Source organism: Phoxinus phoxinus (genome assembly GCF_949152265.1).
Source record: "Phoxinus phoxinus genome assembly, chromosome: 25".
NCBI lineage: Eukaryota > Metazoa > Chordata > Actinopteri > Cypriniformes > Leuciscidae > Phoxinus > Phoxinus phoxinus.
The window spans coordinates 1,052,289-1,113,055 of record NC_136900.1 but is presented as its reverse complement, the minus strand read 5'-3'; the positions used below and the strand labels follow the sequence as shown (position 1 = coordinate 1,113,055).

Sequence of the window (60,767 nt, the reverse complement as noted above, 5' to 3'; positions counted from 1 at the left end):
AGTTGTTGCCTTCTCACCAAGCTGATGCTTATTGTCTTGTAGCCCATCCCAGCCTTGTGCAGGTCTACAGTTTATCCCTGATGTCCTTACACAGCTCTCTAATCTCGGCCATTGTGGAGAGGGTGGAGTCTGTTTGATTGAGTGTGTGGACAGGTGTCTGTTTGATTGAGTGTGTGGACAGGTGTCTGTTTGATTGAGTGTGTGGACAGGTGTCTGTTTGATTGAGTGTGTGGACAGGTGTCTGTTTGATCGAGTGTGTGGACGGGTGTCTGTTTGATTGAGTGTGTGGACGGGTGTCTGATTGATTGAGTGTGTGGACAGGTGTCTGTTTGATTGAGTGTGTGGACAGGTGTCTGTTTGATCGAGTGTGTGGACAGGTGTCTGTTTGATTGAGTGTGTGGACAGGTGTCTGTTTGATTGAGTGTGTGGACAGGTGTCTGTTTGATTGAGTGTGTGGACAGGTGTCTGTTTGATTGAGTGTGTGGACAGGTGTCTGTTTGATTGAGTGTGTGGACAGGTGTCTGTTTGATTGAGTGTGTGGACGGGTGTCTGTTTGATTGAGTGTGTGGACAGGTGTCTGTTTGATTGAGTGTGTGGACGGGTGTCTGATTGATTGAGTGTGTGGACAGGTGTCTGTTTGATTGAGTGTGTGGACAGGTGTCTGTTTGATCGAGTGTGTGGACGGGTGTCTGATTGATTGAGTGTGTGGACAGGTGTCTGTTTGATTGAGTGTGTGGACAGGTGTCTGTTTGATTGAGTGTGTGGACAGGTGTCTGTTTGATTGAGTGTGTTGACAGGTGTCTGTTTGATCGAGTGTGTGGACAGGTGTCTGTTTGATCGAGTGTGTGGACAGGTGTCTGTTTGATTGAGTGTGTGGACAGGTGTCTGTTTGATTGAGTGTGTGGACAGGTGTCTGTTTGATTGAGTGTGTGGACAGGAGTCTGTTTGATTGAGTGTGTGGACAGGTGTCTGTTTGATTGAGTGTGTGGACAGGTGTCTGTTTGATTGAGTGTGTGGACAGGTGTCTGTTTGATTGAGTGTGTGGACAGGAGTCTGTTTGATCGAGTGTGTGGACAGGTGTCTGTTTGATTGAGTGTGTGGACAGGTGTCTGTTTGATTGAGTGTGTGGACAGGTGTCTGTTTGATTGAGTGTGTGGACAGGTGTCTGTTTGATTGAGTGTGTGGCAGGTGTCTGTTTGATTGAGTGTGTGGACAGGAGTCTGTTTGATTGAGTGTGTGGACAGGTGTCTGTTTGATTGAGTGTGTGGACAGGTGTCTGTTTGATTGAGTGTGTGGACAGGAGTCTGTTTGATCGAGTGTGTGGACGGGTGTCTGATTGATTGAGTGTGTGGACAGGAGTCTGTTTGATTGAGTGTGTGGACAGGTGTCTGTTTGATTGAGTGTGTGGACAGGTGTCTGTTTGATTGAGTGTGTGGACAGGTGTCTGTTTGATTGAGTGTGTGGACAGGTGTCTGTTTGATTGAGTGTGTGGACAGGTGTCTGTTTGATTGAGTGTGTGGACAGGTGTCTGTTTGATTGAGTGTGTGGACAGGTGTCTGTTTGATTGAGTGTGTGGACAGGTGTCTGTTTGATTGAGTGTGTGGACAGGTGTCTGTTTGATCGAGTGTGTGGACAGGTGTCTGTTTGATCGAGTGTGTGGACAGGTGTCTGTTTGATTGAGTGTGTGGACAGGTGTCTGTTTGATTGAGTGTGTGGACAGGTGTCTGTTGAGTGTGTGGACAGGTGTCTGTTTGATTGAGTGTGTGGACAGGTGTCTGTTTGATCGAGTGTGTGGACAGGTGTCTGTTTGATCGAGTGTGTGGACAGGTGTCTGTTTGATTGAGTGTGTGGACAGGTGTCTGTTTGATTGAGTGTGTGGACAGGTGTCTGTTTGATCGAGTGTGTGGACGGGTGTCTGTTTGATTGAGTGTGTGGACAGGAGTCTGTTTGATTGAGTGTGTGGACAGGTGTCTGTTTGATTGAGTGTGTGGACAGGTGTCTGTTTGATTGAGTGTGTGGACAGGTGTCTGTTTGATTGAGTGTGTGGACAGGTGTCTGTTTGATTGAGTGTGTGGACAGGTGTCTGTTTGATTGAGTGTGTGGACAGGTGTCTGTTTGATTGAGTGTGTGGACAGGTGTCTGTTTGATTGAGTGTGTGGACAGGTGTCTGTTTGATTGAGTGTGTGGACAGGTGTCTGTTTGATCGAGTGTGTGGACAGGTGTCTGTTTGATCGAGTGTGTGGACAGGTGTCTGTTTGATTGAGTGTGTGGACAGGTGTCTGTTTGATTGAGTGTGTGGACAGGTGTCTGTTGAGTGTGTGGACAGGTGTCTGTTTGATTGAGTGTGTGGACAGGTGTCTGTTTGATCGAGTGTGTGGACAGGTGTCTGTTTGATCGAGTGTGTGGACAGGTGTCTGTTTGATTGAGTGTGTGGACAGGTGTCTGTTTGATTGAGTGTGTGGACGGGTGTCTGTTTGATCGAGTGTGTGGACAGGTGTCTGTTTGATTGAGTGTGTGGACAGGAGTCTGTTTGATTGAGTGTGTGGACGGGTGTCTGTTTGATTGAGTGTGTGGACAGGAGTCTGTTTGATTGAGTGTGTGGACAGGTGTCTGTTTGATCGAGTGTGTGGACAGGTGTCTGTTTGATTGAGTGTGTGGACAGGTGTCTGTTTGATTGAGTGTGTGGACAGGTGTCTGTTTGATTGAGTGTGTGGACAGGAGTCTGTTTGATTGAGTGTGTGGACAGGTGTCTGTTTGATTGAGTGTGTGGACAGGAGTCTGTTTGATCGAGTGTGTGGACAGGTGTCTGTTTGATTGAGTGTGTGGACAGGTGTCTGTTTGATTGAGTGTGTGGACAGGAGTCTGTTTGATTGAGTGTGTGGACAGGTGTCTGTTTGATTGAGTGTGTGGACAGGTGTCTGTTTGATTGAGTGTGTGGACGGGTGTCTGTTTGATTGAGTGTGTTGACAGGTGTCCGTTTGATTGAGTGTGTGGACAGGTGTCTGTTTGATTGAGTGTGTGGACAGGAGTCTGTTTGATTGAGTGTGTGGACAGGTGTCTGTTTGATTGAGTGTGTGGACAGGTGTCTGTTTGATTGAGTGTGTGGACAGGTGTCTGTTTGATTGAGTGTGTGGACGGGTGTCTGTTTGATTGAGTGTGTGGACAGGTGTCCATTTGATTGAGTGTGTGGACAGGTGTCTGTTTGATTGAGTGTGTGGACAAGGGTCTGTTTGATTGAGTGTGTGGACAGGTGTCTGTTTGATCGAGTGTGTGGACAGGTGTCTGTTTGATTGAGTGTGTGGACAGGTGTCTGTTTGATTGAGTGTGTGGACAGGTGTCTGTTTGATTGAGTGTGTGGACAGGAGTCTGTTTGATTGAGTGTGTGGACAGGTGTCTGTTTGATTGAGTGTGTGGACAGGTGTCTGTTTGATTGAGTGTGTGGACAGGTGTCTGTTTGATTGAGTGTGTGGACAGGAGTCTGTTTGATTGAGTGTGTGGACAGGTGTCTGTTTGATTGAGTGTGTGGACAGGTGTCTGTTTGATTGAGTGTGTGGACAGGAGTCTGTTTGATTGAGTGTGTGGACAGGTGTCTGTTTGATTGAGTGTGTGGACAGGTGTCTGTTTGATTGAGTGTGTGGACAGGAGTCTGTTTGATTGAGTGTGTGGACAGGTGTCTGTTTGATTGAGTGTGTTGACAGGTGTCTGTTTGATTGAGTGTGTGGACAGGTGTCTGTTTGATTGAGTGTGTGGACAGGTGTCTGTTTGATCGAGTGTGTGGACAGGTGTCTGTTTGATCGAGTGTGTGGACAGGTGTCTGTTTGATTGAGTGTGTGGACAGGTGTCTGTTTGATTGAGTGTGTGGACAGGAGTCTGTTTGATTGAGTGTGTGGACAGGTGTCTGTTTGATTGAGTGTGTGGACAGGTGTCTGTTTGATTGAGTGTGTGGACAGGTGTCTGTTTGATTGAGTGTGTGGACAGGTGTCTGTTTGATTGAGTGTGTGGATAGGTGTCTTTTATGCAGGTAACAAGTTCAAACAGGGGCAGTTAATACAGGTAATGAGTGGAGAACAGGAGGGCTTCTTAAAGAAAAACTAACAGGTCTGTGAGAGACAGAATTCTTACTGATTGGTAGGTGATCAAATACGTATGTCATGCAATAAAATCCAAATTAATCATTTAAAAATCATGCAATGTGATTTTCTGGATTTTTGTTTTAGATTCCGCCAAGATCATTACAGGCGATGAACCCCAAATCCTACTGCCATTCAGAGAGTCGAACGGCTGCGGAATGAGTATGTGGAGGTTTGTACTGTTCACTTCAGCACTGTGATGTTGCATACTGCACACATGACTTTTACATTGACTGTATACTAGACCTATCCTGAACTACACAATCTTGTCTTTCACTGTATTTCAGAGAGTTTTGCAGATGGATGCTGAGGAAATCCTGCATGAATATATATTGATGAGGCAGGGTTCAACCTCACAAAAGCAAGAAGGAGAGGCAGAAACATCATTGGCCACAGGGCTATAATCAATGTCCCAGGGCAATGTGGGGGTAACATAACCCATTGCACAACAGGGAGTTCTCCTCCATCATGCCAAACACACCTCACATTCTTGCATTTGTGGACCGATTGCACCACATCGTCACACCAGGTAATGAAATGCACCAGATACAATACACTGTCATCTGGGACAATGTGTCATTCCACCGCTCTGCTTTGGTCTAGAACTGGTTTCAACTCCACTATGGAAGAGTTTTTCTCTGCATGGCGGTTGAAGGTTCACGATCTCCAGCCCCAGGCTCAGGTACCCCTCATCCAGGCCATGGAGGACGCCTGTGACCAAGTCGACGCCGGAGCTGAGCAAGGATGGATTCGACATTCAAGATGGTGTGTGTGTGTGTTTGTGTGTGTGTGTGTGTGTGTGTGTGTGTGTGTGTGTGTGTGTGTCTGTGTGTGTGTGTGTGTGTGTGTGTGTGTGTGTGTGTGTGTGTGTGTGTACTAGTTTGAGAGTATGAGGTTAACATGCTTGCTGTTCTCATATGGATGGAGCGAGGGAGGGGTGAGCGAGAGAAGTTTCACAAAACAGCCTCGCAATCTTTACGGAAATTTTAAGGAAAAAAAGAATAAAGAAAATAGCCTTAATCTAACTAGTCTTTAATCTAAAAAATCTACAGGAATTAAGTATTTGAGTTTTCATAAAAGAAAAAAAAAAGATAATGTAATCTACTGATTATTACTGTGATTGCAATGTAAATAATGCTTGAGACTGTAATAAGATACCTCTTGTATTCTTACAGTGCTTGATTAGTGGTTAGCTAATCTACTGTACAAGTTTACATTATTAGTTGTAATTGTAGTGATAGCGTATTTGTATATGCAAGTCTTAAAGCTAACCACTAGGTGTCAGTAGCAGCACACTTCTCTTAAACACACTAGATTGTAGCGCAAATAGCTTTATCGTATACTGCAGTTTGTTATTGTTCCAAGTGACTTATGAAATGAAGTCACACACACACACACACACACACACACACACACACACACAGAAAATAGCTTACTACTAATGCATTAAAAAATAAAGTCTTACTTTCCAAGAAATTTGACCGTTATTCCTCAGTTCCTCCACTATGACTGGGCTATTCCTCTAGTTTTCGTGCACATTCCGCAAATCTTTCTGATTTAACTACTCCCGAGGACAGGAGGACGAAAGCCCTTGATAACTGCGTACTTGATAACGTCACACACCACCTTCGCTACTCCGGTTTTCCTCACTCTATATTAATAAAACTAAATATGATATAAAACACCAACAACACCCTGCTTCTTTTAGTTTTCATTTTAAAATATGAAATATATTAGCATGTGGTCCAGGCACTAAGTGCACAAATACTCGGATTATCTTCACTGTGTAGTAGGCCTATAAAAAAAGGGCATAAAACACAACCCTGTCTCCTTTTGTTTAAAGGGTTATTTCACCCCAAAATTAAAATTATGTCATTAATTACTCGAATAGAGCGTCTGGCACGAGTGATTTCAATGTTAAATCAATGTAAAGGCGTGTTTACGCGCGTCTAGAGGTCCTGCGGCGCGAATGAGGCGTTTAGCACGGCGCGGTAGACGCAAATTCTACCCGTCTACCATCTGCCAACACTAGCGGGAATTGCCCCGGCCGGCCTCCGACGAGAGGCTGCTACCCTCGCTCTTGCAAGGAAAGCCCAAAGATACAACTGGCATATCCTGCACAATACCACCACAACAGCACTGCCTCCTCGTAGACTGAAGTCCCGCCACCCGTACAACAAGGCGGCACAAGATCTGCTCAGGTCCATCCCTGAGGACCTGTCTACAGAGGCATGGCTCGCGGCAGCTTGGAAGCAGGAGTGGGATTCAGCAGGGCCCTCACGAATCCAACGTTACATCTATGACCCTGGAGGCTGTCTTGAAGGAGAGGATCTGCCACGCCGGCAATGGACTCTGCTAAACCTCCTGCGGACTGGGGTTGGACGTTACAAAGCATCGATGAGGAAGTGGGGCCTGGAGGACAGAGCAGTGTGTGAGTGTGGGGAGCCAGAGCAGACCGCTGGGCACATAATCACCACCTGTCCACTGTATAAACCACCTTCGGAGGCCGGCCTCTTCGACGTGGGACCTGAGATGAGAACGTGGCTGAGTTCTACTGAGCTGGACATTTGATGACGACACACGAAAGAAGAAGAAGACCGCTTTTCAGTTTATAATGTTATATATGTTTGGCCTCAATAACTTATTTTATACGTTTGGCCTCAATCAATTATTTTTTAATGTCTAAATGCCTGTGGTTCTAATCTAATGTACAACAAAGCAAATCTTTTATCACATAAAAACTTGATTTCAATTTATGAGACATATTCATTTTGTATTGAATGCTATTTATTCCATATCTAAATCTAGATTATATGAAACATTATTATTCTAATGTAAAGACAACCAACATACTTTAGTGTATAAGAACAGTTTGTGTCTGGACAGTGTTATGTGAAAAAAAAAATCAGGATTAATTACTTTTGGAGGCTGGCTCCATTTATCATCCAAACAAAAATAAATGATAGATTAGGTGGGTGAGGGTGATCCTCGCTCTGATGCGGGACAACAGGTCATCAAACTGGGCGCGGGACAGGCGGAAGTACCACTGAAAGCGGCATCATCCAGGCGCAGCTCCTAGCACAGACAGACAACCGCCTAGCACTTGCCCCTCCCACAAGAAGCGGATTTCACCTCGGACACGCGTCAATTTCAACTTAAAACGCTTGCTTTTTACGCGCATCCTTTCCACTTTGGACGCGCGAATGGATTGAAAATGTTCAAGCGTCTAACTAGACGCGATAGGCGCGAATTTGATGCTCTATTCGCGTTTGGTGTGAACACAGCATAAGAAATTCGTTCATCTTCGGAACATTAAATAAGGTATTTTTGATGAAATCAGAGAGCTTTATGAGCCTCCATAGACAGCAATGCAACGACCACGTTCAAGGCCCAGACGGGTAGTAAAGAGATCTTTAAAACAGTCCATGTGACTCCAGTGATTCAACTTTCATGTTATGAAGTGACGAGAACCTTGTACCCACAGTGCAGCACTTCCGGGTTCTACGTCAGAATGCCGGCTTTGTATTGCCCAGCTCCTGCGTCAGCATCACACACGTGTCGTTGAGCTTACGTGAATAGCGTTGGCCAATCGGCGTTGCCGTTCTGACGTTAAAAAAAAGGTATTCTCGTCACTTCATAACATTCAGGTTGAACCACTGGAGTCACATGGACTATTTTAACGATGTCTTTCCTACCTTTCTGGGCCTTGAAAGTGGGAGCAGCTGCAGCAGCTGTGGTGCTTTAATAGGGATTCCTATCAGTCGGTCATGACGGACGTCGAGAGTGACCGACCGATAAGGGAACGTCTCAGTTACATATGGTAACCCTCGTTCCCTGAGTAAAGAACGGAGACGTCCGTCCCGTCGCCACATCTGCTGCTGCCCGCCGGGGCGGCCAGCTTTATCAGGCTTGGCTCCTCAGCAAAAGACTGAGGTGAAATCACACCAGCTGCTCGTTTATACCCGCTCTGCGAGGCTGTGCAGCTGATGCAAATGATTGCACTCCAATGTGTATTGGCTTGTTTTAAGTTTCAATCAAAGTAAATTGGCCTCTCTAGCGATACTCCTATCAGTCGGTCATGACGGATGTCTCCGTTCCCTCCCTCAGGGACCGAGGGTTACCACAACCGAGACGTTACTTTGGCTATTGATTAGTTAGCACACCTGTTCATATTTGAGTTCATTATTCTTGTGTATTTAAGTCCCTCAGTTCATTCAGTTCATTGTCCAGTATTGTTTGTGCCATGAGCACTGTTTCGTTGTGTTTAAACCCTTTTGGAGATCTGCTATTTTACTAAGCTGCTATTTTAAACTACTTCGCCTATCTTCCTCCTCATTTAACTTAAAACTTTACAGGATACTGTACCTAAAAGATTTGGATATCGTTTCCTTTAACGTCGCCCCAATGCAGAGCTTTCACAGACCCAAAGGGGCTGTTCATTTTTGTCTCAGGGCAGACGTAACCTGGAGGATCATGTGGAGGAGTTCGTCAGCGTTAGCCATCACGCCAACTGCGATGACCTGACACTCATGGAGGGGTTCAGGAGCGGATTGGACGATGAGATTCAGCTGGTAATGCTTAAGAGGGATTCCTGTTGGATCCTGGTGGAATATCTACTTGCCCTGTAGGTTGATGGATCCTCTTTTACAGTGGGCAAAGTTGAAGAGGATTACATCCCTAGCATCTAGCCCCACTTAACATCAATCAGCACTCCAGATCCAGAGGCTATGCCCACCGCGGATAAGAAACCAGAGCCCACCGCACAGACTGAGACCCAGCTTATGCCCACCACGGACATCATGCAAGAGCATAGTACCTTCAACTGAGCCAGCAGCCTCATCCGTCCCTGAGGTCCCGTCTGACCAGGTGTTTGAGCTGACCATTACATCCATGCCAGTGGGAGTGTTGGTGGAGCTGGAAGGAAATAAGTGGTTGATCGATTGGGAAGCGGAGGTCGTCACACACACCATCGTCACCACTGGCTCCTCCTCCGCCGCTCGTCACCACGGTTCCACCTTGGTCTCCTGGTCCATTGGTGTCACCTGGTCTCTCGTTCCATCAGACTCCGTCTGGGCCTCCTCATCTCCCGTCTGTCGGTTAGTCCCAAAACTCTACCAGGATTTTTTAGACCGCAAGGTCAGGTCAGTTGAGAGTTTGTGGTGAGGTAATAAGGCCATATTAAATACATGCAATAGTTTTTACACATATATGTACACACACTACTCAAAAATGTATATAGGATTTATTGGCTACATCACGGGTGAAGTCATGCAGCCTTCAGATAATTTGTGTAAGGATTTCCGATTTCAGACGAAAAGGGAAATTCAAAATAGACATCAAGCATGACCCCTCGGTCTCCATGGAGAAGAAAAACAAACTTTAGTGGGTGAAACATCTGTCTATTGCATTTGCCTCTGGCTGTGCACAGTGTGTTTGAGTGTGTTATGAATGGGAATGTGTGTGTGTTTTGTGTACAGCAGGCAGAAAATCTCCTGTTCTCTGGGCTTTTCCTCATCGTTGCGTGTCTGTGGTTTCCATTATTTCACAGACATTTCCAAAACACTTTCCTCTACAGCATGCCATAACACTTTAGAAGGGTAGCAGTCCAACATTTCTTAAAGGCAAAGCACTTGCAGACAAACAAATAAATAAATAAATGGTAACACTTAACAATAAGGTTTCATTAGTCAACTACATTAGTTAACATGAACCAACAACAGCATGTAAATGGGTTACAACAGTATTGGCGTTTGTTGGACACTAGGTGGTGCTTTGGGGTAATTTTCACTGCACAAATGCCTACACAATAAGGCAAGGCTGTTGACTACAAATTTAATTTCAAATGGAAAAAATAATGAAAATGAAATTCTAAATTTGCACACTAAGCTAATTGATTATTTCAACGAAAAGTGCATAATGGGCAGCGCGTTCAATGGGGTCCCTTACAGAAACGAGTGAGGGCCATGTAAAACTAAAGAAATATAATGCACACTGTTGGTCAGTATTTAGTTACAGCTTCAGAAGCATGATAATTTTCATTTGCTACAAGCAGGATACACAAGAAGTGTGTTCAAAGCGGATGTGCAGACGGTTGTCGTGGTAACAAACACCACAGCAATTCAATTCACATGTATTTGTGTAGCGCTTTTCACAATACATATCGTTTCAAAGCAGCTTTAAAGAAAATGCATGTCTACTGTACATTACAATTTAGAGTGATCTGTGTGACGGTTTCAGTGAGTAACTCGTTATTTCTGAGTTGCAGGTGATTGGCTGAAGGGAGTGGTTGTACACCTGAATGTAATCATAACGCTCTATAAAAGACTGGGACAGAGTTGAGAGCGTGGGGGGCTGAGCTTGTGCAGTTTTCGTTTGCTCTGTACTTTGGGTCTCCTGTCAAGAGGCTATCGGAGAAATCATGAGATGTGAGGGAGATCACCGCCGCCTTTGAGCCATCTCCTTTGGAGTTGGTTGTTGGTTCTGGAGGTTTCTGATCTTTAATGTTGTTCTGTCTTATACTGATAAATAAATTCACTTATTAATTGGCTGTGGTGTGTGTGGTGACTCCCTTATGTTGTTGCGATTCAGAAGAAATCGTAACATCTGTTATCAGAGGTGACTGTCTAAGTTATGTATTTCAGAAATGTACATATACAAATCACACAGTTAGCTAAAATGTATTCATTTAAACAATGTATTAATTTAAGGCAAAAACAATCAGCTGATTGAAGTAATGAATATATGTTTGTTAACAAATGATTAGGATATATAGAAAAATGTGGCATTGGTGCATGTTGATTCAGGGTTTGCTTCATCAGAAGTCCTCGTAGCAGTATATGCCGTCTCTTCAGTGTAGAGCTGATACAATTGGTGTTATATTATCATATTTTTGTAACATATGAAATATGATTTTCGAAAGACAAATTGCTGTCTAATATAACTCCCAGGGCCCGTATTCATAAAAAAATCTTAATGCAAAGAGTAGCTCCTAGTGACAAAATTCTAAGAAAAAGCTACTAAACTGTGATGGAATATTTTGTTCAGGTGATGTCTGTTTATTTGTTAATCTAGCCACTGTACTAAATCCAAATCTTGGATTGTTTGGTTATTTTCTATTAATTTGCAGAGATGCCCGGCCATGGCTGCTTTTAGAGCCTTTTTATAATGGGAAGTGCTGTCTTTCCACGTGATTCTAAAGACCTCTAAATGAGTTTGTTTCCATTTACGCTCTAGATTACGAGTTTCTCTTTTGATAGCATGTGTAGCACTGTTGTACCATGGTGCATTACCTTTGTCTCTATCCTTTTTTAATCTGACCCTTGGCTTTTGGGGTTTGCTCACTACCACAGTGTTTGTGACAGAAGAACTGACCAAAACCAAAGTCCCTGTAAAGGAAAGTTGATTTACTCTGCGGCCATATTTGCAACACCTCCGGGAAGCTATTTCGTTATCATAGACCAAGTCTTATGTATTTCAATGGGGGATCCCTGAAATCTCAAAAGCTGCTTGCCAGACTCACAATTAAATAACACATTTCAAATATCCTTGGTGCTGTCGGGGGAGGATCACTGTCCTTTCACCGAGTTCGCTGACTACACCTTGCAGTCCTCCCTCACAATAGTTGTTGAGGACATGTAACTTTGATAGAAGTAATCTCTCTGCCTTCTCCAGACAGGACTCCTCCTCCCAGCCCCGCAGACCTTAACTCAACGCCTGAGCCCGCCATGTATATTAAGCCCAAGCCAAATCCTGGCATGGACTAGGTACTTCTGGTATGATCCTCTCTAATCCTGTCACCTGTCCACTCTATTGTCTCCATGTTGGTTTTGCGTAGTCCCTTGAATTTTCTAGATGATCCACTTCCACCCTGTCACCTGTCCAACCCATTGTCTTCTTCGCCGATGGCTCTGTCCAGTCCCCAAGGCTCACCTGCTCTGCTGGTGTGGTGCAGGTCCTCAGCTCTGCCCCCACTGCAGCCTCCCACCAGCTCTCTGGCACCGCCTCAGGTCTCCTCTCAAACAAGCTCTACAATATGGATCCCCTCACTTTACCTCAGACTTTCAGGCCCATGACTTCACCTCAGCATGTCAGCCTGTTGGCTCCGACTTCATTCTGCTCTCCCTCAGTTCTGTCGTGGTTCGACATTACTCTGGCTCCCCTGGGCTTCCTCGTCCCTCCAGACCCACCTTGGTCACTCTTAATCCTGGTTCCCCAGCAGATGTCCCATCCTCCTGCGCCTCAGCCCTTCACCCCTTCACCCCTTCAGCTCCACCAGGTTCCTCAACCCGGTGGGGTTCCCTTCCGGCCTGTGACTTTGTGATGGGCGGTCATCCTCATGCATTTGCAGGGTCTCCACTGTCGTTTGCTCCGTCTCCGTTGGTTGGCCCCAGTCTCCGGTCAGTGCCGCTATGGTGTTTCATAGTCCCATAGTTTCCTCCTGTTTCGTCTCCCACGCCTGCCCTCATCCTCCTCCGAAATCCCCTCCCTCCATCGTTGCACTGTTAGATTCGGTGCCTTATGGGAGGGAGGAGAACTGTTAGGGTTCTGTCTTGTTTCATTGTGTTATTGTTCATGTGTCTTGGTTTAATGTAACCCTTTCAGTTTAGTCTCCATTGTGCCTAGTTTACTTTCTGATTACGTTTACCTGTTTCTCATTTGGTTCCTTTGTTTACTTGTGTATACATACTCCCTGTTCTGTTTAGTCCTTTGTCGGTTCTCATTTTTGATAAATGAGGTTAGTGTACAGTATGTCTCCTCTGTGTATATTCCTGATTCTACTCTCTGAGTTAATTAAAGTTTGACTTTGACTTTGATTAAACTTTGAGTTATCCTGCAACATGCATTTGCTCACTACCACAATGTACGAACCGTACAAAGAGAACCCACAAAGATGGCAATATCCAAAATCCTTTTCCTTGAGGGGACATTTTATGAGGAAAACGGTTCATAAATCATACTAACTGATGTTTTGAAAACCCAACGTGCGTGTGTGTGTGAGAGTGAGTGTGTTTAGTTTTATTCTGTGTTTTAACAGCAGAGCTGATGATTAGTGGAGACTCTTACAAAGCTGGACTCTGAAACCTGAAACCAAGGGAGGGGAGAGAAACAGAGAAGGAAAAATCACAGAAAGAGAGAGATAGGAACTTTCACTTTTGAGTATAGCAGATTTAAAGAGACAAAGAGGGGACACACTGAGGGGAGTATGCAGGGCGAGAGAGAGAGAGAGAGAGAGAGAGAGAGAGAGAGAGAGAGAGAGAGAGAGAGAGAGAGAGAGAGAGAGAGAGAGAGAGAGAGAGAGAGAGAGAGAGAGAGAGAGAGAGAGAGAGAGAAAAATAGAGTGGGAAAATGTGAGTCAAGAGGGAGGTACAGAGTAGAGGTGATGTAGTTGAGCTCAGAGTAAACAGAGCTTCAGACAGCAGCATGTGTTTCTCTGTACAGCTGCAGGGCCGCGGGAGCCAGCGCAACCGTCACAATCTTCTCTCTCTGCCCGGCTTCACCCTACTCATCATCTTCCTCCTGTTGGCCCAGGGGACGGCCTGGCCATATGGTAAGTCTGATTTAATTGCTTTTAAAGAGTCATGGAGAGTCACACTCTTTTGTTGTCTGAGAGTCAATGTCATGAACTGAACTGTTCCTCTCTATTTGAGTGTGTCTCTTTCTCTCTTTTTTATGAGGTATAGAAACTGTTCCAGTCTGTCTTCGTGATTGAAAACCCACAGTTATTTGTTATTTGGCATTACCTTAATGTATCATATTCTCTTTTGTGATGCTTAAAAAAAATATCTCATTTGATTTAATATAATATGAAATTTGAAAAATGTATTGTCAAATTCCAAAGTGGGCAAAAGGCACATGTTTAAAAGTGATTTCTCTACTGATGTTAATGAAACATTTAGATAGAATAGACATAATGTAATGGTGTTGCTCTGTATGTGGCTTCAAATCCAGGAATCTAATGAAAATCTGTGTAAAAGATAAGATTGAACTGAGGCCAAGAACTTCATGATTCCCTTTCAAGGGATTTTCCTGGATTGATCTTACAAGACCCCAAGATGCTATTCACGCTGAGACTGTTCCTGGCTCAGATAAAGAGACAGATCATTGCCTTTGTATTCCTATGCTCATCACCTTTTGGAACAGATCAGGCAAATACAATAAGAAGAATGGAACTCTTCACATTCACATCCTCAACTCACATTTGGAAAACAAGAAGTTCAATTAAAGGTTATGCCTTACCACACATGGGAAATTTATAGAGTGCTACATTTGCACAAAACATTCCCCAGCAGAGGCTAGTTAGGCAACAAAGACATTCATATTGCACTGTGGTTTCCTCTATGCGTGGGTGAAAGTATATAGAGCTCAGTGGTGGTTATTCGGAGTGAGAGTTTTTTGTTCCATGGCTGTTAATCCATTCAGGCCTGTGGAATATTCATCTGCTATCCTAAAATGTGAACACTAACATGTCAAGAAACATCGATAGCAATAGATGCTGCAGTCACACTGCATTAAACTTGATCAGGGTTCGATCATTTTAAATTTTTACGCTTGCTAAAAATTTGCAAGCGTAAAGCACAGTTTGTTTACTCACATTATCTCTAATCCCTTAAATTGTGTAGATCAGGGCATAGATCTTAAGGGAAGGGTTTCTCAGCCCTGCTCCTTGAGCCCCAGAACTGCACAGTTTCCCTAATCAAACACACCCGATTCAGGTCATCAGGTCATCGGTAAAGATCTTTAATGGGTTTAACAGAAAAATGTGACTTTCAAAATGCTCCAGAACCAGTACTTTAGGAAAACCTTGGCAAAATAGAAAAGGCAGCTTCTGGGTCTTTTCAGAAAGTTGCTAGTTCTCTGAAAGTACTACCCCAGAACTGCCAAAAACAATGCAATTATATCATTTTTTAGGAAATATGGAGTAATGAAGAAAATGTTTTTTGCAGTGAGGGAACTGAACCTATCATTTTGAAGGTATGCCTAAATGTTGTAACATTATGCTGGGTACCTTATAATATTTTCAAAATGTGATAGACCACAAACATGAGGACAAAAAATAGGACAACCTATAGTGGTGTGCCATGATGTGCCAAAGACTGCACACACACACGAACAGATTTTCAACCAGAGTCTCGACTGTGAACACAGGAAATCTCGCAAAATCTCAAAAGAGATTTCAGAATAAGCAAGGCAATAAATCCAGGAAGAAATTGCGATGATATTGTTTGGAATGATTCTCACAGAAAATTCACGGAATTCTCCACAAATCAACAAGCTGATCCTCCATCTCTACGGTCCACATCAATTTCACGTTGTGCTGCTCCATGACTGCGTTTTTTATGCTTCCGTCTTCCATCATCTCGCTTTCTGACTGGATATTGCTCGATTATCTTTTGGTGTGTACCCAGCATTATAGAGTTGAATCTTAACTAGAAATTGGACAAGAACCTACTGTCGGCATTACAATTCAATATATAAATACTTTGAAATGTATCACTATAATAAGAGCATTACATGTAATTCTCTCCATGAGATAAACTGTACATCCTAAGCTCTGAAACTCCTGTGGCCGTTTTACTAACACACTGAAACAGTTACAGACACCTCCCACACTACTGTTTTTCTGAAGCAAGCAAACACACACAAACATGAGGTCATCGGGCGATTAGATCACAGCACTGGAATATTTTCTCTCTTCCATGTCTAATGTGTATCAAAGTGTATTTTGAATTTACTCAACCATGCAGGCTAAACTAATCCTGGACGTTTGTTGTTGTTGTTTTCCCTTGTCTGTGTGGGTGTTACAGTTTGTCATGTAAACCCACAAAAATGTTGTTGTTCAGAAAGTTTTTTGGGGGAGTTAGGGGTTGTGAAAGACTATAGTCAGCTGAGTAATGTTTGCATCCAGCTTGAGGAACACATAACTTGATTTATTAGAAATCATTTCAACACCAAAGCACCTCAAGAAACTACCTATAAATACTAAACAGCAACTGTTAATTTCATTATATTCTCCAAAAGAATTCCATTAATTCCTGAGACATCCCTCTGGAAATACCAAAGCAAATCTGGCAAAGTTGTCTCAAAGCGACACTCAGCCTTTTCACTAAAGGCTTCACTTTACTGGTTCTCAAGAGGAGAATGAATCGACCATAACACAACAAACAGCTGTTACCATGGAAAAATACCACAGTGTGTACACGAGACAAAGCTCACAACTGCACACACAATCTGACATCATACAGTATAAAGCAGGAGTGGCGAGCCTGGAGGTTTCTCTCTGTCCCAAATCTTTCTGCAAAACTTCGGTTCCAACCCTGCTCCAACATCACCTTCCACGTAACCCAGAACGCCTCGACTGGCTGATTATACTTGTGTTTTATTAGGCTTGGAGCTGAACTCTGCAAAATGGCGGCCCTCCAGGAGCAGGGTTGATATAAAGAAAAGCAAATACTGTAAATACTATAAAGTTATCTCAAATATGGTAAACAACAAGGGCATTTAGTCTTGTTGTAAAGTGTTGCCATTTAATTTACCTTACGAACACCTTTTGATGATGCTTTGTGCTTTGCTGATCTCACGTGTGCTTCTGATTTTTTGGCACCTATATTTTTCACTGACAGAAGTGGCAGTTTTTGCACATCAGACGTTCTGCTTCAAAAGAATACCAACTGGGACAGAAAGGGTCAGCACTAGCAATAGGCAGAGTTGGCAGTCGCCCTAAGGCCGGGGTGTCACGCTCAGTTCCTGGAGGGCCACAGCCCTGAAGAGTTTAGTTCCAACCTTAGTAGTTTTCAAATCAGCCTGAAGGACTTGATTAGCTGGATCAGGTCAGTTTAATGAGGGTTAAAGCTAAACTCTGCAGGGCTGTGGCCCTCCAGTTTGGTAGGGCCTAAATCAATATTTGGTAACCCACCAACTAAGACATAGCCCACACTTTCCACACACATAACTCGATTTTGACCTGTTTAGTCATCATCTTTGGAGCATTTGCTTGTCAGTGTATGAGGCCAATAGGCAGAGGCTTCTTTCCTGACCTCTGGTTGTAGTAGGGATGACATTTTCCAAACTGGCATAGTGTCTTCTACAACAATCTATGACGTATATTCTTCCTCTCTGCCATCACTATCACTGCTTCCAGGGCTGTCCCAAGCATGGGGTACGGCCTAGTGCGAGGTGGCGGAAGCGTGCATTAAAAATGACCAAAAACTTTACCATTTGGACGTACAATGATTTTTTAAATTATTAATTTCTTTATTGAATTTATATGTATTTCCTAGTCTAATATGAACTCAAAGCCTTGACAGCATGTAACCTAACATGTGCTAATGTCTCCTTCACTTCATTGTTGCCAAAAATGTCAAGCACGTGATGTAATTTGATAATACTACATTTCTTTTGGTTAAATATTATTATTGTTTATTTTTTAAATGCAATTTTTCTCTGCTTCATTTATGAATGATAATACACCAGAGGGTAAAAAAAAAATTATTTATTGCTATGTATATGCATTTATTTCAAGATGTATTCATCTATTCTTTTACTTTTCCATGTGCAACACGGAATAGAGGTTTGCTACAGATGAGCCAGATCAACTGGATAGTTATTTTTATCGATTCTCATTATTATGTAAAATGATTTTGTAGCAACCACAGTTTTCCAGAAAAAGAAACACAAAGCTGAGTCCAGCATTTTATGTGATCCTTCCTCACAGCATCATCATCAAGCCTGGATCCATCAAGAACGTGCTCAGATTCTAGGTTGAAGACACCCAGTGGACGGCTGGTTTCTACTATAATGCCTGTTTATTTTATAATCACTGAGAAAATCTTGTCTCTGCAATAACTGAAAGTTATTTGGGTTACGTTTACCAACCAACGGCTTCTACAAAGAACGGAACAATCCAGGGTCACGTTTCCCAAAAGTATCATGAGCCCAAGAAGACGGTATTGACTCACAATATGTTGCCTGACAAGGACCTAAAGCCAGTGCCCACCGCAGACCCAGAGCCAAAGCTGAGTCTGACCAGGTGTGTGAGAATCCCATTGTCCACCCAGGAGCCTGAGCCTATGGCCACACTCTAAAAAATGCTGGGTTGTTTTAACCCAATTTTGGGTAAAATATGGACAAACCCAAACATTGGGTTAAAAATGTAATGTAAAAATTTAACCCAACGGCTGGGTTTGTCCATATTTTACCCAAAATTGGGTTGAAACAACCCAGCATTTTTTAGAGTGCATTGTCTGTCCCGGAGCCTGAACCTGCCTTCCAAATACCCACGAATACTAAGCATGAGCCCACTGCAGACATGGAGCCAGGCCTGTTGGCATGTCTGATCAGGTGCGAGAGCTGGCACCCATGTCCAACCCTATAGGACTTTCAGTGGAGATGGCCCAGAGAGGTGTCCCATCAATCCTCCTTGATTTCCCCACGGTTGAACTATTGGATTCCCTGGTCACCTCCTGTTCCCAAGCGTTACCTTCGTTGGTCAAACTCCTAACTCCTTTGTTGCCGCTGGATTTGCTCAACCCAAAGTCTCTTTAATCGCTTCTGGTTCCGCTTAACCCCAAGTCTCCTTCGTCGCCGCTGGTTCTGCCCAGTCTCCCGCTCCCTCCTCCTCCTCTGACTATGCCTTCAAGCTCCTTGGCCCTGCCTTGGCTGGACCCATCAAGCACTCCTCCTCTGGTTCTGCCCAGCACTGCCTCCTTCCCTCCAGCTCCACCATTGTCCTCACTCCCACTGGGTTCACCCCGATCCCGTGAACCAGGGGTTCTGCTTTGGCCCTCCAGTCCAGCGGTGTCCTCCTGGGTCTCCACCTCTCCCACCTCCACTTCAGTCGGTTGGGCTCCTGACTCCTCTCTCCATCTGTTCCGCCATGGGTCTTCGTCCTAATGACTCCTCCTCATGGACTGTTCTGCCAAAAGTGCATAATAAACACTTCATAAAAATCATGTTAGTAAAGAGCCCACAAACATTAGAAACACATTAACTGATGTTCAAATGGTTTCCACTTATAAAATTCTTTATTGCTTTCATGTAACTTTAATAAAGTGCTGCTCATTGTCTATAAGTGTTGTAAATTGTTAGTTCATGGTAACTAACGCAGTAACAGATGATACAAATTTAAGATATTAATATTTATAAATGCATTAGTATATGTGCTGTAAGTGTAGTTCAGATGAAGATGATGAAAAAGGTCCAATCAGGTTTCTACAAACTCAGGTAATCCGACTGCGAGAAGGCAACGTAACACTGTGTCTACACACAAAACAATATCAGACACTGAAGTGAGCACAAAGAGGAACTTAAATACACAGTGATGATGAGACAATGACAAACAGCTGTGATGATTAATGTCCATGACAACTAACGATTAGCGGGAGTCTAGGAACAATGGAAACATGGGAAACAGGTGACTAACGAATGCAAACTGAAAGTCCATTAAAACAAAACTAAGTACACAGAACGTCACAGAAAGTTAACATGAACAAAGATGAACTAATGCTGTATACTGATCTTGTTTCTTGTTAGAGTTCTTGTTAAAATTGCCAACGTTATTGTAAAGATAGAAGGGTATGTTCATTTTGATTATAATGAGTGTCACTGTAATTGATCATCAGTAAGTACTGCCTATGATATTGTGTGCTGCTTGTCAGATTACAGGCTCCTGTACAGCTACTGTCCGGGGCCCGAGTGGAGTGTGATGTGCCGGGGGTGCTGTGAATATGATGTCATCCACTGTAAATGCCCTCTTCAGGGGTATCCCGTAGGGTACGCAGTGCCATGCTGCCGTAATGCTGCCAATGAGTGCGATCCCTGCATCATACATCCAGGTGAGCAGATAACACACAAACACGTTTGCAGATTTTCCTCTTCTTGTGATGCATGTCTTGGTTTGTTCATGGTTTTTCACTCTTAATCAGTTGATCCTATATTTGTAATAATTCTGCAGCTCAAAAGCAATCAAACACCTGGCAGAAATATAAATGTCAAATATGTCCTTCAGTCCATCCTGGTTTATGATTTGTTGATTTTGCTCAATTTTTTCCCTGGAACCCTGTAAACAAAGAAAAGAGTCAGTGCATTCCTTCCATTTGGATTTAATGGTTAAAGGATTTTTTTTTTCCCTGAGCAATAATGTTTGTCACATTCTTGACTGTGTGATGTCTATAAAGCATTTTACAGCAACAGGAAAATGAAATGGTCTGGTCTTAAAAAATGTCTTTACATGCAAACAGCCAGATGTTTGTAATCTAAAAAATGCCTGAACTGCTGTTTACAGTCAGAAATGTGGATCTGGCTCTGTCTCAGAACTCACCCAGACTGTACAGTAGTATCATAGGCACTCCTGTCTCAAAGTCTCAGATTTTGCTGATTTCTCAAATGTCTTGGTCAAAATGTGAGGCAGCAGTGCATGTATCATTCATACAAGAAAATCTCATACTTTTTTTATGGCAGATAATGCTGACTTGAAGAATAATTCCAGTTCATTACAGCCTAATAAGACTGGATAGAAACCGTCAGTACTCTAACCCTACGATTCCACCATAGAGGGTTAAAGGTCACACGACATGTAGAACACATCATTCTGTATGTTCTGGTAATATTACTGGCCATCTCCCAAATGATGAACGGTGGTGGTATCTCTGTGTCATAGAAAACACACAAATCTTCTGCTTTTTCCACTTCAGGCTGCAGCATATTTGAGAACTGCAAGCGCTGTAACAACGGCACATGGGGCCCAAGGGACGATTTCTTTGTAAAAGGGCAGTACTGTGCAGAGTGTCGTCCAGGATGGTCCGGTGGGGATTGTTTAAGTAAGTTCCTTACAATATACAGTGTCCATGCATTCAGAGTAATGACAGATTTAAAATTCATCTGGGAATTTCTTTCTCTGAAACATGACTGTGAAATGCTCAGTCTTTGCTTGCTTGTTTAAAGATGACTTGTGAAATGCTTGTATTTTAATTCAGTTTTTCCTGTATCAATAATCAGCCAGCTTACCCAGATAAGTGAGGGATGATGTACAGTTGCCAGTTGCTATCTCAGAATAACCCCCCGACAGGGTGATCCGGATCAGGTCTTGCATCAGCTGAAGGGGGTTTATTCTGAGATAACAACCGGCTGGATGTACAATATCCCGCTTATTACACGGATACTTGCCACATAACTAAACAATTAGACATCAGGTTAAACTCTAAAGCTTCTGCGGAGAGAGCAGTTGTAGCTAGATGGACATTTAAGAGAGACGGTATACAGTCATATCACTTATTACACAGCATTTCGCCACATAAATAATTAAGTAGATAAGAGATATAGATTTCAGATTAAACTGTTTTAAAATCGTACCTGTTTGTATTTTATAATCCAACAGTGTACAAAACAATAGTCACAAAATGGCAGCAGCTGCATATAAAACAAGAGAGAGCGAGTCCACGATACTGGATAGCATAATTAAATAACTCCTCACAAAATATTGATTTTACTGAGTTTTAATATTTTATTACCTCACCAAATGCAAAACTTCCATGAAGAAAAAACATTCCTAGCAAGCGCGTAACTTCAGTGACCCGGATGAGCCTGCGTTTCTGTTTTCAGCGGTTGCTATCTGGGAATAACATACCGCTGGATGGCACTATTGACCAATCAGAATCAAGTATTCCATGAGATATGCATCATTATTCTTAATCTCTTTGCTCATATTCACACTCACCGGCTGAGATGTAAAAACACAAAAATCTTCCATATATGGAGCAGCTTTAAGCTAATTCACACACACCGACAGAAGCCGACCAACGCTGCCAATCACCAGATTAGCATGTCACTTCTCAGACATTCCTCAACCCAACGAACACAGACTGAACATGTTCAGTTGGAGGAAAACAAGGAGCAACACATTGATTTGACAAACGTCCCCTCCAGAGGGAGTCAATCTCTCCAACAGAAAACACCTTGTTTGTAGTCCTGCCATTATTTCTGTAACGGAGCTATTCACCACATTTACATAATGCCATCCGCTGGCTACTTCAGCTCGCCATCAAACAAATAGTTATGTGTCTGGGAAGAGTTTATCACTATGTCAAGTAAACGCCGTTTTGTTTTGTTTTTCACTGTCAGGGCAAAACATTATTACATGGCCATGAGGAGTTGAAGAACCAGTGGTTCATTTATGTTTAACACTATTCTTCAGCACTACAACCTTTTGTTGTGTTCTCATCAATTCTCTACTGTTCAAATCTATGTCTAAAAGCTTGTAAAACTGTCTATGTCTCCTTTTTGAGCATGTGGAGGGATTATTCATAAGAGGCAGGGTCACTTGGTGCTGGAGAGTTACCCAAACAATGCCCGCTGCGAGTGGACGCTAAAAGTGGACCGGCCTTATACCATTGATCTGAGGTGAGATGAGAACTAATATTACACGCGCACACACACACACACACACACACGCTGGGTTTCCATGTTTTATGGGACGCTCTATAGACATAATGATTTTTATACTGTACAAACTATCCCTCTGGTGCTCTTCGTTCATTTTTGACCAAAAGGTTTTACATTTGTTTTTGTTAGAATTTTTTTCTTCATCAGAATGGTACGAAACTTGGTAAAGGTTTTGGCACTTGCTGTGTGAAAAAAAAAATAATGGACCTGATTTCAAACAGGTTAAAATGGTCCTGAAAAAAAAATAGTCGCACTTCTCTTCTGTCAAAAATGGCCGCATAGGAAATGAATGGGAGACAAATTTCACCTAGTGAAAACTTTTGGTACTGCGGCCATATAAAATCTTAATGAAAGCAAATTTTTTGAGATATCAGGCAAAAAATTTGAAAACAACTTGTTTAGATTTTTCTCACAGGTTTAGAGTAAAACGTCTCAGGTTACAACTGTAACCTATGTTCCCTGAGAACAGGGAACGAGACAATACGTCATCGACGCTATGGGGAACGCCTCAGGCGTGACAGGTGTCTGAAATCACAATCAAATCACGGCAATCACATTGACCGGCGACAGCCCGTGAATCATTAACGTGAATGATTAACGTGCGACCTGGAAGTATATAAGGGCGCCTTGCAAACATGACAAATCATCCTTCGTCTGAAGGGCTGTTTGGTAGGCAGGCCCCGAGGCATGGCAGGGAGACGTATTGTCTCGTTCCCTGTTCTCAGGGAACATAGGTTACAGTTGTAACCTGAGACGTTCCCTTTCGAAGGGAACTCAACAATACGTCATCGACGCTATGGGGAACGATATACCCACTCCGCCATGCTGAGGGGAGTGCATGCCAGGAGGCAGTGACAACTGTCAGAACCAGCAAATTCAAATGAAATGCAAGAACCACTCACCCTCAGGTCACACTGGGCTGTCAGTGACAGCATTCCCTACGGTCATAGCCCAAGCTATAAGCCTAGCAGGAGGAACTCCAAATATGTAATCCGAAGGCCTACCTGGGCCTGCTCAAAGGCCTAGGACCACAACTTCAAATTAGAAGGGGTCCCTTCTAGGGAATGTGGCTAGGGAACCCGAGGGAACCCCAGCCAGTCACTATACGGGGGAATATACCACCCGAAATGCCACCAGGACGGCCTGACCTGGTGTCACTACGTCGGACACTTCAGTCTAGCCAAATTCCTGTCTGTCCGGAGACAGAGCCTCTGGACATTTGCCTTAGGTAAAGCATCCAACCCGAGGGACTGCGAAGCTGGCAGTGAACCTCAGGCCGGATCTCAGAGACGGGATATCCCGGAGAGTATGACTCAGCATAGTGCTTTAAACCCTTGCTAGAGAGGGGAGTTTCTCTACTCTATCCACGGATCTACCCAGTGTTTGTGTTTGAAACACTGAGGAGGCCTGTGAAGGCCTAGGGGCTGATCTAACTGGGAGGCCTCACGAGAGGCCTACAACCGTCTGACCAGACTCAAAAGTCCAACACTCATAGTGACCCTCAGTGAGGGGAGCAATGGACCGACTGGTAGGAAACCAGGCTGTAGGCAGAGTAAGAAGTTCCGGGAGGGAACCAGAAGCAGAGGATGAACACTTCAGTTGAGCCAGGGCACGAGCTCGCTTTTAGCAACAGCCTAATAAGGCCAGCTGAACTGAAAGCAGGCGGCCACTAGCTTCCAGAACCCAGCATCGTTGGGGAACCACTCACAGGGAGGCCTGGCGAGGCCTACTACCTGATAACCACAGTATGTGGGAGCTCAATTCAGGAAGGCCTGGTGAGGCCTGTAACCTGATAACCCCAGTATGTGGGAGCTCATGACCAGGAAGGCCTGGTGAGGCCTGTAACCTGATAACCACAGTATGTGGGAGCTCATAACCAGGAAGGCCTGGTGAGGCCTGTCACCTGATAACCCCAGTATGTGGGAGCTCTCATGACCAGGAAGGCCTGGTGAGGCCTGTAACCTGATAACCACAGTATGTGGGAGCTCTCGTGACCAGGAAGGCCTGGTGAGGCCTGTAACCTAGCGACCACAGTGTGTGGGAGCTCAAAACCAGGAAGGCCGGATGAGGCCTGTAACCTAATAACCACAATATGTGGGAGCCCACATTCAGGAAGGCCGGGTGAGGCCTGTAACCTGATAACCACAGTATGAGGGAACTCACCTTCAGGGAGGCCTGGTGAGGCCTACTACCTGATAACCCCAGCATGTGGGAGCTCATGACCAGGAAGGCCTGGTGAGGCCTGTAACCTGATAACCACAGTATGTGGGAACTACCTTCAGGGAGGCCTGGTAAGGCCTACTACCTGACAGCCACAATACTTGGGAGCTCACATTCAGGGAGGCCCGGTTAGCGGCCTACCACCTGATAATCACATTACGTGAGAACATGCCTTCAGGGAGGCCCGGTGAGGCCTCCTACCTGATAGTAGGTCAGGCTAGCTGTCCAGTTGCCTGTCCTTTGGGCTTGCCTACAGGGAGGCCTGGTAAGGCCTACTACCTGATAGCCACCGTAAGTGGGAATTCACCTTCAGGGAGGCCTGAGGAGGCCTACTACCTGAAAGTAATCTTAAACAACTGGTAGCTATGAGCCCTGAATCTGGGTGACGGTTCGAAGGCGGCCTGCTAAGGCCAGCCCACTAGGGACTGGCCTATCAGGGAGGCCTGGTTGGGCCTACTAGCTGACAGCAAGTCAATCTGCTCCAAAGGTACACTGTTGGGAATCATACCACACCAACAAGTAAGTCCCACAATGTTGGGACTCACTTCCGAGGAGGCCTGTTTAGGGCCTACTACCCATCAGTGAGTCAACTGCCCGAACCACCAAGGCCAGCAACACTTTTTTGAAGTGAGCTGGCCTACAGCGCCCACTTGGGGGCTGCCCATACAGGAGGCCTGCTGAGGCCTACTACCTAATGGCGCAGCCTTCGTTGGCAGATAAGCTGTTTACACAGCGCCTACAGCATTCTGGTACCTAATCACATTGCCCATGGCAGTGTACTCAGCAAAAGCGCTAGCACCCTTTGAGCAAGGGGAGTACAACATACGCCACTCTGCCTCAATGGAGGCCCCAGAGCCAGGGGCCTACCATCTGTAAGCATGGACGTCAGCTCATGGCAATGCTCTGGCTTCAGGGGAGCGTACTTCGACCAAAAAAGAAGTGAAGGCTAGAACTTTCCGCTCAACCCGAGCCATAGTGGTGCGAGGTAGGATAATACAGAACTGAAAGTGAAGGACTCAGACCTGCCCTGTATCACAGGGGAATACTCTCCACCTCACCCTGAGGTTTACCAGGGTGCGGGCCCGCCAGTGGCTCTAGGGGTGACAGAAAAAGTATCTGTGCCCAACCTAGGGGAGTGGGGCTTGTTTGTGAGCCAACCACCTACAACCCGACGCTCGAGCAGTAGCTCAGCGAGGTGAGTAAAGCCTATACTGGCAGCCCATATCCGTATGCTAGTTCTGCACGGCAGGGTCGGGCAGACAGACCCAGCCTCTTCGTGAGGCGAAAGGCGGCCTAACCCTGCTCAATAAAGACACATTGTACCGGGGAGGCCTATTTGAGGCCTAACCCAGGATCTTTATAAACCATGCCTCTGCACCACGCTGCATTACACTTGTCGCCCCAGAATGCAGAGAAGGGGGCGGGCCTTGGCCTAACGACTCCCATTGGAGGAGGCTGTCATACAGGGATGCTAGGAACCTATATTCACACAGTGAAGGTTCAGAGGCATAAATGCTTAAGCAGAGCGCCTCCACTATCCCTGGCACAGCCTAGGCCAGCTACAGAGGCGGCCCTGGTGAGGGCCAGCCTGCAAGCATAGATCTACCTGAGGGCTCGGAGGAGCCACAGCCTTACTAGAAAAATAGTTATTATTTCATACAACTGGCTGCAGAATCGCTCAGCCCACTGAAAACCCAAACAGAGCTCAAGGGGGCGATGTACTCAGGAAGGAAGTCAGACGGTCCCATGGACCGGACATAAGATCTATCTGAAGCACTAGCGTCAGTCTATACTCCAAGATGAAAATCCTATGGGAGGGAGACCAACTACTCTACCCTGAGGTGGCTAACAGCCCGAGGGCTAAGATAGTCGTTCTAGCCACCTAAAGGGGGACTTCAGGGCCCTAATAATCCAAAAATGTACCTTACATGACCCCATAGCTCTATACAGGGAACGAGGTCTGTAGAGAGATAAATTTTAGTGTTAGTTGCACACAAAATTACTCTTAAAGAAGACCACTCAGCTCACCTGCGGCGTGCGAAGTGAAGACTTACCAGACAGTTCTTTATGAACATGGGGTCTACCACCTTTACATGCCTGAAAGAAGCACTCTCCTAACCAAGCAGAGGCAGGCCAACAGAACATTGTTCTAACCATGAGCCCAGCCTCAGGCCTGATGTAGAAAGCGTCTGGGGAGTCGGGGAAGAGAGGAGAGGGCTAAGATATAATCACGCCCTCAGGGGGAGGTGATCCATGCCGATGCTGTGTGCAATCGTGCTGGATCACCTCCCTCAGATCCCTCTTCTTGCGGGAGTTGCACCTCTACAGCGATCTACTCCTCCACGGAGGAGGCGCACGAGAGGCGACACTGGCTCTCTGGCCCTGTCTAAGGTCCCCGGACCATGATGGGCCAGGCCCTCCCGTCTGTCTGGGTGTGGATACGGATCTCAGCCGTATGTATTTGTCCTAATACAGCTGAGCGCGCCCTCGCCTCTCTGAACTTTCCAGCCACCGCCTACACGGAGGTGCCAAAAAGCTCAGAGGGCGAAAGCAGCGAATCGAGGAGAAAGACTTTCTCTCTTCTCCCCGATGTCGGCCAGGTTCACTCCGTGGCGCAGCTCAGTAACCGCCTCAGGGGCCCCACCCCCTGGACGAGATCCCCCAGCAGATTGACCTGGTGTACCTGCAACACCGCCATGATGTGCAGGGTAGCACCGGCCTGACCCGCTGGCGTGTATGCTCTGCCATTCAACTGGCAGGGTTTGAGCTCTCAGTGTAGACGCCTGTCCAGACACGAGATAGTTGCAAACGTCTCGTCAATGGGCGGCATCGACACATACCCATGCTCTCCTATCACCTCAACATCAGTGAGACTAGCCCGCTGATGTCGGTGGACACGGGCAGAGTATGGGTTCTTCCATGTCCTCTCGATCTCAGTATGAGATCGGGAAGAAATGAAAGGCTCACCTGAGCTAGTGGTTTTATGACTGGGGAAAAAACGCTCTCATAGTGAGCGATTTTTCCCCCAACGTTACCATAAAACCACCAGTTCAGCATACACGGGGCAGGGTGGCTGAGAAGATCGATTATCACCACCCTCATCAGCCATCTCCTGTTTGTCCGGAAAAGCACTCACTGCCTAATCTCGTCAGCCGCCGCATCGCCTGAGAGGATTATACCCCTCTCAAGGCGATCGGCGGGCTTCATCTGGGATCCCTTTTTTTTTTTTTTTTTTACACCCAGACGCTGAGCCCTCTTCTCTCAAGGAGAGGGCCAGACGAGATCGGAGCGTTCTCAAAGAAAAACGCTCGCAATTGTACAGGCAGTTCCCTCAAGAACTGCCTGTGCGCGCTCTTCCTTCCCAGACAGAAAAAGCACAGTTGAAAACACTCAGCCTTCTCAGTGCATTTCATAAATACCTGATTTTCAAAAGCGGTTACAGACAAAACAGTCCCTGAAGACGAAAAGATGATTTGTCATGTTTGCAAGGCGCCCTTATATACTTCCAGGTCGCACGTTAATCATTCACGTTAATGATTCACGGGCTGTCGCCGGTCAATGTGATTGCCGTGATTTGATTGTGATTTCAGACACCTGTCACGCCTGAGGCGTTCCCCATAGCGTCGATGACGTATTGTTGAGTTCCCTTCGAAAGGGAACATTTTTTGAAAATGTATATTTAATATAACTTTTTTTTTCATAACAAAATACGTAAGATTCTGTTACTTTTTTTACGATCACTTTTTAAAACTTTTTTCACTTCAGCAATAATTTATCATCTTTGAAAAGAGATAATCATCTGGTTGTCTGGGCATCTGGTTGAGATAATCATCTGGTCATCTGGGCATCTGGTTGGAAACTTCACTTTCTTTCTCCATCCACATATCAAAGCTGCAATCTAAGGTCAAAGCCAAGCTTGGTTTCCTTTATAGAAACCGCTCTTCTTTCACTACTTCGGCCAAACTTACTCTAATTCAAATGACCATTCTACCCATGCTAGACTACGGAGACACTATATATAGGGTTGCTTGCAAGTCCACTCTATCAAAACTTGACACTCTTTACCATTCTGCTATTAGGTTTGCTACAAATGCTCCTTTCAATACACACCACTGCGCACTATATTCTTCTGTTAACTGGCCCTCCCTTCACAATCGCCGAAAAATTCATTGGTTCACCTTCATTTACAAGACCCTTCTCGGCCGTTCACCTCCTTACTTAGATCACCTGCTGCAGCCAAAGACTGTCACTTATAATACTCGATCCTCAATTCATTTTCAATTAAGCATTCCCAAAACCAACTCTGCCTTTGGTCTAGCATCTTTTCAATCTTCTGCCGCTCGCGATTGGAACACGCTGCAAAATATTATCAAACTGGAGACATTCATTTCAATTGCATCATTCAAAACTATTATATCATCCTTGTTCACGGATATATGCAGCTGCTTCTCTACATAGTTATTATTATTTTTATTTTTTTTATCATCCATTATCACTTCTATGCTCAAAAAGTGAATAAATGGATTATAAATACAGCAAAAATATAATTTAGTACCATAAAATACATAATATTAAATAAAAAACTTTATCGAATGAAAATATAGTACATTAATTTCTTTTTCTTTTTTTTACGACCGTGAAGAGTACCAGAGGGATACTGTTTTGGTTACACTTTGTTTTATGGTGACATAGTTGCATTGCACTTATTCAGATAAGTACTGAGTAATATTAATTAACTACATGTATTTACTATAGAGTTAGGGTTTGGTTTAAGTTAGTTACTTGTAATTATGCATAATTTACTGTTATTACAATAATAAGTACATGTAGTAACCTGTAACTACGTAACTTTAAATTAAAGTGTTATCGCTGACTTTTTTAATTAAACACAAAATACAAGGTAACAGTAGCTTGTTTGCAATGAATTAATTTTTTTTTTCAGGTTTATTTTTCTTAAAAACTTTCTTTAAGTTCAAAACATTATGCCATTAATGGATCTCTTTGACAGACGAATGGAACACAGCACAGACATGCTCAGACAAGACTTCACTGCCAGGAAACCTTATGTTTTCAGTGCAAATGACAGTTTACAATCCTAATGATTATCCCATCTTGGATTCTGCCTGCACTGGGAGCCTGTAGCTCTTACTGAACCAAACCAGCATCTGTGTATAATGCAGATGAACAAAGAATTTACAAAAACGTACATATTTACAAGTTTAGACAGATGTAGAAATGTACAATATGGACTTGTTGACAGCATCGGAAACATAAACAGTTTGATGTATTTACAGCTGTAAAAGTGAAAAAATATACAAATACTGCAATAACTTTAAATACAACACACCTGAATATAGATATTTTTCACTCTCCTATCTCTAAACCCAACCCTAACTATTTTATTTTTTACAGTATGAAAGTCTTATCCTGATCCACTCCTGTCTCTTTGAGCATATAACATTTGAAATATGATGTGTCTCAGATTCTTGTAAGTCTCCACTCAGAGGAGTATGGCAGCTACACAACTTCTCATTGCTTACTCACGGAACCAAAGTTACATACAAAATATCTTCTGAAGACACTCGAGCCAAAGCCTTAGAGGAACCTCGAGGGGCAACTCATAGACCTTCGAAATCGCATCTCTTACCCAATGTAACATTCTTTGCTTTGTAGACACAAAATCTTTGCTACCACCACCACCAAAACAAACAAACAATTGGCAAAACTTGTGAAATCTTTCACTCTTCTGTGACACAAAAGGTTTGGAGGAGAAGAACTGCAGTGTGGTTTTTCAACAACTTGAGCAACTTTGACAACATTGGGAGCAAAATCCATAAAGGAGGAGCTCACGGATAAAGCCTGTAAATCTCCAATTTTCTAGACCGGGCTTGGAAACTCTGGCCCTCGAGACCCATATCTGTGCCTCCACTGGAGCAAAGCCCTGAAATGACACAACAGCAGGGGATATCCGACCCATGGTCTGGTCCAACACAAGGGGCCCGATGTGAGCACCACCTGTCATAATTACAGTGCCATAAACACACAAGTTGTGGTCTGACTCTCATCCTCTGAAGGTAAAGTTACATGGAATGTGAACTACTCAAGTTAAGCATCCTGAACATAATGAAATAAAAGAGAACAAAGGATTGTTGTTTGTCCCATGTTTTACTACATATCCAACTAACTCTGGATACAATTAACATCAGATATCCAACAGTTACAGTGGTGAAGTTAGAGGCAGCTAGGAGAGATTGGAAGAGAGCAAGATAAATCTGTAGGCTTGTTCATGTTCCAACATCGGATCCCCAAAATCCTATCCCATGTGGTGTCTCGACAGCTGCAGTGGACCGGGGAGAACTGAAGCCAAGAACAAAGTCCTTTCATCCTGAAATGCTCAGTCAGTATGATAGCCTACACTATTAAGAGTGGCCTGAGCGTGTTGAACACCCAAGTAATCACCGCACTTATCATGTGTGTCTTCACTCGTAATAAAGCGAGGACAAGAAACCATGAACGTACAGAATTGCATCGCGTTCACCCTAAAGAGTAATAATCCGCTTGATGTGGGTCGCTGAACATGATGAATCCGGAGAATAAGAAAATAGAAAATAAACGTGCAGATAGTTTTCCTTCCTGAGAAGATGAATCTGAAGAAAATCTGAGTGGAGACGGATGTCGAGGGTCGCTTTCGTAGTGAATCCAATGGAAGATGCGTGATGCAGATTGAATGAATGATATAGACTTAAACACACAAAGAGAAAACGTTAACACAAGACAATGAACAGAAGGGGCAGAGGGCTTAAATACCCAAGGCTCGGTGATTAACAAGACGAGGAATAGGTGTGTAACTAATTAGGGACTATGTCAACTAATGAACAAACTAGAACACAGGCAAAAACTAACACTGAAAACGTCTCGGTTACGTATGTAACCCTCGTTCCCTGAGTACAGGGAACGGAGACGTGTCGTCGGGGAGTTCCCTGACGAATTGGGATCACGCTAGGGAGACCAAATGCCTACGAGAGAATTAAAACGAGCCAATGAAAATTGGCATGCAGGAATGCATTCCGCAGCCCGCCTACCAGCGCGGGCATAAAAGGCGGAAGCAACGCATGCATAGTCCAGTTAAGCTACCCTGCAGCAGTTTCTGAATAAGTTGCGGGAGCTAGCTAGGAATCACACTGCTGTTCCACAAGACCCGCTCAGTGGATATTGGATAACACTGGGAAACGTGCCCTAACCCAAAAAAAAGGGGAAGGGAACGCTGCGGAAGTCCCAGCCTGCCTGAGGAAGGCCTGGAATACACACATGTACTAGCCCAGTGGAATAGTGAAACATATGGCAGTCCCTGAGGTGGTCCCATCCGAGGAAGTGGGAGCGAACTCAACAGGAACGACAGAAAGAGTCTGTCTAGGGGAAGACACGGCTGAACTGCACGTGGCATCAAGGGTCACAGTAGAGACCACTAGAGAACACCCAGTCCACTAGCAACTTCACTAGAGGTAGCAGACCTGGCGCTGGCAGTCCGCTACGCCAGGCACCGGTGGGGTGATGGAGGAACTCACGAGGCTCACCGACGTTGGGCGCCAACGGAGCAAAAAACGCACGTACCTGGCCGAAGCGCAGGATGGCGTAGCAAGCCGACACAACCTATTCCCTCGCACCACTGGCCGTAGCGAGCACTCGGGAGGAAACAGGTTCCACACGCAGGCTATAAAACCTAGCGAACGTGTTAGGTGTCGCCCAGCCCGCAGCTCTACAGATGTCTGTCAGCGAGGCGCCTTGAGCCAAAGCCCAGGAAGCGGCAACACCTCTAGTGGAGTGAGCAACCTGGGAGGACAAGGCTCACCCAGAGACTCATAAGCTCGGGTGATAGCATCCACTAACCAGTGAGCCAACCTCTGCTTGGAGACAGCCTTCCCCTTCTGCTGGCCTCCATAACAAACAAAGAACTGATCTGAGGTCCTAAGCTTTGCGTTCTGTCAACATAAACCCGCAGGGCGCGGACAGGACAGAGAAAAGCTAGGGCTGGGTCTGCCTCCTCCTGGGGCAGCGCTTGCAGGTTCACTACCTGATCCGCGAAGGGGGTGGTAGGAACCTTGGGCACATATCCAAGCCGGGGTCTCAAACAACGTGAGAAAGGCCCGGCCCGAACTCTAGGCACGATTCGTCGTCCGAAAAAGCTTGCAAATCCCCGACCCTCTTGAAAGAGGCCAATGCCAACAGGAACGCTGTCTTATTGGACAGGATATTAAGCTCAACTGTTGACAAAGGCTCAAAGGAGGACTTTGGGGCTCTGTTCTTAGCACCAGAGCTAGGTCCCAAGAGGGTACAGGGTGCAAAACGCGAGGTGGATTTAACCTCCTAGCACCCTTAAGGAATCTGATGATCAGGTTGTGCTTCCCCAAAGATTTACCCTCTACTGCATCGTGATCTGCGGCTATTGCAGCAACATACACTTTGAGGGTGGAGGGAGACAGCCTTCGCTCCAACCCATCTTGCAGGAAGGAAAGCACGACTCCGATCGGGCAAGTTCGGGGGTCCTCCTGACGGGAGGAACACCAAGCGACGAACAGGTTCCACTTCAACGCATAGAGGCGCCTCGTAGAGGGGGCTCTAGCGGAAGTGATGGTGTCTACCACTGCCTGTGGCAGACCACCTAAAACCTCCGCGTCCCGTCCAGGGACCAGACATGGAGTTTCCAGAGGTCTGGACGCGGGTGCCATAGAGTGCCCCGTCTCTGAGAGAGGAGGTCCTTCCTCAGAGGAATCGGCTAAGGGGGGGCTGTCGCGAGGAGCATGAGTTCCGTGAACCAAGTCCTGGTGGGCCAATACGGCACCACTAGAAGGACCTGCTCCTCGTCCTCCCTGACCTTGCACAGAGTCTGTGGAAGGCGGCTCACTGGGGGAAACGCATACTTGCGCCGGTCCCGGGGCCAGCTGAGAGCCAGGGCGTCCGTGCCGAGGGTCCCCTCGGTCAGGGAGTAAAACCACTGGCAATGGGTCGTGTCTGGAGAGGCAAACAGGTCTACCTGTGCGGCTCCGAAGACACTCCAAATCAGCTGGACCGCCTGGGGATGGAGTCGCCATTCTCCTGGCAGGGGAGGCTGCCGTGAAAGCTCGTCTGGCACACGGTTGAGCGCCCCTGGAACATGAACGGCACGAAGCGACCTCAGATGCTTCTGACTCCATAGGAGGAGGTGGGAGGCGAGTCGCAACATACGACGGGAGCGTAGACCACCGGGATGGTTGATGTACGCAACGGTCGCAGTGCTGTCCGTACGGACCAGTACGTGCTTGTGTCTGAGAAACCCCTTGAGGCGACACAAGGCTAGGCGTACTGCTTGCAACTCTAGGCAGTTGATGTGCCAATGCTGCTGGGGTCCCGTCCACAGACACGAGACTGCATGCCCTTGTACGTGGCGCCCCACCCCATGGCAGAAGCATCTGTGAAAACCACAGCATGCCTGGACACCTGGACTAAGGGCAATCCGGCCCTTAAGAAACGCAGGATCTAACCATGGGGAGAAGGTTTGGCGGCAGTGCGGGGTCACTTTGACCCGGAACGTGCCGCTCTGCCACGCCCACCTCGGGACTCGATCGTGACGTCAGCGCTGAAGCGGTCTCATATGTAACAGGCCGAGCGGCGTTACTGCGGCTGCGGCTGCCATATGCCCCAGGAGCCTCTGAAATTCTCGAAAGGACCTGAGGCAGGTGAGCACTGACTGGACGCGTTCCTCCGTGAGGCGCGCAGTCCAAGTGACCGAGTCCAGCTCCATACCAAGACAAGAGATCCTCTGCACGGGGCAGAGTTTGCTCTTGTCCCAGTTGACCTGAAGCCCCAACCGGCTGAGGTGCCGAAACACCATGTCCCTGTGATCGCATTGCGAACGCCTAGTTCTCTCATGGGAACAATGGCCACCACCGCGACTTTCGTGAAGACGCGGGGCGACAGGGCCAGCCCGAAGGGTAGGACCTTGTACTGACACGCTCGGCCCTCGAAGGCAAACCGTAGAACCGGTCTGTGTCGAGGAAGAATCGAGACATGAAAGTACGCATCCTTCAGGTCGATCGCTGCAAACCAATCCTGGGGACGGATGCATTCGAAAATGCGCTTCTGCGTGAGTATTTTGAACGGGAGTTTGTGCAGGGCCCGATTCAAAACTCGCAGGTCCAGGATTGGCCGTAACCCACCGCTTTTCTTGGGTACAATGAAGTAGGGGCTGCAAACCCAGACCTCATCTCGGCAGGAGGGACCGGCTCGACCTCGTCCTTCGCCAGCAGGACGTCGATCTCTTTCCGCAAGACAGGGGTATCCACTGACTGCACACGGGTGAGTGGATGCCGCTGAACTTGGGAGGCCGGCGTGCAAACTGAATTGCATAGCCGAACCGGATGGTGCGGATGAGCCATTGGGACGGACTCAGAAGTGCTAGCCAGGCTTCTAGAGACCGCCCCAATGTGCCCAACCGAACCACCGGCGTACCCGCGGAGGGGCAGCGAGGTGGAAGACAGGGAGCCGGCTCTGGTGGCGTTGTAGCGACCAAGAGCGGGGTCTGGGCGTCGAACTCGACACCAACCCGCTTCCACCGGGGGGCAGACGGCAGAGAAGGCCCGTGGGCGTTCTGCTGCGGGCTGCCCGGTGGCGAAGGGAGGGGGAGAGACGAGGAACGAGGCCCTGACTCCTCGTGTCCTGGTCTCTACGCCTCCGGGCCCAGCTGCAGACCGGAGCGACGCAGCCGAGGAGAGGGGAGCGGGAGTGTCGCCGTTCAGGGCGGCGCACACTGCCATTCTGACCCTCTCGGACGGAGGAGACAGGTCTTATTTTACTGCCAGTCCCGACCGTGAGGGGAAACGAGGAGCGAGGCCCGTGGGCCTCGAGTCCTGGTTTCCGCCTCGTCGCCCAGCGAGAGACGAGAGTGACAAGGCCGTAGCTCTCACTGTCATCTAAGCGCTGGGGCCCGTGAGTGACTCAGAGGAAGTGAACTGCTCAAAATTTGGGTACCGCTGACTGGATGACCAGCGGCGGAACAGAAACGAAATTCTCCACCCAGCCCTCCCCCTGGGGAAGGAGTGGTGATAACACACACTCCCGAAGAGCAGATATCACATACTCTGGGTCGCTCCTCTCAGGGTCGTTTCCCATCCTCTTGCTGAGGGGAAACAAACCCCGAGCGGGCTGGTTTAAAGGCGCTTCTGGACCACCAGTGTGGACAACGTCTGCCCGAGGGCCAGCACTGTGACTAATCACGGTCAGTCACAAGCGCAGCTCCACCCCGAGTCAGAACTACCCACGTGCACTGAATGTGCAGGGGTAGTGAGAGAGGAAAAACTTCTGCAGATTTAGGCATGTTTGGCTTGCCATATTGGCACCAAAATGCTTCCATACTGCCAAAAATTTTCACACTCACCCAGACACTTTAGAATAGCCCAGGAAAGTGTAGCTGTCAAGTCTGAATCTTCAGCATGAGAACATACTATTATAGTAGGAACGCAGCATCATTTTCAGAGTATAACAGCCCTCTCTCCGATGTAGCGATCGACATCTGTCCTCCCCTGGAGCCCCGAATGAAATGCTTGGTCCCCCATGAGAAGGACCAGAATCCCATCCGAAAGCCTCGACGGCACACGGCACGCTGAGCGGCTCAAGCCTTTACGTGAAAGGGGAGACGAACAACGTGCCGACGTGGTCATGCACTCATGAGAGAACATGAACCACCCACGAACGCAGTCTCAACACACTGATTAGGCATGTGAAACAGTGATCGTGGCCGTCACCAGGCATGCAAGACAGTGAACGTGGCCATCACTTCGATGACACACGGCATGTTTGCGATGCGCTAGAGGAGTCGGAAGCTCGTGAGGGTCTGACGAGACATACCGCACTGTAACCCCCTGTAATCACCAAATGCTCATTAGCCAAAGTAGTCCTCTCCTTTTTAGAAAAGGAACTAGATTGGGGAACAAGCAAAAGGGACTCAACCTCGTAGAGGTACACGAGTCTCGACCGCGCATCTAGAGCGCCGAATGACTCGTTGAGCGTAAGATACAATCTTAAAGCTCATTCACTCAGAGAGGACACAACCGGTCGGCTCCGAAGCTAAAAGCACTATGCATGCGTTGCTTCCGCCTTTTATGCCCGCGCTGGTAGGCGGGCTGCGGAATGCATTCCTGCATGCCAATTTTCATTGGCTCGTTTTAATTCTCTCGTAGGCATTTGGTCTCCCTAGCGTGATCCCAATTCGTCAGGGAACTCCCCGACAACACGTCGGAGTTCCCAGGACGAAAGGGAACTAAATAAAACCCTGAGGAAGACACGGAAGAGTCGACGACCAGGGAGCAGATGAAGGTGGGAGGAGTCAGAATGGGGGTGGGAGGAGTCAGAGCCGAGGTAGGAGGAGCAGGAGGATGACTCCCAGCAATGACATGAAAGCCAGAGCGACGATGGACAAAGGTGGTGCCAGAGGGACGATGGACAAAGGTGGAGCCAGAGGGACGATGGACAAAGGTGGAGCCAGAGGGACGATGGACAAAGGTTGAACCAGAGGGACGATGGACAAAGGTGGAGCCAGAGGGACGATGGACAAAGGTGGAGCCAGAGGGACGATGGACAAAGGTGGAGCCAGAGGGACGATGGACAAAGGTGGAGCCAGAGGGATGATGGACAAAGGTGGAGCTAGAGGGACGATGGACAAAGGTGGAGCTAGAGGGACGATGGACAAAGGTGGAGCCAGAGGGACGATGGACAAAGGTGGAGCCAGAGGGACGATGGACAAAGGTGGAGCCAGAGGGACGATGGACAAAGGTGGAGCCAGAGGGACGATGGACAAAGGTGGAGCCAGAGGGACGATGGACAAAGGTGGAGCCAGAGGGACGATGGACAAAGGTGGAGCCAGAGGGACGATGGACAAAGGTGGAGCCAGAGGGACGATGGACAAAGGTGGAGCCAGAGGGACGATGGACAAAGGTGGAGCCAGAGGGACAATGGACAAAGGTTGAGCCAGAGGGACGATGGACAAAGGTGGACCCAGAGGGACGATGGACAAAGGTGGAGCCAGAGGGACGATGGACAAAGGTTGAGCCAGAGGGACGATGGACAAAGGTGGAGCCAGAGGGACGATGGACAAAGGTGGAGCTAGAGGGACGATGGACAAAGGTGGAGCTAGAGGGACGATGGACAAAGGTGGAGCCAGAGGGACGATGAACAAAGGTGGAGCCAGAGCGATGAATGACAAAGGTGGAGCCAGAGGGACTGCAGTCCATGGTGGATCGAAGGGCCGAGGAGGAGTCTGGGGATTGGAGAGTTGAGGTGCAGCTGTGGGATACACTAGCCAAGGCGGAGCTGATGACTGTAAAGCCACTGGCGGATCCGTGCAGTAGAGTGAACATTACATTTCTGTTCATCAGATGTCTGTTAAATGTATTCAGTTTATGTCTTAGTTGTTAAAGTATTTTCATGTTCATACAAATATTTGCCGATGCTAAGAGTTACGCTGAAGAAAAAAAACATTTGAAAATGACAAGATGATTTTTGATGAGTTTATGGACATGACTTTGTTTTCTTCACATAACTTTCTTTGTTTTCCTACATAACTTCTAAAACATTCTAAAACAACATTCGGATGCAATAAATACATGAAGGAAATTCTAAGATGGCATTCTATGCGTTTGTCGTGTGTACTAAAGTATGTCAAAGTCATCATTAGAGCGCCACCCTCAGGATGAATAACGCAAGGGCATTCAAATTCTGCCAAAAGTGTGTCTGATGTGTTCAGAGATTAGAATATAAGGCTTACTAAATGTTTATTATAAACTAGCGCTAAGACCCAGAATCTGCCCGTGCCTATTGATTCCAGACCCGCAACCGCAAATGTTCATATTATTCCACTTGTTAAATCATATATTAGTGGTTCATCTACAGGATTTTGGACTCTGCCTCCCCAGACAGAACCATCTTGTGCCTGGATTGTCCCAAAAGTCCTCTGCTGGTGTTGTCTAGATATCCTCAATCTTGATCTCCAACACAGTTCTTATGGAGTTGTAGTAAGTGCAACAATCAGATTAATCTGACACATTCAAGAAGTCTGGCAGGAGTTAATTTCTCGCCTCCAAGGGGAAAAGTCATGTCAGTGTTCCAGTGTTGGAGAGCCAGGAAAACATTACCTCTCCATTCTAGAGGAAAACAAGACAGCTTTTGTCTCAAAACCTGAATTTGGATTAATGACAGACAATAACTATTTAAACAAAAATACTTTATATGTATAAAACTGTATAAAGCTAGAAAAAGATCATGTCGCATAAGTATTTATTGATTACTGATAACACCCAGGAGCATCCGCATCCATCATTTGTTTGAGGAAACGCTCATTCCCACTAAGGGAGCTAGGGATATATATGTTTTTGCACCTGATTTACTGATGGAAACTTTTGCAAGCCTTCCCACAAAATCTGTGTTACTGAACTTGCAGGTCATTCTGAAAGCTTGTAGTAGAGAATGCAGCAGACTTCTCCAGTCTGCAATACGTTACTATCATGGGCGTCAGAAGCAAAAAGAAGTGTGTGGGTCCTCCCTAAATGCCATTTCATGTATTCTTGTGCCTTTTAATTAAGCAAGTACACTAAACTCGGCTTCACGTCGGGCGGTTCTTTGCCTCCTCGTCGTGCATTAGATGCACAGCTATCCATGGATTATCCCGCTGAGACCATGGTCATTTGCCAACATTGACAACTTAAAGCTGTTATTGAAGTTTGCAACGCAATACTGACTGGAAGGGTACAACAACGGGCGGTTATTTTCGTAAGTTGCGGCTCGTTGAGAAATATAATGTAGCAATTCAGCGGAGTTTAATTTATTAGGGCATTCCTCAAGTGGAATGGATTTGACTGACGGCGCTGATGGTAAAAGTGAGTGGGTCCAATATCATTGGTCTTAAAAAGTGTGTGGGTCTTGTCTCACCCATATACAATGGTTCCGACGGCCATGTTTACTATACCTGTACATCGTCACACAATCACTGCATGTCCAGGCATCTGAACCATGTCCTAATCACCTGAACATGTTATTCTCTGTATCTCAGGTTCATGATGCTCAGCCTGGAGTTCGAGCACAGCTGTCAGTATGACTATGTGGAAGTGAGGGATGGAGACAGCTTGAACTCGCCTGTGATTGGCCGTTATTGTGGAAATGAACGACCTCCTCCAATCAAAAGCACTGGCAGTTCCCTGCACATTCTTTTCATCTCAGATGGTTACAAGAACTTTGATGGTTTTTTTGCCACCTACCAGGAGAGCTCAGGTAAGACAGATTAAAGACAATATTATCAGTACATGTACATTCAGTCATTTAGCAGATGATTTTATCTAAAGTGATTTACAATTGAGGAATACGATACGCGATTCATCTGAAAGAGGAAATAAACACAAGAAATACTATTCTGAACGATGCGTTACGTTACTTCTTACGTGGCTGAGGCTCTCTTTCGGGCCTTACAGTGGTTGTTTTTGACTGAGAAGTTATTGTACTAGTGTTTAACGCAGTAATGCATTCAACAACAGCCTATATAACCTACACCTTCATTGTCTTTTAAAAACACATAGAATAATAATATAGTATAATATTATATACTGAGAACTTCCTGACCCCAGAGGGAGCTATGCATGCCATATAAAAGATATATTAACATTACAGATTATTGAAAATTGAAAGTAATGTGTTTGTTACTTTAGTCATTTTTGTGTGGGTATTGCCTACATAAAGTAAATTTACTGTCCACTGTGAGTGTAATATAGTCTAGATGTATATATGCCATTATGAAATGTTATATTAGGACAAAAGACATCAGGATGTCAATACTGTAGGTTGAAGGGTGCCATAGAAGGTCATCTTCACCCTGAAGTATGTCCAGTGCCATACAGACAGGCTTCAGAACCTTGCAGTATTTCAAGGTTCCAGTTTCCAACACTTTCCAGTTTCACTTCTGTACATTGCTTTGCAATCTGCCTTCGCCGTCACAAATTTAACACATTCGTGCATATAAGGTTAGGGGTGTAAGATGCACATCGGTGATGTGGAGGGAGAATACCTTTCGCTGGTCTCATTGTCATCCTGTAAAACTTTGTGCAAGTCCGTAAAGATGACCTTGACTTCATTATTCTCTGCTTTTTGGAGATGCAGAGTAGCAGGATCGATCCAGTGTACAGTAATTCCCAGATACCTTATTCTGAGCAGTCCATAGATCTGCAGTGGTGGAAACATACCGTAAAACTTCACATAATAGCCGAGTCCCAAATAGATGACTGACGCCTGACGCCCTATTTTGTCAGGAATGTTTGGGTTGAATGAAGAGCGAGGACTCAAGGATGCGGAGTAATGGGCTTTATTAAATAGCAAGATAAACAAAATGAACATAAACCTCCCCATAGGGGAATAAAACGTGGGAGCTGGACTAGACACGACTAAAACAAGAAAGCACGCAGCCGGTTGTAAACAGGGAAGAGTGGTGCATGTTGGGACCCTCAAAGTTTGGACAACTACATTTCATCTGTGCAACTGAATAGCAGTTTCCTTGCTAATGATCATTGCAATTGTGTCTTTCAAGAAAACTTATTTAGATATCCTGTACAAATGAATGTATATACTGTTGTGTATGTTTAGGTGTGTCTACAGTATACAATGTATTAATGATGGAACAGAATGACTGACATGAAGCTGTATCTATTTGTGTAGAATGCTCTTCCTCTCCGTGTATGCATGATGGCACCTGCATCTTACACTCCTCTCACTCCTTCCACTGCGCCTGTCTGGCTGGATATACTGGGAAGAGATGTGAACATGGTGAGAACAGTCTTTTCAAAAGAGAAATGTAACATTTAAGAGGATGCTTATCCATATGTAACAGGGTTTAGGTATAGGCTCGGAGTGCAGCTGATTTGTTGTTGTTTTGTTTTGTTTTTCATCCCATGTATTTTATACGGTGGCACTTTTTATAGCATTACATGTAACGTTTGTATGTGCATGATCTCTCAGTGCTTGAATGCAGAAGGCCTTTGATTCCAGCCCACGGGACTGCGGTGCATCTGGATGTAAGGGTCGGAGGACATGTTCTGTTCCGGTGTGACCCTGGATACACATTAAATGGTTTCCAGATGTCCGCCTGTCTGCTGGATGGGTCATGGAGTACACCAACTCCACAGTGTGGTGAGCAACTGAAAACCCATTATAAGGTATAGATCGGGCTGCAAGGCAATAATAATAATGATGATAATTCAATTCAGATAGTTTCTCTAAAAAAGTGTCATCATATGCAGCCTATAATCAATATGTTTAAAACATTTGTTTGCTAATAGTTGAAGCATGACTGTATCTTTTCACCAGTGCCTTACCACAACTGCGGGATTCCTCCAAAGCCAGAGCATGGTGATCACTTCCTTGTTTATGGACCAAATGATGTACTTATTGCTATACAGTATTTTTGCTATAAGCAATACAAACTAAACGGAGCCCCTCAGAGAACATGCCTGGGCAACAACACTTGGAGTGGGACGGCACCAACCTGTGTCAAAGGTACCTGGACTCAGAATTTAGCTAGAAACATACTGAAAGCAAGATAACATGACGTGTTTATTCCATTTTATCTGCATGCTCTGAGACTCACGTCATTTATTATATATGAAAAAACACTTACAGTGGCTTCTACTGCAGCAAATTAAACATTTCTTAGTGATATTTGGCGACAGTTTATCAGGAAGTGGCGATTTTCTTCCTTTCATCTCGCTGGATGGAAATAAATATGCAAATTTGGATGGAAAAATATGTAGCTAGTGTATTTTACATAAAATCATAATTGCTATTTATCATTGGCGTGTATGTTAGGTTTGGTTGCTATTTTATTTATTTATTTTCATCTGCACTTTTTGTTGGTTCTTCTACTTACAGAGCTGGACATCATTTCTGGAGCGGATCATGAACAAAGCAAAGGCAAACACAAACATACTGGACAAGATGAAGTGGGCCATTCTAAGAACAAAACTTCAGAAGAAGAAGAAAATGAGTCAAAACCAGACAAAGATAGACCAAAAAAACCTACCGCTGGAAAGGATGACGGGGGACTAGATTTAGAGCTGGGAAAAGATATCGGCAAAGATATTGGGAGTAATTTTGTACAAGAAAAGCCTAAAGTTGAAAATAAGGATACTGACAGCAGCATTAACACAATTGGAAAGAAAGAAACTGGAGGGGATAAGGATAATCTTAAACTCCTTGACAAAGATGGACATCTAGATATTAGAGTAAAAGATGGAAGTCCAACAAAAGATTTGGGCATGGATTTCATAGATATTGTGTTGATAGACAATAATCAGACAGCAAAGGACAAAACCAAAGATGGCGGCATGGACAAGGGACAAATAACCGATGGACCCAAATACACCATATTAAGCCTGACCGAGGATGAGAAAGAAAACATTCTTTATGAAATAGATATCATACACAGAGGGAATAACACTGAATTTTTAAATAAGAATGACATAGAAGAAAATTTGGGGAAACTTCCTCAAAAAGAAACAGAAGACCTCCCAACAGCTACTGGCATTAACAGCACAGCAATAATACCAACCGTGAGCACTACAACCGAAAGAGTGACAGCGAGGGTTAAACCTGCGGAAAAGGTCAAAGTGGATACAGAAAATGAAAAGACAGAGCAAGGTTTACAACAAGAAACAAATAGAGAATCTCAACCAAACCTAAAGAATGAAGGTGAATATCCACAAGCATCTTATTGAAACTCTATGAACATCTCTACAATGATACACATTAGACCGTTTCCTTGGGTTAGAATGAAAACAAACACTATTTATACAGAGAAATGTATGCAACTAATAATATTTTAAAGTGAAGTGCAGGTTGGACATGTTTGAGAATCTAGCTGCATTCTCCTCGAGTGTTGTTCAGAACTACACTCTTCCTTTAGAGTCTTCCGCTTGCCGAAGGATAGTCTATAATGGCGCTGTCCTAAATTTGACAGTTGGTGTGGACTTGGATGCCCTGTTTTATGATTCAGAACTCTTTTGGCTACTATCCACCTTTTTAAGAAGCTGTACTGATGCAGACTTCACAACTACCCAACATTATATGGCGTATTATGTCACCAAAGTATAATCTTCAGAGGATGACCGCTGTGGGTAGCATTGAAGACAGGGCTAATGTGACATCTGATACAGAGATTTAAATTAAGCACCTAGATGCAGCAGTCAACTTTAAAGGTACAAAAGATGATCAGGGAAATGCTAACTTTAGCCTGCTAGCATTGATCCCACCCTCCCTTCAAATTGCCGTCCAAAGCCACGCGTCCTCCAAAACACGTGAATGTGCACAGACCAGAAGCGAGACGACCACAGACAACGTTATTGCAATCACCCAAACACAGAAAACAATTGAAACCATTGCAATGTTTACATTGAAGTTTTCTTTCTCAGAGGGTGAAGGGAGACCGTGTCCTCGACTGGCACCATTGTATCATGGTTACTATGAGTCAGTACCTGGCCTCGTTCCTGAAACAGTGGAGTTCTTCTGTAACCAGTCGTATGCTCTGAGTGGAAGCTATCGCAGGACGTGTCAGACGAACGGCACCTGGTCTGGCACCCAGCCCGTCTGCATTAGAGGTCAGTGCAATCCTGGAATTTCTCTCTTTCAGATATATAAAAGAGGGAAATTCACTAAGAATGAATTAGAATAATTGAGAATAGCTTCATTTAAAAACACATATTGTAAGGAGCCATTATGTTGTTTAATATTGAATGGTTGTTGTGATTCCATTGTTTGACACTGTGGGTCTACTTAGTATATACTGTAAATGAATAAATGCTAAATGAATGCTAAATGAAGTCACAATAGCCTTGTTGAAACCCCACCAGTGGATGGACATCCTCAAAACATTCCTGACACACGAGCTGGTGTTGGGATGTGCCCATTGAAACACTCTAGGCCTAAGGACACGGCACTGGGCTTTCTGTATGCACCAATAAAAACTGGTGGCTTGGGAATTCCAAATTTGGGAAAATTCGATTTGCCAAACTCCTCTCGAGTAATAAATCCATCAAAAGAGCCCTGACTGAACAACCATCTTTTAAGACAATTCTGCACAAGATTGGTTGGTAAAGAAACTGCAGAGGAAGCAAAGACAGAGTGGACGAAACAGCTGCAAGTCTCAGTGGAAGGGAAAAACTGTGAATGAAGATGTGGATAGAACAAGTTATCACTGGCTCGAAAAACTTAGCAACGTCTTCTACCGTCTTCCTTTACAGAGCATTTAAATTTGCAGGGGTGTCCTGAATATAAAAGCAAGGGCGGCCAGAGGGAGGAATAAGACGTTGAAAGATACAAGATGTCGAGGGGCCTGTCACACAAAGCAGACATTAAATCACATTCTCCAGGTGTGTGAAGTAACCCACGATGCAAGATGGAAGAAAATGCTGAGAAAAAGTGCAGTCCAGATGTGGGTAGAACCTATAATAACTACAAAAACGATTATGACATGACATAATGGCTGTAAGATTACCACCCTTGATGTATCCATAGTAGCGGGTTGTCGGATGGAAAAGAGTTATAAGTTGAGGATTGGAAAATACGGCAATGTCGCTGCAATTAAGTCATGGACTGGAACCACTGCCCCGATCAAACACCACCCAGTGATCATATCAAGTAGGAGTCCTTCAGGGAGGGGCCATACATCAGACTCCTACTTGATATGATCAGAGGTACAGAGGTCAGACAGATCTCACTTGGAAATGCTGTGATCTATATACATGAGGAACTTGAATCATACGGAAAGTACCTTGCCATTCTAGATGAGTGCAATAGCAGCGACGACCTCGCCACAGCTCAAGTGGAATTCCATTTCCACCACTAATGATGATGACTTGATAACTTGATGTCAATTGCCAGAGAGTAAGAGAAGTCATGTGTATAATGTGTATGGTGTATTTTTGATCGTGTCAGGACACGGAATTGTGGGATTACTGTGTGTTTGTGTATCGGAACTGTGAGTTTAAAATGACATCTTCGAGCTTTGTTTTAAATAAATTTGATAAACTCAGTACTGGACTGGAAGTGTGTCTTGTTCAATCTCACACATCAGAAACAACCCTACAACACCTCTAATGCCTGCTGTAGACGGTGCGATTTCGGCAATTCTACAAGATCATTACAAATATCACAGCAAGACATGGATCTAATAAACTTACGTATGACGTATGTAGACTGTACGATGATGACACATATTGAGTCGTAGGCTACGACGCACGTTATTATAAAAGAATAAATGCATGCGCTAGTGGTAAAGAAATAGAACAAGATGAATCTCACTCAGGCAATTGTGCTTTTTACGTGCGCTGAAAAAAAGAGAAAGCAAAAAATGAGAATATGGACGCGCGCGTGGCTAGGAAAAAGAGGCAAACTTACCTCAAGCTCCATTTACAAAATTGGCATGCTAAGTAGTTTTTAGCACCGTATCGCATTGATTAATACGCCATTTCATTTTACATTTGTATTGGCTGGTCAGGGTGGAGGGTGATGCCTCTTGTTGGCCTCACTATGACCTCAGTTTCCCCAGACAGTGTCCAGTCCAGATACTGACCAGGCTCAACCATGCTTCGATGGGAAACACGGCGAGAGTTAGAGCGATAGCTGCTGGCATTACTGCATTAACTATACACATGAGAAACCCAAGATATTTAGAATATTAAAACTCAAAGTATTTTCATAAATACTCAACACTGTTCTGACATCAGTATTTCTGAAAATTAAGCTGTGTTTTGTTTGTATTCTTATTTACAGCCTGCCGAGAGCCCAAAGTATCTGTGCTGGTCAAACAGAGAGTTCTTCCTCCCCACATCCCTTCCAGGTACTACTTCACTCCTGACGGTAAAACCTGTTACACCCACACATCTGCACATTTAGTTTTACTGGTTTTCCATTTAATATTGTGATATAATTATCCCATTCCTTCCAAACCAAAATGTTCAAGTAACACAGTTTATGTAATATGTGAACTGTATACTGTATTTCATTTATTCTGTATGTTTTTCTTCAGGAAAACCCCTGTGCATAAGTTTTATTCTTCTTCTGGGGCAACCAATTTCTTAAGGGAAGTGTGGCCCACCCAGACCCCTTTCAGCCTCCCCCCGCTCCCACAGGGCTTTCACCATCTCTACACACACATCGAGTACGAGTGTATGTCTCCGTACTACCAGCACTCTGGAAGTGCACGCAGAACCTGCCTGAAGATGGGAAAGTGGAGTGGACGTCATGTCTCTTGTTCACCAGGTGAGGGCGCACATGACCCGAAACAAACAGCCCTGCAGGAGGTGTAGCGGGCTTTGTTAAAGGGATAACTCGTTCAAACAAATCTTTCTGCATTCAATCCCCCTCACGTCCTTCCAATCCTGTATGACCTAGAGCAGCATAAAAGTAGTCCAGATATAACTTGTGCATGATATTCCAAGTCTTGCTTCATGATTGCACATATTCAAAGTCTTGATGCACAAGGTCTTCTACACCAGATTTACATGCATCAAAGGTCAAAAAACACTTTCATGCTCTCACATTATATCTTACTACCCATCCTTTGTCTTTACTCAAAATGGTAAGAACGATCAGAATGATCAGTAGAAGTACTGCAGTAAGAAAGTGATAACGTGAGTGAGTCAGGTAGCCAGGAGACCTACACAATATAAAACACAAAACTACATATTTTTAATACCCGGTAGAAAATATATACATCAATAATTAGTCATACTTACAGGTTGTGGTTATGAGGTGCAAGCTGGTCCAAATGAACTGAGTACTGACCCGTCTTTCAAGAGCAAGCGTTTTGCAAATCCCTCTTGAGAAGCAGTCGTCAGTAAAAGGACGTTTGAGGACAGGACAACGTACACCATAGACGAGCATTATGCAAATATATATTCTAGTGACTGATTCGAAATACAAACTACTTGTTAAGGCGGTTTAGAATTGATTCTTTCTTTTGGGAGACAATAACTTTACTTTTTCAGCTATATTACACACGGCACGAAAGGGAATATTCGACAAACCATAATAGTGGCACTTTCAATAGGTGTTTTCAGGGGGGTGTAACAAAATGAGGGATAGCGAGTTTACAGTGGGATAGCGAGTTCAATTTGCTGTCTTGTTGTAAATCTCAACAAAGTCACACGGATTTAAATGGATGATCCAGTTCTTTTGTAATCTGCTTATATTTTAAGGTGAGCCTCTGGAAATAGACCTAGATGCTCTTGTCAAGTGCAAAAGTTACAGAATGAAAGTATCACATCCACATCTTGGATTTTTTTGCTCTCTATAGATATAATTATTTGTATACTGTACAAACTTACAATCTAAACCTAAATCAACCCTTAAAAAAACACAATTTAGTAGGGTTTATAAGCTGTTTTCCACGTGGGGACCAACATTTTATCCCCACAACATTGAACACTTCTAGTATTACTATCCTTGTGGGAACATTTGGTCCACAATGTAGGGAATGTATGGACCAAACATACTCACACTCACACTCACACTCTCTCTCTCTCTCTCTCTCTCTCTCTCTCTCTCTCTCTCTCTCTCTCTCTCTCTCTCTCTCTCTCTCTCTCTCTCTCTCTCTCTCTCTCTCTCTCTCTCTCTCTCTCTCACACACACACAAACACAAAATACACACACCTATCAGAGTGTCAACACAGGAAAATGCATGAGGTAGTGAGGAAGTAATAAAAGACTAAATTGAGTTATCCATAACCTTCCGAATCCTCAAAGTTCTCTTTTATTGTTAAATTCCATAATCTGTCAAGTATTCCTTGCTTTTGTTTCTTCTCTTAGTTTCTTTTCTCTCTCTCTATGCCAGTGTGTGGGAAGCTGACAAACTTTGACCCTCAGAACCCAGCAGAAACGAAATGGCCCTGGCTGGCTGCCATCTACCGTTTGCCTGTTGCAAGCAAACTAGGGAAGCTAAGTGTGACGAGGACAATGGGAAAACACACCGAACCGATGGAAGAAGAGAGTGACATGGATGGTTGGCAGCTTGTTTGCAGCGGAGCCCTGGTGAACCAGCGCAGTGTGGTTGTAGCTGCCCACTGTGTCACAGAGCTGGGGAAATTATATCCACTGGACACGGCCAAACTCAGAGTAGTGCTCGGCAAACAGTATCGCAGCGATCTGAGAGTGACCAAGGGACTGCAGCGATTACGGGTCCGTTTGTAAGAACACCAACAGCTAGAAGTTTGGACACACCTACTCATTGTTTATTATTACTACATTACATATTTTATAAAAAAAAATATAATTAAAGTATAATAGTCACAATGAAATATCCAAAACACTGCGGGGGTCTCCAGGATACCCTGGCCTAGAATAAGCTGCCAAATATGTTTGTATATTCTGTTATTCACGTCTCATCTCTGATTGGCCAGGTTTCCTCCATCACTCTCCATCCAAACTATGATCCCCTGGTGCTGGACTCAGATGTGGCCGTACTGAAGCTCTTGGACAAGGCTCGTATTGGAGAACATGTGAAACCGATCTGCCTTCCAGACGCTCAGGACACAGTAGAAGACTCCAGACAGGGCATGGTGACGGGCTGGTCCCTCTTACCTGACCCAGAGGCTGGAAGTGTCGAGAAAGCACGCGTGGGCCGTGTGATTCTGGGGGATATTGTTCACTGTGAGCAGCAATATGCCAATTATGGTGTTCCTATTAGTGTGTCTGAAAACATGCTGTGTGGCCGACAGGGAGCGGGCGCTGGTCAGTCCAACATTTGCCCTGCCGACACTGGAGGGGTTCTCATCTTCCCAGCGGACTCTTCGGTCTCCAGTCGCACACCTCCACATGGACAGGGTTCACAAGAGTGGAAACTTTTAGGGTTGGTCAGTTTCGGATATGATTCTTCAAACTGCAACCCAGAGCTTTACACCGTGTACACTAATGTTGCTAATTTTGTCAACTTTATAGAGGGAAATATGACATAGGCTGCCATACAACATTACATCTCATTCATATTATGTCATGCATTTCCTTCTATCCCTTATAATACTGCATTATGGGGTGATGTATACACTGGACGATGCAGTGCACAGATGTATAGGACATGGACTTCTACTTTACACATTAACATTGTACCAGCACTTCCCACAGACCGAATGTGCTGGCCTTCTCAGGTGATGTAAAATGAGTCACATCTAGTGATAGTTGGTTTCCCTATAAATCTTTAAATTGTACATAAATTGTAATATTGTATTTACCATTGTAAGCATTATTGAAAGGTGTACATATTTACATATAATAACATATATTGTCACTGGGCAGACCATAACTCATAGTAATATGGACTGCAGTGATATTTTCCCTGAGGAGGCAAGTGAAAAATAAAAGGGAAAATAATTAACAGAACAAAATGAAAAATATAAAATATTACAACATAACTCATTTTTCTAAAATGACAGTCCATCAGCTACACCGGTGAATATGATTTTAGAGCTCAGAAGTCGTTAAAGTGTGATTTGACTATGAGGAAAAATGGCAAGAGAAGTCACTGGAGAGGAAGCAATGTATTGTGCTATTATTGGCCTCTTGTCCAAATCAAAATTAACTGGAAACACAAAATGTGTGAACACGTTTTAGCAACCATTCATCTCGGTTTAATGAATTGATGTACTTCATTGCCTTCATTGCACTCTCATATAATATTTTACTGAGGTCCATGATGGAGGGCTTGAGACTCGAGGCGATTTCTAAATTCCTACATGGACTATCTAATCAAATTGGGACTTTTTTTGTGTGCCAATTTTTCTTTTCAAAGCTAAAGAAATATTTAGGAGCTTCAGCCATCTGTTCAGTACATAAATGTAATGCATATTTGAAGTGAATAAAAGCTGAGGTAGTGTTACGGTGATGGAGATGGAATCACAATCCCTTGTGATGTGATGAGATGTGATGCTACTCCTGAACATTTAAAAGAAAATAGATATACAAATATTGTTACTGTATTACTATAGTTATTACTTTTCAAGAAATGTAAAACTTTATAATACTAAGCAATATAGAATTGGTTGCTTGCTGGTAGTGTAAGGTAAACGTTGCTTCATTTACCCAGAAACTGTGTAAGTAACAACAGCATGTTCATTATAGAAAGGTTACGGTCAAATTAAACACCGATCTCTGCATATGCATTAGAGCAGATCCATGCAAATGTCAACCTTAGCATGAAAAAATAAAGTTTTTACCAAACAAAACCCTTGTTTCTCCCGCTCTATGACGTTTTTGGTGTTAACCACTTACATTTTTTAAGCCTATCTTTCACTTTATCAGTGACTCCTTCCCAATTTTTCTGTATGTCCATTTCATCTCTCAAATACACTCTTGAGTACTTAAACCTCCCTTTTTTCCGGACTAAACCATCAGGAAGGCTCAGTTTCCTTTTTTAACCAGTTTTCAAGTAAAAGTGATTCACTGTTGTTCAAACTAAACTTACTGCTGTAAAGTACAGGTGCTGGTCATATAATTAGAATATCATGAAAAAGCAATGTCACTAGTGTCTAGTTTCCCAAACCCTTTAGGCATTGATTTTCACTGGCGGCGCATCATGAACGTATGATCACAAGCTTGGATGCCAAATGGCCTGGCAATTGTAATTCTCATAGTATGTTCCCCGCCAGTCACCGTGATTTTGCCAAGTATGGTAAGAAATGTTCCTGGATCAACATATTTTGTTGATCCTGGAACAATGTTCCTGTCCAAAAATGTAATCCTATCCCATAACGTATCCCTGAAATCTGAGGGAATTGATAGGTGAATAACACTGATGTGGAAGCACCTAACCCTGGTTGTAAGCCTAAACTTGACATAAACGGTGAACTTGTTCCTCAAATCTGATTTCTTAATTAAAATGTTGTTAACAAAGATGTTGATCCATTCAGGAACATGTTGTACTTGATGAAATCATGCTTGTATTATGTGTATTATGATGTATCATAATTGTATTATGATGGATGACAGCATTACATATTGAATGTGCTTAAAGCAGAAGTTAAAGCTAGAGATGTGGACACTACGTGCGTGGTTGGCCTATAATAATCCAAGTATTATTACATTATCCGAAACTTGGCTTACCAGCAACATCTCTGACACCGATATTAGTACAGACAACTATAAACTGTTTCGATTGGGCAGAGGCTCAAGGGGAGGCGGAGTAGCCACTTATGTTTTAGAAAACTTAAATTCTCAACGTATGGTTCCTAATGAGATTCCTGTATATTTTGAAGGACTGTTCATCAAAATCACTCTTCATGAAAAAAAGCAGCTAATTATTGGAAATATTTATAGACCGCCTAACTTTCCCAAATTGGAATCAATTAAAAATATTATTTATATTGTATCTTCCCTAGTTCCCTATCAGTCGGTCACTACTACGTAGGTCGTGACCGACCAATAGGAATCTCGCTAGAGAGCCGATCTACTTCGAGTGAAACTAAACGAGCCAATACACATTGGCGTGCAATCATTTGCATCAGCTGCGCAGCCTCGCAGCGCGGGTATATAACGAGCAGCTGGTGATTGCACTGTAGCTTTTTGCTTCGGAGCCAACCGATGCTGTTTAATCTATCTAATATTGAGTGATCAAACAACGAGCAAGCTCTTCAGGAAGATCTCTCGTGTCTGGTGCGGGCGATACAGCGCGGCAGCGGGGTCGACTTTATTTTCTCTTTTATTTTTGTGTTACTAAGCAAAAAAAAAAAAAAAGCTGTTTTCACAGCTGGTAACGGTGCGCCAAGAGCGTTAAATAGCCGTTCTTACGGCTGGTAAGACCGCCGTGAAGAGAGACAGCGCACGACAGGTTGCACATTCCTGTCTGTGTCCGCTGCGACCGTTCCCCTGCGTGCTTCAGTACCAAGAAGAGCATTCACCTGAAAGAGCTTACATGGGTGTGAGTTGCGTCTTTCTAAAGATGACATTCCACCCGTGTGTTTCTGGTTGCGGTCGTTTCCTGTCCTCACTGACGGCCACGATCACTCTCTCGCATGCCTGGGAAACATGTGAGACTGTGTTCGTGGGTGGTTCATGTTTTCACGGGAACATGACCACGTCGGCACGCCGGTTGACTCTGCTTTCTCCGGAAAGCTTGAGTCCCCACTGTTGTTGGCCAGCCGCTGCTTGTGTGTGAAAGCACAGCTGCAGGTCTGCTCGACACTCTGGGACACCAGCGTGTCGTGTGCCGTCGAGCTGCCGGGCTGCAGCGCGGGTTGTCACGGCAACCCAGCGCTCGCTCGGCGCTCTAGGTGCGCGGTCCCCATGTCTATTCTCCGTTGTAGCGCCCTCCCTGGTGGCCACCAGGAGAGGTCTACTTCAGTAGAATAGCTTGGGTGATCCTGAGAGCTGAGGGCTTCTCCTTCGGGGAACCAACCCCCTAGGGCCCCTCCCTCTCTAGCGCATCACAAGCTGTGCAGCTTCTGGATGAGATTGCTGGTCCTTCAAAAAAAGGAGGAACCTAGCGTTTCATTCAAGGCTCCAGCTGAGGGCAGATGTCGATTGCTACATCGGAGAGAGGGGCTGTTTCGTTCTGGAAATGAGGATGATGTTAAGTTCCCACTGTAATAGTGTGTGTGCTTATGCTGAATCAGATTCAGAGCGGACAGCCATGCTTTCCCGGGTCTTTCTCGGACGTGCATTGAAAACTTAGCAGTATGGAGCTATATTGGTGCCAAAAATATGGAACGCCAAAAGTGCCAAATTCTGCATAAAGTTTTCACCTCTCTCACTACCCTCGATGGTGGGGTGGTTGTGCCTCTGGCAGGCCACCTCTACCCTGCATGCGAGGCCAAGGCACTCTTATTGCACGAGGGTAGTTCTGAGCCGGGGTTGAGCTGCGCTTGTCGACTGACCGTGTTCAAGTCACAGTGCTGGCCCTCGATCAGACGATGTCCACCTTGGTGGTCCAGAAACCCCCCTGGCTGTCCTTGTAGAGGTGTGAGAGCTCGTCAAAGTACGCTTTCTCGATGCTCCATCTCATAAGGTGGCCTTTTCAGCGACACTGTTGAGAACTGGCCCAGCAGTTCTCCACAGTCAGCAGCAGACTGAAGCGGTTCCCCTGACGTACCACCAGAGTACCTCGTGGGCTGCCCCTCAGTCTACTCGTCGCCAAGGGTGTCATCCCCTGCAAAAAAGAGAAAACTCCGGCACAGCCTGCTCTACTGTGTCCGCTGCAGGAGGATGACACCACCCGTCTCAACCACTGTTTAAGTGGTCGGTGAAACAATCACTGGAGACGGGTGACGCGGAGATGGATGGACCTGCTCTCTCCCAGTAGAGGGCTGGGAAACTAATCTTTTGAGTCAAAATTCTGTTCCACCACTGGAGTCACAGTGGTTCCCAAATTCTCAAAAAAAAAAAAAAAAAAAGAGCAGATCCTCTATCTCTGGGTCTGAAGAGGGTCTGGAGAGTAGTGGGAGGAGAAAATCCTCACCACCCTCATCCACCTCTTCTGTCGCCAGCGGGCAGCGCAGTGTGTGGTTCTAGAACGCAACCAAGCCGCCTCCTGCACCTCCTGCCTCGTGGAACCAGGTAAGTGCTGCACAGCACACTTAGACCACGCTACGGACCGCCTCCCCAAGAGAGCCTCCCGGGCCGCGTCCCTGTGTTCCACCTCGCTGCCCCACTCCGGGTACGCCTACGGTCCCTTTGGTCCCGCTTGTACGGTGTCTGCGAGCCTGGTTAGCGCTCCCCAGTCCGTCTCGCTGGCTCATTCGGACCATCAGGCTCGGCTATGCGATTCAGTTCGCCCGGCATCCCCCCAAGTTTCGGGCCATCCACTCCACTACAGTGAGAGCAGCCGATGCCCATGTCTTGCGTGCGGAGATCGCAGTCCTACTGGCGAAGGACGCGATAGAGCCGGTCCCTCCAGCCGATATGAGGTCAGGACACTACAGTTCCTACTTCATTGTACCCAAGAAAGGTGGTGGGTTACGACCGATCTTGGATCTGCGAGTTTTGAATCGGAGCCTCCACAAGCTACCGTTCAAAATGCTCACGCAGAGACGCATTTTCAGATGCATCCGTCCCCAAGATTGGTTTGCAGCGATCGACCTGAAGGACGCGTACTTTCATGTCTCGATTCTTCCTCGACACAGGCCGTTTCTGCGCTTTGCGTTCGAGGGTCGAGCATATCAGTATAAGGTCCTGCCCTTCGGGCTGTCCCTGTCTCCCCGTGTCTTCACGAAAGTCACGGAGGGGGCCCTTGTTCCCATGAGAGAACAGGGCGTTCGCCTCCTCAACTATCTCGACGACTGGCTCATACTAGCACACTCTCGAGATCAGTTATGCGAACACAGGGACCTCGTGCTCAGGCACCTCAGCCAGTTGGGCCTTCAGGTCAACTGGGAAAAGAGCAAACTCGCCCCTGTGCAGAGGATCTCTTTTCTCGGTATGGAGTTGGATTCGGTCGCACAGACAGCGCGCCTCACAGAGCAGCGTGCCCAGTCGGTGCTGAACTGCTTGAACATGTTCAAAGGCAGGACGGCGGTCCCACTGAAACTTTTTCAGAGGCTCCTGGGGCATATGGCAGTGGCAGCAGCGGTAACCCCGCTCGGGCTGCTACATATGAGACCGCTTCAGCACTGGCTTCACGGCCGAGTCCCGAGATGGGCGTGGCATCACGGCACTCACCGGGTGGCAATCACACCGGCGTGCCGCCAGACCTTCAGCCCGTGGTCAGATCCCTCGTTCCTACGGGCAGGAGTGCCCTTGGAACAGGTGTCCAGGCATGCTCTGGTATTCACAGATGCCTCTGCCACCGGCTGGGGCGCCACGTACAACGGGCATGCAGTGTCAGGGGTGTGGACGGCTCCCCAACTGCATTGGCATATCAACTGCCTCGAGTTGCTAGCATTACATCTCGCTCTGAGCCGCCTAAAGAGGCCGCTACAGGACAGAGACGTGCTGGTCCGTACGGACAACACAGCGACCGTTGTGTACATCAACCGACAAGGTGGTCTACGCTCCCGTCGCATGTTGCAACTTGCCCGCCATCTCCTCCTCTGGAGTCAGAAGCATCTGAGGTCGCTTCGAGCCATGTATGTCCCCGGTGTGCTCAACCGCGTGGCCGACGAGCTATCACGAGCTGTGCTCCCGGGAGAATGGCGACTCCACCCCCAGGCGGTTCAGCTGATTTGGAGAGAGTTCGGGGAGGCTCAGGTAGACCTGTTTGCCTCCTCAGAAACCACCCACTGCCAGCTGTTTTACTCCCTGACCGAGGGAACACTCGGCACGGATACACTGGCACACAGCTGGCCCCGGGGCCTCCGCAAATATGCGTTCCCCCAGTGAGCCTACTTGCACAGACCTTGTGCAAAGTCAGGGAGGACGAGGAGCAGGTCCCTTCTGGTGGCTCCCTAATGGCCCACCCGGACTTGGTTCCCAGAACTCATGCTCCTCGTGACAGTCCCTCCCTGGCCCATTCCTCTGAGGAAGGATCTTCTGACTCAGAGACGGGGCACCCTGTGGCACCCGCGTCCAGACCTCTGGAAACTCCATGTCTGGTCCCTGGACGGGATGCGGAGGTTCTAGGTGACTTACCCCCAGAGGTACTTAACACCATCACTTCTGCAAGGGCACCGTCCACGAGACGTGTGTACGCCTTGAAGTGGAACCTGTTCGTCGAGTGGTGCTCTTCTCGCCGAGAAGACCCCCGAAGATGTTCGATAGGGTCCGTGCTTCCTTCTTGCAGCAAGGGTTGGAGCGAAGGCTGTCTCCCTCCACCCTCAAAGTACATGCTGCCGCTATTTCAGCTTATCACGACCACAAAGATGGCAAAACAGTTGGGGAGCACGACCTGGTCGTCAGGTTCCTTAGGGGGGCGAGACGATTAAATCCTCTTCGACCCCCCTCCATACCCTCTTGGGACCTTTCCCTGGTGCTTCGAGCACTTCAGGATGCTCCCTTTGAGCCATTGCAATCAGCAGACTTAAAGCTTCTCTCCATGAAGACTTTGCTGCTGGTTGCACTGGCCTCTGTCAAGAGGGTAGGGGACCTGCAGGCATTTTCGGTCGACGAATCGTGCCTAGAGTTCGGGCCGGGTGACAACCATGTTGTACTGAGACCCCGGCCTGGCTATGTGCCCAAGGTTCCTACCACTCCCTTCAGGGACCAGGTAGTGAACCTGCAAGCGCTGCCCCTGGAGGAGGCAGACCCAGCCCTGGCTTTGCTCTGTCCCGTTCGCGCTCTGCGTATGTACGTGGACAGAACTCAAAGCGTCAGGACCTCAGACCAGCTCTTTGTCTGTTACGGAGGCCAGCAGAAGGGAAGGCTGTCTCCAAGCAGAGGATGGCCCACTGGATAGTGGATGCCATCGCCTTGGCTTACCAAGCTCAAGGCGTGCCCTGCCCGCTTAGGTTGCATGCACACTCCACGAGAGGCGTTGCATCCTCCTGGGCGCTGGCACGTGGCTCCTCGCTAACAGATATCTGTAGAGCTGCGGGCTGGGCGACACCTAACACGTTCGCTAGATACTATAGCCTACGTGTAGAGCCGGTCTCCTCCTGTGTTCTCACCCTAGACGGGTAGAAGCACTGAGAGGCCCGGCTCTGTCGGCTTGCTGCACCCTACTGTGCACCCTTATTCTCCAGTGTGAAAAACCTGTGAGTCCTCCAAACACCCTCGGGCCGGACATGGCGGAGCGTCCGGTGCCAGGCCTGTATCCGCTGAATCCTTGAGAACCGGATATAGGCTGGGTCCCATATGTGTGACCCTACGGGGATCCCATATGTGTATATTCTCCACGGCTGCTCCTAAACGGAAGCCCGTGTCTTTCCCTTGGGCTAAGTCACCCATTACTCATATGCTGTACAACCCTCGGGTTAGTCCATATGTTATCTCCACTTAACTCCTTGAGAATGTGGCTTCCGCAGCGTTCCCCTCCTTCAGTTCGGGCACGCTTTCCCAGTGTTATCCAATAATCTCACTGTATGGGTTATCACGGAACAACAGTGACAGGTTCACTCTGTGTAAGCCGCCTCCTATCGTCCTTCCAGGCAAGAAGGTGTAGAGGCTTGCACAGGGCGCTGGATGGGGTGCAGAAGCTGTGGCGCTTTGGTAGGGATTCCTATTGGTCGGTCACGACCTACGTAGTAGTGACCGACTGATAGGGAACGTCTCGGTTACGTATGTAACCCTCGTTCCCTGAAGGAGGGAACGGAGACGTAGGTCCCGTCGCCACATCTACTGCCGCCCGCCAGGGCGGCCAGCTTATCGGCTTGGCTCCTCAGCAAAAAACTACAGTGCAATCACCAGCTGCTCGTTATATACCCGCGCTGCGAGGCTGCGCAGCTGATGCAAATGATTGCACGCCAATGTGTATTGGCTCGTTTAGTTTCACTCGAAGTAGATCGGCTCTCTAGCGAGATTCCTATTGGTCGGTCACGACCTACGTCTCCGTTCCCTCCTTCAGGGAACGAGGGTTACATACGTAACCGAGACGTTTCTAATAAGGAAATGATACTTATGGGTGACTATAATATTAATTGGCTTCATTCATCAACACTAACTGAAAGAAATATGATTAATAGCTTAAACTTGACTCAACTTATAACTGAGCCTACAAGACTTACTCTTAAGTTTATCAAGATAAGGCAAACTAAATGCTTTAATAGTGACCAATTTATGAATGATTTGCAACAAATTAACTGGTACAGGCTCAATCTAATTCCACTTATTGATGATGCATATAATTTTCTATATACTGAGCTTCTGAATGTTAAAAAACAAGCATGCTCCTTGGACCATTGTTAAAGTTAAAGATAGTCATTTACCGTGGGTTAATGGAGACCTTATTAATCTCTTTAAACAGAGGGATAGGGCTTGGTACAAGTTTCGACGTACAAAATGCATTGCTGACTGGGAAGAATACAAACGATTAAGGAACATTTGCACTATGCAAACGAGAAACTCCAAATCAAATTAAAGCTGCAAGCAGCGATTGCGGGCCCATTTAGGCACCGGGTGGCGGTGCCACCGGCTTGGGCCCTCCATCGCTGCTTGCAGCTTTAATTATATATATATATGCTTGGAAACATCACAGTGGAGCGGTGCTTACTGTGAACGGTACGAACTGTACAACTGACTATTTAAAGAGAGCAGTGTAATTTTTTTATGTTAGGTTGACTATTTTATTATTACATTTTATTAAGGCTATAATGAACATGCTGCGATGTCAAGATTGGAATGCTGTGTGTGTGTGTGTGTGTGTGTGGCTCGATCGAATGGAGACATAAAAACATACTCCGTCATTTTGTTCACACAGGACATCATTCAAAGTGTTTCTCTATTAGTGTTGGGCGATATGCTCCATTTTCATATCGTCCTATCGTCAGCCTGTGAGATCGGCGATACACGATATTATCGTAAGGGGGCGGGGCTTACTTATTTGATTATTAACTTGCTTTTTTACTTATTAATTTGCTTGTTTTATTACTTCGTTTCATATATGAGAATCTTTTTCTATTTTGCTGGTAAAGGTGGAGTGTTTATTAATAGGCTAAATCAGGTTATTTCCCGGTATAGTGCGATAAAAAAAAGATCAAATCATTTTTGTATCTGACTCAGAGTATTTCAAAATGTCAGCGAGAAATTTACGGACACACATCCTCTCATGCCGTTACAGACGCAGCATTCTGATAGGCTATTTCTGCATGAGATTAGAACACGTTTTAATAATTTCTTGGATCAGGAAAGATCGGAGTTTGGGATTATGTCCTCCTACCAGTGCTCTCTCTCTCTGGATGCACTTCACATATGCGCTCTTCAATAAGCGCAACGAACGCGGGTTAATGTGTTTTAAATGCCGGGAGAAATCAGAGTTAAGGGCAAACAGAGTTGATCGGTTTATACTAAAACTTCTGACTTGACTCCGATAAAGGAAAACAGTTAATGCGTTTATATGAGCACATGGATCGTCAGTTTATTCAGCATAATCAGGTTAAGTATGTGCTTGTAAACGCCACATTCTCCTCTCAGAGACGACGATGGATATAACGGTATAGCAACTATCTTAATTTACTGCCTTAATATTTCTCTTGTGGACCTACATTAATGACAGTGAAAAAATTTGAAGAATATTTATTGTTAAACAAGTGTTTAAAGAGTTGTGCTGTGTTCGTGATCTAAAGACAGGTTATTAGGCCGCCGGCTATTTTAGTGATATTATTAGCCTATTATTATTAATATTTTGTAATTGTATTGTTTTTAGTGTTATTAATGTCATTAAATGTTTTGTTAACTAACAAATGTGTAACCATAATGTGCTATGGAAACAATAGGCCTAGGCTACTGACGAACAACAATGCCGTTTTCATCTTGGATCTGTATAAGAATGATGCGTCCGTTAAAACAAGCACTTGTGACAATTTGTGAATGGATCACATTGCAATTCAATTTTAATGTGGATGTAGTTTTTTGTGTCTGTTTTAAAAAAAAAAAATCTTGGAGTCATCATACGCGCGTGATGGTGATGTCGCAAGTGTTAGGCTATGAGGTGATGTCGTTAAATTTAGGCAAGGCAAATTAATTGTAGTTCCTAATATTAATTTAATAACAATACTATTTTTATTCTAATAATAATAATAAAAATAATTTAATACATTAATAAGAAAACGAGCCCATTATCGTATTGATATCGTCAAAGGCATCTGCCATCGGCGATATCACTGACTATCGTCGATACACGATACTATCGTCTATCGGCACAACCCTATTCTCTATATTTGTGTACACTCGCAATAAAGCACAACATTGTGCTTTTGTTAAACTATAAACTCTTGTCAAACTGTAACCTACAACTGTCACCCAACCAAAATATCACACACACACACACACACACACACACACACACACACACACACACACACACACACACACACACACACACACACACACACAGACAGATCCCTCCCT

At 45.5% G+C, this 60,767-nt stretch overlaps 1 protein-coding gene across 2 annotated transcripts; it reads left to right on the top strand.

Moving 5' to 3' along the window:
- Positions 1-13,240: 13,240 nt before the first annotated feature.
- Positions 13,241-51,057, top strand: pamr1b (peptidase domain containing associated with muscle regeneration 1b). 2 transcript variants are annotated; one of them, XM_079603994.1, is made up of 14 exons: positions 13,241-13,677; positions 19,784-19,960; positions 20,819-20,944; positions 22,409-22,523; positions 39,862-40,079; positions 41,511-41,618; positions 41,811-41,981; positions 42,159-42,347; positions 42,720-43,538; positions 44,258-44,443; positions 46,617-46,683; positions 46,873-47,105; positions 48,679-49,022; positions 49,244-51,057. In XM_079603994.1, the coding sequence occupies exons 1-14, from the start codon at positions 13,551-13,553 to the stop codon at positions 49,796-49,798; spliced, it is 3,435 nt and encodes a 1,144-aa protein (XP_079460120.1). In that variant the 5' UTR covers positions 13,241-13,550; the 3' UTR covers positions 49,799-51,057. The 2 variants fall into 2 exon arrangements, with proteins under 2 accessions (XP_079460120.1, XP_079460121.1); XM_079603995.1 differs by lacking the exon at positions 13,241-13,677 and adding an exon at positions 19,553-19,700.
- The last annotated feature ends 9,710 nt before the right edge of the window (positions 51,058-60,767 follow it).

Excerpts from the sequence above, each read along its gene's own strand:
- pamr1b (XM_079603994.1), top strand. The coding sequence starts at position 13,551 with ATGTGTTTCTCTGTACAGCTGCAGGGCCGCGGGAGCCAGCGCAACCGT. Across the intron at positions 19,961-20,818 it reads TCCCTGCATCATACATCCAG|GCTGCAGCATATTTGAGAAC; the intron begins GTGAGCAGATAA and ends TTTCCACTTCAG. Across the intron at positions 43,539-44,257 it reads ACCAAACCTAAAGAATGAAG|AGGGTGAAGGGAGACCGTGT; the intron begins GTGAATATCCAC and ends TTTCTTTCTCAG.